Genomic DNA, 72,089 nt, shown 5'->3' with positions numbered 1-72,089 from the left:
GATACGGTATCTTTTCGAAGCAAGATTCCAATCCCAGTCTGTAGGAATGGTGTGGTGAAGGAGACCACCTCTTCCCTTGCTGATGTGACTGTCAAGGGAGCCACTGCAATGTCTGCTTCCTGTAAGACAGAGAAAAAACAAATCACCCATYGAACGTTCTTGACTTCTGATATATGGATAGAATGCGTCCCATGCTCATTGGGCAGATATCTATATGGCAAACCCCTTTCTCTGTCCCGCTAGAGAGCTATCATCTTAGACAATGAGCTCTGTGAAAAAGAATAGCTTTGTTTTGCATTGTTCACAGTAGGGTGCATGGAACTTCTGGTTTCCAACAACACATGCAAGTAGTGCCACACACACAAACTGAGGCTGTGCACTCTCAACCACATTGGTTTTGGTAAAAAAAGGACAATAGATGTACCCCTTCTGATTGCAGCAACTACGTGAGTGATAGCTGGACACTGAATTCAGAGGGGCAGAGAGGGCTTAATATCATATGTTACCAGCAGATGACAGAATATTAGCTGTAGGAAATAATAATCAGATAATCTCCCTGAATGTCTAATGGATTACCTATCTGAAAGAGGCCTGCTTTTTCCTATCAKCAGCAGGCTTTTCCTATTTCTATGGTTAAACTCTCTAAATGTGGCCCTTTTCCAGGAACAACTGTATCTGTTCATGCAGGGAGATTACTGGAATGTGAGGAAGGTAAAGAAAGGTTAACACTCTCTGGTTTATGATCAACACAGACATAGACTTTTAAAAATTGCCAGGTAAAAGCCACTATATCCTTCCACCTATCAACAAGGAATGGAGCTTGTCTCAAGCAAATTTCAAATGGTTAAACTGAAGGCAAATTTTCCTTAAAGCTGCTAGCTTTGGCTCATTAGTGAGCTAAGCTGTCTGCGCAGACTCTCAGACCGCGCAGAAACACAGGACAGTCTCTGAGACAGGACAAGCACCACACCAGGAGTGCCTTGTTGTAGCAGTGATTCTTGCCGTGGTTCTGGCATTTTTTTTCTTTTTGTTCCTTAGCTTCCACATTGATGACTAGCAAGGGGCTTGTACTGCCAGTTTTAAGCAAAAGACAGATTGACTACAAATAGTCCCTGAGCAAAATTTACTGAAGCCCAAGAGCTTGCTGGTACAGTTCTTTCCTTAGTACAACTGCAATTCCTCAAACATAAAAGCTGAAAATTACCTGTCTCATGATCTCGCCAATCATCCCTGTCCAGTTGCCTTTGGAAGAGATGGCACCGTACTGCCCGTCTCCCACCACCTTCACCTTATAGCTGAAGTGAAGCATCGCAGCAAGTGCTTTCAGCAAATCAATGCAGTATCCCTCCAGCTCTGCACTTCTCACCATGACATAGGGATCCTCCTGGATGTAGACAGAAACATATGGAACTACAAACTCTCAACAGTCTCCAGTGCAGCTGATGGTAAATTGAACCATTTTTTTAGGCAAACGCTCCCCAAAGACCAGTCCTCACATTATCATGGAGACGTTTCCAAACCTACAAGATAGTCACTGGAGTCATATGTCACCACTAGTCCTCCAGCAGGGGAGCTGCATTTTGCAAGCCACACATTCAAGAGAAGCAACCAATAATCTCTTCTCAGTCTAGAAAGCCAAATGCATTTCATTGGGTCCATTAAAGCATTAGCCGAGCATCACCTGCATGTGCAGGATCTTGACAGCAAAGTGATAAAATTTACTGCAGAGGTTTCTTTTGAATGGTCATCCTTGTTTGGTGCTTGTGACAATGTACTTCCTTTCTTATGGTCTGCTTTTAACTGCTGCACACTTGATCTTTATTTTATGTTATATTATAAATCTTTCTACTGTAGGACACAACAGCTTACTGCTAACATGACAACTGATAGATAGCTGAACAGAGTAAAGAGGGCTGACTGTCTTCACATAGCAGGCTTTTATAGAAGTGCATTCCCAGTCCCTTTATGGGCTGGGCTTGCTGGTGCTTGAATCCTTCCATTGCAAACTATAGCGATCTTGTGCCTCTACAGTATTGGGGAAGAACTCTGAAAATATTATATGTGACGAAAAGGGGTGTCAAAGTCAAAGAAAGCACCTGCAAATATATGGGTGGAACATGAAAAGTAAGGTATAATCCCAGCTATCTCCCTGGCACTATCAGTGTTTTGTCACTCTGCCTTACCAGAATTGTGGTGACAGTCAGTGTTGGAAGATTCTCTTCTGGCCCTTCTGGGTCAGTGCCCTGTAGGTCAAAAAATGAAGGAGAAATAATTGGATTTTGAAAGTCCCAGAGGTGGCCCCACTGAGCTGAGGCTTACATTATTATCTGACTTTAAAGGCTTTTGTTTTAAGCCAGCTATAAATCTGCCCCTGAAATCTGCAACAAATCATCTCAYCACTACTCTACCTCCTTCATGCATCACTGTTCCCTGACAGTAATTAATAACYCATTTCATTTGATTGTGTGTTGCCAGCATACTTTGTCCAAATAAAGATCACTTCAAATGTTGCCACGTTTCTTCAGATACACAGTGCATACAGTTTTCCAAGGAGATTAATTTATGTTGCAGACAAAACAGCTAGCAGCCAATTAAGGTCTCATTAGGGAGCAATTCCTAGAGACACAGACCATCAGGGAACCTGACATGAGGAGGTCAGGAAGCAGGGAGTAACTTCTACATGGCATGCTGGATTAAAGAGTGCATCATCCAACCTTGTGGAGTCACAGAACTCACCTGATGGTTTCTGATCAGAACAACTTCAGAACAATTCAAATATTTATCAGTTAAGCTGTCCAATTCTGTAAGACTTGTTGGGTTTAAGTGTATCCCTTTCTTAAAAAATCATCAGATAGATTTCTAGACAGAGTGAGAGAGCTTGTGGGCATGCCACAAGATCTGCAAAAGAAGCTCTAGCTCTGCCATGACCTGAACAAAGTCATTTCAATTCTCTCTTTGGAATGGAAGGACTTTGAGGGATGAGCTCTATCTTTGCAGCTGCGATCAGAAGTTAACTAATGTAGGGTGTCCTAGAAGCAGTACTGTTATTGTCAGAAGAGCTACAACTTGCTGTTAGACAAAAGCCAGAAAACCAACCACTTTTCTTTTCAGATCTGTTTAAAATGTTTATATTTACTGATCAAGAGGGTGAATAGAACAAAAGTAAAAAAAAATCCTAGTGCCTCAATTTGGTTTTCCCCATCAATTATTGAAGGTTCCAAAATGGTACTTTGAAAATCTCAACAGTGTACTACTATTTTTATAAATACATCAGAAAGGCAGCAGTATGGTTTGAGATTGAGAAATGAGCTGACATTTAAGAGACAAGTTTTGTTCCTACCTAGGCCATTTGGATAATTACAGTCACCTCCCTACATTACCATGACCCAGCCACCCATCATTTTTAATTGTAACATCTTTAGAATAGATACTATTCTGCCCTTTGTGAACATCTACATGTTATAGTAGGTTAGATTTTAAGTGAAATGTGCCATCTTTCTTCAGAAACCTGAGGAAGTTTCTCCCACAAATTTGGGGAAGGTAAAAACACATCTTAAGAACTAAAAATGGTATCTCTGCATGCTCACGTGTGTCTGCGTGTCTTGCCAATGCTAAGGAGTTTATAATAATCATAGACAAAGGAATAATTCTGTGATTTAAATTCTGTAGCCATGAAGCCAGAGCTAGAGGCAGATTCTTCCTTGGGGCATGACTGAGTTTTGAATATTGAAAAAAAATTTGAATTAAAAAAAAGAAAAGAAAAGAAAATCTGGAGACACATAGATATAGAAATAACCGTGAAAAGTACATTCAAAAATCATAGCTCTTTACAGATTAAAAGCATTTTAAAATGTAAGACTTCCTCACATATGCCTGCATTGATAGCTCTGCACCAATAAGCTTAGGACATACCTTACTCACAGTGTCATCATTCTTGCTAGTTCCTGAAAAAGCAACAACAAAAATCAACTTCTTGCAAGGCTTACATTTACAGCTCCTTAAAAGTGAAGTTTCATAAACTTGTTTCATATTGTAATCTGTAAACGGAATGATTATCCTTGACTCAAAAGCTCATAGTGCAGTTGACTCGCAGCAATTTTGTCAAGCTTGTTTCCTCATTCACAGAACAATATTAATGTAAATCAAACCAAAGCAGAAATACACATAGCCAAAATTTAGGCTGTGGAAGTTTCTAATTGCAACTTCATTATTATGGCTCTCACTCATACAGAGAAGAATGGATTCCAGAGAATTGCACCATTATTGCCCCCCAACCAGGATGAAAAGTCACAACACCAAGATCCCTCCTAACTCCTGCCTACCCCCCTAAGGAAAAAGGTTCATCACCATTAAATTCCATTACTGGCTTTTCTTGTTTTCCCCTTCCCCTACTGATGGTGGGTTCCTATTGTCAAAGCAAAAGGACATCTTGCAGCCACTGGGACTGAAATCCTTCTCTACCACATTCTATTGCATTTCCCTCCCCAGATGTAAGTACTCCGACTTTTCACTCTTACGAGAAGGGAAAATTAAAGCCTCCAAAAGGACCATGACTAAAACCAGGAAAAACAGTGACAACACTAAAGAAAGAGGGATCAGGAAGCCTGTCTTCTGTTACCTTTTCATTGTGCCCCATCAAGGAATAGATAGCAAAGAAAGTAATCAAACTGGCAAGGAGTTTAAGCGTGGTGAGAGACAGCACAGCCCAGTAGACAGCACTGAGGTGAAGAACATCAGGGACTCTGCTGTCAAATCTGCCACTCATTTGTTCCATATTACTTCTTTCTGTACCTCAGTTTCCAATTTGTAAAAGATAGGTAATGACACCTCCTTCCTCTTGGGTAAAAACTCCACAATTCACCTGCGAAGGTATTATTATTGAGGTTAACCATGCTTCTGGTTCTATTCACTGCTCTGATGCATAACTTGTCATGGTAAATTATTTGATCCTTGTCCTCCTTCTCATAACACTCAGGAGAATACCTTATTTCCCACCCCAAACTCCAGGAGAGCTATATTAAAATGACTGAGATGCAGAATTAAAACCAAAATTATGTCAATATATAACTCATTAAATGACCAGAATGTTTTTTTCCTAGAGTGTGTGCATGTATTACTCCTTAGAATCAAAGAATTAACTGTCTAAAAGTAAAAGCCCAAAATCCCTCAAGCAAAAGCTTTTGGAATTTTTTCATTAAATATAATAGCATAATCATTCGTTATGTATTATTCATTCTTTGGTTCTGCATTTTCTGATTTTTACTGAACTCTACTTTATTGTAAAACAAAACCTGTTTTTTTTTTCCTCTTCAGTACTGCTCTCTGTGAGAGCTGGAAACCTTCACAAAGGCATTCTCTTGTCTCCCTTTGAAAACTCATTAGAGCCAGTAAAAACTGGCTTCTTTCTGAAGACCTGCTAGGGTCTCTTGGAAGAAAACAGTTTGTACTGAGGGCTTCAGCTCCCCTGCAGCGGCACTAGATGCTCCATTGTAAGAACTACCATCTCCTGAAAGGACCGTAAGTAATCAAGTTGCAGCACTAACTCAAAGTTCATGGCAGTGACATTGCTCAGACGCCAAGTACATATTGTGAGAATCCTTTGTGAAAGCCCATAAAAACATAACACAAAAAAGGGGCTCATCCCTCCACTCTCATCCCCCAAAGGCCTGCAGCTGCAGGAAATAGCTATGCTAGCAAAAATCAGCTTTGTCCTTACCCCTTCCATGTGGGGCTTTGCCACACTACTGACTCTGAGCACAAACAACCTTTTAATGGGAGATGACTCCTTGATTTGATGTGATTTGAAAAAGCTTTTAGTGCTGTTAAAAACTAGGCACTTCATCCCAGTTTTCTATCCCCTTTTCCCTGTCTGGTCTAGTAGACTTGCCTTGATGTCCTTTACCAATACTTCCTTTTTTGTAGCTCCTGACCAGGTGGATTAGCTGAATTAAAAGAAGAGGCAATAGGTCAGGTGAATTATAATTCTGGAGCACACTTGGACATTCAGGATAAGAGTATGAGAGAATTTGACCATTATCACTGAAGCAAAAGATTGAAGCATATTAAACCTGAGCAATCTAGGCAAACAGCCACTACCACAGCTATGCAATTACCAACTTCACCTAACTAGGAGGTGCATGGGTGAGATGGACTGGTAAGCCAGCAGAAGTAGTGAAGGTGCTCTACCAGCCCTCTAAACAGAGGGCCAATTTCTGTCTCCCAATAATTCTGTAAGCCCAAGCTACTCCTCAGCCTGAGTTTGGACTCCAGGAATAAAATACTCAGAAGCCACAGTATGATTGAAACAATAATATTTGTTGTTCTTCAGCCCACAACAGCTGCAATTCCCAGAAAAAAAGAGCAAACCTGTCACCTCCTCACACGGAGAGTAAAATGTGATCCAGTTGGCTGATCACTGTGCAGAAGTCCAGGTCAAGCTCCTGTTACTGTCCCCTAGACACCTTAGGGGGAAATGCAATGTCACCTTTTGGCTACAAAAAGACTTGGGGTCTCACTGAACTGACAAATTCAATGCACTAAATTCCCTCTTCTTCCCAAAATACATCACGAGCAGAGGGGCTAAACAAGTAACATGAAAAACATTAACAACAGAACAAGTTAATCAGCCTAACTTGCTGCAATTCAAGGAAGCATAGATTCTAAAACAGTATAGCTTTAATCACAACGATTGTGTTCAAGGACATCTGACCTCCCTGTTCCAACGCTTCTTCACCCTCACTGATCGCCATAATCTGGTTTACAACTAAAACCACAAAGACACTAGTAACAGCACTCAAAACCTGACAGAGTCACAACATCATTACAAGTTACAACAAGGTATGTCTGATGGTATCCTAATAACCAAATCTAAAGCCAAATTTTTACACAAAGGCAGAGTCTGGTAGGCACTAGCAATTAAAGAATAAAAAATTAATACTCTAAAGAAGAACAAAACCACGTTTGGATGCAACCAGCATTACTGGATCAAATGTTGCTCTCACCTGTATGGCTTGATTCTTTTAGGAGCAGCATGGTTGTAATCACACAGAGCATAAAGTGAAGACCTTTCTCCATTGGAGCAGAAACAACTTGTGCCTAGATGGAACTTCCTGCTAGAGATGAAAGGCAAGTAGTTAAAGCCAGTTTTATGTTTCATCAGTGCTGGGTAAAATTGTCAGAATATCATTGTATTTGGAGGAGTCCCAATTCAAACAGAGGTCTCCAGGTGAAAGCATAGTCACTTCTGAGACCAGGCATAACAAATACTAAGGAAAAGGTTCCGGGAGAACATTCCAGTGCACCAGAAAAACCACCACAAACCTATAAAGTGGATTTATCCACTGGATGTCCTTAACTGTTTCTCTTCCAGTCAGCTCTCCACAAAGGAGAGGCAAGGTCTCCTCAGGTGCCACGCTCAGCGTGCCCTGGAAAGAGACAGCTGTTGGTGCGTGCAGTAACGAGGGGCCAGAAGAGGCACATACTGATAGGTTAGCAGGGAAAGGGAAGGAAACAAGAGAAGTGGAGTGCTGCTGAGGAGGAGGCTCCTGTGCTCTGAGCCACAGCAGAGTGCTATTACAGTCGGTTTAGATGTAGCCAGTTTAGGCACTAATAGAAGACGCTCATTCAGGAGCTGCTGTTGATGCCTAAGTGTTTTTGACTTCACTCAGAGTTGGAATACTCCTTTAGATTGCACCCCCATGTAGAAACAGAATCACATTTGGGGGGCTTAAAAACAAATGCTAATTGCACTTTACTTCCAGGATGCAGGAAGTAGAARTGTTCATTTCATTGTCACCAAAAATATCTAAATCAAAGCTGTTTCATCCTGCACTAATAGATATGAGAAAATATTTTGGAAGCCATCTTTTGTCTCAACCTCCTATTCTACTGAACAGATACAGAGGCAGGGGATGGAGACTGGAAAACAGCATACTTTACTCAGATTACATACTGTTAAATTTTTTCATTTCAAGTTGTGTAACAAAATTTCTGTAGGGCTTGAAATAATTACATATTTGTCATTGAAGAACAGCAAGAAAATTGCAAAAGACAACAAATGTCATCTCTTAAACTAAGTCTCAGACTACTGCAGTATTTTCCATTCTATTTGTGGTAACAGTGCCAAATACGGCTCAGGACACCATTACCCCAGAAACTATGAAAAATGTATTTTAAAAAAGCCCTAGAGAACTCACCATTTGAGACACTATTCAGGCAAAAAAGAAAAAAAAATATGCTAGTGTGGTATTACTTGCTTCTGTTTGTTGCAGAAATATGCATATATATATATATATATATATATATGCAAAAATAACTGCTTAAGAGAAAGGATGCTTCAGTTAACCTTACCGATTCAGCTTCTATGAAATATTCCTCACAACTGCGCTCCTATGAAAAACTCTCAACATTACAAAGCCTTAGTGGTTTCCCAAACTTATTTTCTCTAGATTTTCTGCCTCCACGTTAAGAAGAATAAGAGACACTACATAACATTGACACAAAGGATTCTTTCAGGGTTAAATTTAAATGATGTCTTTCTTTTAATACTTCAAAATGGGGATATTATTGTTAAAAGATCAAAGGAAAAGATTTATATTTGAGCTATGGGTCATCTTGGATTTTCTAAAAGGTAATTGTAGAATACACACAGACTGGTAGCCCCTGCTAGCTGTTGCCAGAGCAGCACATGAACCGAACAGCTAAAGCAGCCACCAGTGCACATAAAAGTAGCAATATTGCCAGATTAAATCAGCCAGGAACTGCTTATTCTCTGACAGCTTTAACCTGAATATTGCTCCTATTTTTGTCCTTACGGTTGGGCATATACAATAAAATGTTTTTTATTTCAAGTGACCTCCCCTGCAAAAAGCTAATCAGAGCTAATAATAAATTGCTTGTATCACCTTGAAAAGAAATCAGTTTTAACACACTGGCTGGCTGRCTGTCAAGAAGAACAAGTAGAGCCTAAATAATATGTAAAAAAAATTTTTTTGCAAAGGCAAATACACTTCCCTAACTCTAATTTAGTATTAGAATCATTTAAAGATAAACAGAACCAGTTAAAGACAGAATAACGGGGGTAGAGGGCAGTGCCTCACAGTGTGCAAAGAGTTCCTTAGCTACTGCTTAAATTAATCATTGCAATCCACGTTCATCATCTCCATGAGGAAGTACTAGAAAATTTTCTCATGTTGGTCTTTGCAGCAGAAGAAACTAAGGTTTTTAAAAGTTACTTCACTAGAACCAGTTCTCTCACTCTTGAAGCTTTTCACTCTTTCAAAATGTAAACAAAAAAAACCTGGCAATACTACTCCTCAACTACTTTTCAGTATGCAGTGCTGAACGAAGGCATCAGTATTAAACAGCAGCAGAAAACAGCCATCAACCAGGAAGAAGACAGTTTATTGAACACAGAATTTAATCCTGATAGCTAGAACAAAAACAACAATGATTCAAGGCAGCATCTCACTTACAGCAACTCCTTCAGCCTCTCCTAGTTTGGACTGGGTACCAGCAGAAGAAACTCGATGAACAGGCACAGTGGAGCTGTTGGAAGAGTGAATGTTCATGGGCATTCGCACTATTATAAAGATGCAGGAGAAGGAGGAGCCAGGCTAAGCGGCTCCTGCAGGAAGCAYATGCCAGCTAGTGCCACATAATCTATGGACACCTTGGGTTTTGGAAAAGAAAGGAGAGCACTCTCAGCCAGAAAACAATGTATGGAAGTAATTTAGTTCAGTAGCAGAATACTGCACCAAGACTCAGAAAATTTGAATTCTRTTACTGACCTACTGTGTGATTTTGTGAAAATCCTCTCTCTATAGCACTGTGTCTTATCTACCTGTGCCCCTCTCTCCTACCTATTGATACTATAAGCCATTTAAGGAAGAAACTTTCTCCACTCTGATGTCTATAACACACTCACATGGCTGCAAGAACATATTAATCAAGTATCAGCTCAAACTCACAAAAAWCATTCCAGGATTTCTCACAGTGCTTAGGGAGCTGAAGGAAGGCCTGAGCTTCAAGGCAAAAATTTAAATTCCTAGTCTAGCTTGTACAGACCTCTTTAATAAATAGGCACAGAATTAAATGATTTTTTTGTCCCCATCTCCCTTGCATTTACTAGTTTCACTTCAAAAGTAAGCTGAAGTACAACCCCGAGGGATGGCTGATTCTGTTGGGTCAGGTCATTTATAAATATACACATTAAAGCATTGTAATAACAAAGGAGTGCCTTCACTCCAAACAGAGCAAACTATTACAGCTCATTCAGGAAGAGATACAGAGCATGCCCACATTCAAAAAAAGTAACAGAACTTTACTCTCCACTTGAATTTAAATACAGTTCAAGATGGAAAATTCCCCAGCAGCTTGAACAGCTTCATCTTCTTCCTAAAGTTTTTCCTGTATCTGCTGCCGAGTAAATCAGTATTAAACATTAACACAGCTTGTCTTCTTTAGAGTCAAAAATTGCTCATATTTCAACAAAAAATGCCTAGGAGACTGCATGTGGCGATGCCCACCCTAACAGAGTTCAAGGGCTTAATCCAAAGCTTGCTGCAATTAAGGAGAGCTCTTAGATCACTTTTAATGCACTTCAGAGCATGGTGTAAATCATTCTGGCAATATAAATAATGCCAAGATACTAAGATAAATTACAAACAGGAGAAGTATAGAAAGATAACTCTGTTCCCTCTATAGAACCAAATCAAAAAGAATCTTGAAAGATCTATTCACCCTGAACTTCTCAAAGATAATTGGATCTTTTCATAGATTCATTTCTAGGTGCTATCTTTAGCAGTTTGAACATGACTTGTTTTTTTTTTTTTTTCATGTTCTTACAGGACAGGTATATTCTAGAGATTCTGGTAAAGGATTGCAAGCAGGAGAGGTTAGTAATTAAAAAAAAAAAAAAAACAAAAAGACTGATTAGCTGAAATTCCAGCTGTTTTTCATGAATATTTTCTAGGCTTTAATAAGATGTACATTATGTATGTAATTTTTCACAGCTAACTGTTATTGAGGGCTAATCAAGCACTAAGTTTGCCTACAGGCAGCTGAAAGTATCTTAGCACTACCAAAATCAGTTTTCAAAGATCCAATCCCGTATCATCAGTGTTCTTAAGCACAAAGTTGGAAGAATATCGACCATAAAGCCGAAGTCCAACCGTGTGTAGTAGATTGCTTGGAAACCTTAATCCCCTAATCTTACAGTTTAACAAACTGAAAAACAGATGGGACACGAGTCTGAGTCCTCACAGGAAGGGTTCAGAACAAGGGAAGCTATTTGCAGCTTCTATACAAGCCACAATAGATACCAATAGATAGAAATAGATATCAAACTGATACCAAATTGGCTTTCTGTAGGCATCATTATGGATTTGATGATTGTTGTTCCCCACCAAACAGGTTTATGAGGACCAAATGCCTTGGTGTTAAATACCTTACAAAAGCAACCCATGCTTATTATGCAAATTTCACTGAATTATTACCTATAGCTTTGGATGAGGTATAGCCAAAGAAGTGTTCTCATGAGTTTCTAGAATCTTACTACTTGTGCTGCCTTCCACTCTATATCCTCTTTCAGCCGTTTCATTTTGAGACTATCAGACATCCACCATTGTTTCACTTCATGCCCCAGGAACAGAAAACATCACTAAAAACACAGCTGCAAGGACAACTTTGCTTAAGGTTTTAGTTTTTTCTTTTAAAAGAAAAATTACACCTTAAAATATATATGACGTTGAGAATCTGATTGTAATACTAGAATCAGAAGAAATCTTCACATTTGTAAATCAAATGGTGTAAGATCGGAAATAGAGTAAAATTATTGATCATATCATTCTTCAGACAAAAGTAACACTTTAAAATACCTCAGTAAGTTTTTACTCAATTACTGACCTTCTTGGAAGAACATTGATTTCAGCTGCCCTTGTTGCTCCTTTCTACGAACTCCTMCTGTAGTGGCATTTGCCATATGTTTTCTTCATATCTGCAGCAAGGCTCTTGTTCTGTTGCATGATATCCTGAATGGAGCACAACAAACCAATGCTTGTGCAGTGCTTGCAAGTGCTTCTGGCCTAAATTTGGATGTCTCCTTCTCATGGATCCCTGAGTACTGTTCTACAGGAGTACAGTTATGCTAAACATTTGCAGCTGCTACCTGGCAACAAGTGATTCCTGCAAAGTGAGTCACTAGCTTAGCAGTTAGCATGCACTGACCATTATGGCTTTACCCCTGAGCTTGCACGTTAGTTGTATTTGGATGCAGTCTCAGGTGGGAGGGAGGAGGATCTGTTTTTTCACGTTGGCTATCAGTGTACGGATGGTACAGAAGATTTTCAAGAGAATTAGAGAGGCATTTATAAAATGAAAATCCTTGCTGCTAGGAGCCTTGACTACCACTTCTGTTACTGATAATCTTCATTGTTCTCCTTACCCTTTTAGACAACACTCTGCATGCTGATCACATCTGAATAAGCGATGTCCCTCTTCCCACAACACGACTGGATGAATGAAGAGCRGAACTGCTTATTAAACTTCTGCAACCTGACAGTGTAGGCACCATAAAATAAATTCCATTCAGTGAATGAACGGACACATCATTAAAGGTCTCATGTGGTGAAACAAAACAAGTTACCAAGGCAGTTTAACTTGTAAGCAGGAAGACAAAATTCATGTGTWCCATAGTGAGTTAAGTCCATACACAGTTCTTAGAAAATGCGAACATAGATAAATGTCAAGTGCTGCGTGACACTGCCTTCTGTGAGGTGCATTAATTTAATGAGTACTGCTAAATCAGTTGAAAATTTACCTGATTATGAAAGTCAGCCTTTTCAAAAGAGACAAATAAGCCTTTTAAATATTTATCAGCCCTTTWACAGACTAATCTGACACACAAAGCTTAAAATAAGCCCCTAACTTTCTAAAGTTGTCAAGTGGCATGTGCTTTCTAGCTTTAGGGATAAAAAAAAAAAAAAAGCTGCAACACCTGCAGCCCCAAACAGAAGTGTTACAGACTGATTTTGTGATTAGAGAATGTTAATGAAATTTTATTTGTGTTAGACACAATGCAAGACTCATCTTGGCAGATCACACATTCTGCTTTGTTGATCTACCTTTTTTACTTCAGAGATTCCAAAAATACTGCAGGGTTACTTGAACACATGTTCCATACCATATTTTCCACAAACCTCAAGAGCCTCTCATAAAAATTATGAAAATAAGCAGTGGAGATCAGAGTCAGAATGGAAAATTGAACAGTACTTTTAGACAAAATACATTAAGTATCATTTTAAAAGATTTAATCAGAAAAATTAAGGCCTACTCCAATCTCCTTTGCTATACCAGGATCAATCACTAGCTATAATTAGCCTGATACTTTGATATTTCAGAGAGGACATGCCTGGGGCCAAATGATACTAACATGAGRAGCCAAGAATGCCTTTCACAGTCCACAAGTAAGCTTTCCAGGTGAGAGTATACACACTTCACTCACTGTGCACTCCGCTGGGACGGGAAAAGAAGAAATCGTATTTTTGAATTAGGTAAGTCGATCAAATTTTTGCTGCAGTATTTTCAGCAAGACTTTAAACAATCTCAGTTGTGAATTAGGGCTATCTTACTYGGAAAAGCGTAGAGTTTACCTTTGTCTTGTTCTCTAGAACATTCACTGCATTGGCTGTAACAGAACAGATSAGGCATTTGTTCTGTTACTAATTTTATGGATCCTCCAAGAAGTTTCATCTAGAGCTGTCACTGGCGCCGCCGAACAAAGGTACCACTTCAGAGCTATCCATGTGCAGTGCATCACATGACAGTAGCATGCCAGCCTCTACTGATGTTTTGGTGGACCTGCGAAACTTGAGCAGAATCTGAAATGGCTGCTCCTCTGAAAAAGTGAGAAATTAAATGCTACCCACTAAGGAAATTTTAAAACAAGAAGGGATAGAATTAACCATGTTTGCATATCACAAACTTCTAGACAGCTTGAAATGTGTTATGTTACAGCTAAACAGTCAACAGCTGGAAGGATAAATATGTTTATTTTAGCAGTGTCAGGTGGTTTTTACAGATTTATAGGTTTTGCACTATACACAGAAGAATTATTATAAATGAAAGCAAAATATCCTCTCAGAAGGGACTTTATGCATCCTGAAAATAAAATTAAACTTCTCTTTCTCTTTAAAATTCATCGTAGTAAACATTCTTCTCCATCATTGACAAAATGTCCATCTATAATAAATGACATAATAATTCTGGAAGCAGGGGAATCAAAAAATAAAAAGGTAAATAACGGGGAGGAAAAATTATTATTTTGTTTATGTTGATACTTAATTCTAAATATCTTCATCTAAAATATTTAAATATATCTTTTTAAAAACATATCATTGAAAATTTTGTATGGCAGTGCAATACAGAAAAAGTACAATTTATCCAAAAGGTGCTCTGTACAGCAGCTTTGTTAAAATACCATAAAGAAGGGGTGGTTCTGTTTTAAAGGAAACACTAGCATACTTTTCAGCCATTTTGGAGTTGAAGTCAGCAGATATTTCCTGTCTGTTTTATTAATTTCCTTCTCTCTCTTGGCTCCTTTCCACAGATTAGGTTTTGAAAAAAGGAACACTCACAGTTTATTTTAAATGCCTGTACGTGCATATATATGGGCTGATATATACATGCATACACGTACACACATATATATGTATATTTATAAATATAAAAAAACTCAGTTAAAAAAATGGTTTTGGAACACAGTGGRAGCTTTCTTACTCAAGTGAGGCAGTGCAGAATCTCACTGAAATAGACAGGTCCAAGATAGAAGATGGACTTTATTTACCTTCATTTATATATTATTAATTCAGGAAACAATTACACAGCAATTGCACTGTCTCCCAAAGAGGACACTCTCAGATGCCTCACATTCTTCCAAAAAATAAAATATAACAGGGGACATGATTTTAACTCCAGCAAAATTTACCTTAGTTGTTGTTAACATCAAAGATGTTTACCTACTATGGGACTCAATCACTGAAATTAGTAAAGAACATGAGTTTTTCACAGCATAAATTGCAAGTGCAAAGCAGTGGTCACAGACAAAGCAGGCCAGATTGGAGGCTGGAAAAAATGTAATAATAAGAAAAAAGATGTCAGATCATTAAGACTGTAAAAACAGAAGCCTTTGATTTCATTTGGTTGTTCTAATTCCACAAACTATTGACAAGTCTAAAACATTTGTCTATTCTTTTGCAGTCATGATCTCAAGTACCTTTACTCTCAAGGGAGGACCAGGAAGCATTATGTCATATGAGGACATTCTGTGCCTCTTAGGTCACTACATTTTGTCTTGACAGGAATGTAAACATCACCTTACTTAGTGCTTCCCAGAATTACAATTTCAGCATAAAAAAGACCTCTGTGTCAGTGTTATAATCAGTCTGGTTCTTAGGCTGGGATGTAAACACAGTAGGACAAGCTATGTCCATACAAACTCCTTTTACAACACTGCAGGCTCCCTCTGGATTTCCTCTTTCCTCAATGGGACTCCCACTGAGCTGGCCTAGGCTTTGCAACCGCTGTCTCTCCTGAGCTTGTTTGGCTCTGTTGGCAATGTACCGTACCCTACTCTGACTCCGAGATGAAGACCTGCGAAGGAGTCCCAGGCTCTCCCCTTCCTCCTCAGATTCAGATGGATCAAGACTGGTGGGGGAAGTGATATCATTTTCTTGCTGAAAGGCTGTCAGCTTCTTTAGCTGCTCAGTCAACTCATCCTGGGATTTGACTGAGGGTCTCAGACCTGAGGAGCGGCGCTGCTCCCGCATTGATCGAGTGACAAAACTCTTGCTGATGCTCCGGTATTTGCTTTCAAAAGTGCACACGATATCATCAGAGGTAAGGTCTCCAAGACTTTTGGATTTTGCCTGGTTATTTCCAACTTTATCTTGTGCTTTGGATTTGAGAGAAGATTGTCTGAGACTTTCCATGTATAGCCTGCTCCAGGTATGCCTTCTAGGGATGGATGACAATGCATCTTGAGAAGTCCTGGCAAGAGGCCGGGGGCACAGTTCATCCACAGGCAGCTGGCCAGATCTCAGATTAGGATTGGATTTGCTCTTGATCACCACTGGCATCTTGTTACCTGATGCTGTAGCAGATCGTGGGCGCATACCCTTTCTAACAGCAAGCGGCTCAAAATTTTCAGGATGGATGCCAAGATCTGGAAGGCTTTTGCGAGCTAGATTGGGTAGAGAGAGATCTATCACAGTGTCATTGGAGGACATGCTGGAAGAGGAAGACATGCTGTCACGGTGATTGCTACAATCTAGCTTGCTCCAGATCCGGTCATTAACAGTAGCATCAAAATATACTTCTGCTGCTGGAGACAGGCTATTTGGATTTTTTATTAAGGCAGAGGAGTCTGACATCTTGTGACCTGCGCTCTTTGACTTCTTTACTAGCAAATAAGAGCTGGTTTGAGAAACAGAAACAGCTGGAGCCTGTGCAGCCTGGGCTTTCTGGAAAGCACCTGGAGGCAAAGCTAGCTGTGTGCTGTTAATCACATTGTTATGCTGCAGAGTGTCAGCTGCTGCACCAAGCTTTTGGCCTTTGGATTCAGTGATGCTTTCCACATTTGTTAATACCTGACCAGGTTGGTCATTTTGCTTCTGGCAGATCTCAGCAGCTTGGTCAGCAGTCTTACCCACTGCCACTACCAGCCAGGCTTGTTGAGGATGATGCACTGCTAAACTAAACTGATCTTCAGCATTACTGTATGCCTGTGTCCAACCATATTCCTGTCTGAGACATCCTGCCATACTTGTTCTCTCATTCTCTTGGACTAATACACCTCTGTCAGCTGCTGCTGTGGTTACCTGCACTTGGTCTTCTGCAGCCACATTTGTTCTTTGTTCTTTAGTGTGTAGAAGTTCTTCAGGCTGATTGGATGGGCTGCTTTCTTCTAATTGAGATTCAGTGGAACGATCAGATACAGACCCTTCTTCAGAATCACTCTTCGGAGCAATGGGTTGAGGGAAGATGATGCTGGCATGTTGGTTTTCATTGGCAATATTGGGCTCTTCAGTGATAGTTTCTAGGCTACATAAAGAAGTGACTGACCTTTGTATTAAGAACTGGCAGACACCTAATTAGGAGATACGAAGGAGAGAAGAAAAAGAAACAAACAAGAAAAAYAGAGATATAAAGTTAATCAGTTATTACCAAATGCAGTTTAACTGATGATTTATTCTTTACATAGTATCCTCTTGTTTTTAAAGTAGCAGTGGAAATATCAGGAATGTTTTTTTAAATAATTTTTACGATTTCAAACGCCAGTTCAGGCAGTAAGAATTTCTGCTCATTCAGTTTGAGCTATCCAACAGCCTTGTTTCTTTTGAAAAAATCTCAATCCATGCTTACTAGCAACATAATTTTCTTGACTGTGCATATTCAAAGAATGGTACCAGTCAATTTCTTAGTATCCTTGCACCCCTTACCAGTGCTATTTTTCCTCTACCATCCACCATCACATGAATTGCTCTACTCCTTCCTTCATTCAAAAATGGCAGCATATCAGATCATTATCAAAACATGTATAATCAGAACATCACTGCTCAACAAACACATGTGATTCCAATTATCAATTACACRGAAGAGAAGTAGCACAGGACTTCTGAAGTGGATTACAAGTAAAATGATTTGTATATGTATTATGTGCTGTAATCAATGTGTCTCAATGTGCCTTTTTAAAACTTTTAATAGAGTAACTTTATTTTCTTAAAAAAGTTTGTTATTTATCTTTCAAAAACCATACAGAGATACACACTCCATGAATGCCAGGCTGGCAGTATTTTCCTGAAGAGTCAATACAGCTGCCAAAAGGACACTCCAGCTGCAATGTTTATACCATGTACCCTAAGACACAAAGCAATCATGCCAGAAGGACTACTTTCCACATCTCTAAACCAAAATGCAAACATGCTTCAAGAACTAGCAAAGCAACACAAAGAATTCAGACAAAAGGCCTCAAGAAATAGGAGCAGATAATTATAAGAAGCCAGGAAACAACAAACAAAAAGGCATACAGGCAACAAGGTGCTTGAATCAGTGACACTCCATAGACAGTTACCTTTTACTTGCTTGTCCTTTCAGTTCTTAACTAGAGAGAGAGAGTGTGCATGTAGAATAATAGGACAGAACAGAGGAAAAATTCCAGTTAATGTAGGGAAGGCAGGTGCACATAACAGGATAAATTAAAGGGTAGGGAGGGAAGGGAAATGGACAAATAGTCACACATTTCTTGTAGGATCCTAGGAATTTATGTATTTATTTAACCTAACAGAGCACCCAACGGAATCCATAGAAGGATATTAAGTCCATTTATTTTGTCGTAGAATTAGAAAAATGAAAGACTTTTTTTCTAATTTTCAATAAAATCTTAACATTAGTTTGAAAATACCAATGCCTTTGTTCTCTCTTGCCATACAGAAATTGCTATAAAAGCTACAATTCCAGCTGCTCACAAATAAATTGTCTGAAATATATCCATCATTACTGGAGTTCACAAGGCATCACTGCAGCATAAAGCTGCACCGCTCAAACAAGACAAAACAGACATCCCACGGAAGAGATGGCACATTCATAAGTCACACCAGGCACAGATGTACCTGTTTCCCTTGAAGAGATGCTCACTATAGAAATTGACAGTCCACATTCACCTAGAGCATTTGTAAGTACGGTAAGACTAGCCTGGTGACTTACTGCATGAAAGCAAAAGCTTTACCTAGATGAATAAATCAGAATCAGTCTTACTGACTACTAAAAGGATTAAGAATCCAAAATACTGTCACTTCCTCTTTTCTAGCTCCTTTTCTCTCAGGTAAAATTCTTCCTCCCCTGAATTTAATGAGAAATCTTCCACAGACTGTACTGYTTCAAAATCAAATACTCCTCTGTTTTCGTTTGTTTTCCTGGGTGAGTATCTGCTTGCATAACCCCACAGCTGTAATAATGGAGAAGCAATACACGGAAGAAGTTATCCTCCTCTTCTCCACATACCTTTTCTAATGCCACGGACATTCATTTACATTACAACATTATGCTGAAAGCATACTCGGCCTTGCCTTTCACCACCTGTATTTCCAATCCTGTCAGAAAGCCTAAAAATGGTGAAGGCTATTTAGTGGCCTATATTCCATCAGCTGGAGTGTTAAATGAGAAGAAAGTATCTTGATTGCTGAAGTCATGTGTGCATATAAGCAAAGTCCACCATTCACATAATAGCAGCCTTTTCAATACCTTCATGAGTACCTGGAGGAGTCCAGAGCTGATCAGACTACTAAACTCTCCTTGTTCCCATCCAGACCAGGTAATCAGTAAAGACTAAGGCACACTTACAAGACAAAATACTGGAAGCTGCAATGCTGTTGCCATAAAGGAGACAAACTAGAGGCTACAGTTTTCTCTTCTCATCATTCTGGCACTTTCTTTCAATGGAATGCTAATTATGAAATGCATCCAGATTAGGCTAACACTATTGGTTTCCTTGGTGTCTTGGCCTAAGGCACTAAAATAGCAGGTGGATGGGGAAAGCATGCTGTTTGAGCAAACACAGTGTTTGTCACTGGCATCATCAGTATCCAGTCCAAGTGATTGTTTCACTATTTTTAAGGTTTGCTGATTCCACGCTTGAGAAGTCAGATGGATTTAATCAAATTTCAAGCATATCACAATATTTATTTAGTGACTTAGAGTGCTGGCAGGGGACCTGGCACAAATAATGGGAAAAGACTCCATATGCCACAATACTCAGAGTTTATGAAAAGCCTAATGCCAACAATCTAAGCACAGGAAGAGTTTTGCTGCTTTGGTTAATTTCAAGTCATGGGAAYTGGCAAAAGTCTTCCTCCTCTTCTCCTTACCCTGGTGTTTTCCTGAAAGCTCTAAGCCGATACTGGGAAAAGGATGTTAGAAAAGAGGTTTAAAAAGTGAAATAAAGAGGAATTGCAGACATTCAGTAATACTGAATTTATTCAATAAGTAGAATGTTTTAAACTGAGCAGTCAGAATCAACTACTAAAAARGGGATTATATCTTCAGAAGCACCAAAGTGACCTGAGTGCTTCTGAAAATGTAGCCATCATTGTCCAAATTCCTTCAATGGCTGAAGGGAGGAGGGGAATCTGAAGAGAAGCTATTWCAGTCATAGACAAAAGCTGTATTTCTTTATTCCCTCTTGACTATAAACCAGAGAAAATGTAGTCAAATGCAACATCCCTCTTGCCTCCCAAATCAGGAATAAAACTAGCTAGGTTACTTATTAGAATATATACTTTTATCTCCTCTGTCCAACATGTAAGTTTCAAATATTATAAAAAGGACTAGCTATAAGAAGTTCTTATTTTCCTATTTGCAAACATACAGTTCATGAGTAAAGATACAATCACATGATCCAGGTGACCACATGCATAGTCCTAGCTTGAAACAACTGTAAAATGGAATGTTTTCGCTTAAGCAGCCTTCCTTTAAATGGACAAATATTACTTTGCAGTTGGGAAATGCTAACAGTGTGCATAGCTTGGCTGATGTCAAGTAACATCAGGTTGCATACCAGGCTTGATTTAGAGTATGTAACTGTGCCCTCAGGTCACAGKCAAATCACAATGCATGACTAGGGATATGGTTTTCTCACATTCAATCTCTACTTAACGCTCTGGTTTGGATCTTAAAATTTACTTAGTATCATACCATATTCATTAAAAAAACAAGGAAACACAAAAACTTCCACAAACAATCCAAACATTCATGGACTATTGACAGTTTTACTACTGGAGCTGGCTGGCTAGGCGTGGAAAGGACTGATCTAAACTAGACACATCTAGAAAACATATGTTTAGGCACAAATGTTTTTCTTTCACTGCCGGGAGAGAAAAAAAAAAAAAAAGCTCTTGACACCAAAACAACACACAGAAGCTTCTAAGGAGAGATGACATGAAAGGGAGGCAATGATGCAATCTAAGGTGGAGAAGGGTGAAGAAAGTCTGTCCTTACCAGTAAAGAATATAGGGGATTTACTTCGAATTTCCTCCAATTTTTGAACGAACAAGGCATTCATTTCCCGTTGAAGGGTGCCAACTTGCCTTCGAGAAGTTTCAGACCAGCGCTTGGGGAATTCTGGGCTTCCAAGGCTTTCTAGACTGCTGGAATTGGAGGATATGGAGCCACTGCTGGCTGCAACCAAGTTCACAGTGCTTCCATACTTTCCACCTGATTGGCAYTGCCACCGCTGCCGGGAATGAGCCTTCATTCCATGACATTTGGATTCAGCAATTTTCTTCCCTGAGGTCACCAAWGATTGGCTGCCCAGTATTAGGTCACCGGCAGTTCCAGAGCTGCTGCAAGACTGCAAATCTGACTGTGGTCTTGGCTGATCTTTAATACCCCAGTTTTTTAGTTCTAACCTCTGTTCTCCAGTTATACTGCTATACTGATCATGGTGAAGTATATCTTTAGCAATAGGCCTGGTAGGATGTTCACTCCACTTGCACTCTAGATCTGGGCTTTCTTTGGAACCAATCATGCATTTCATGCAATTGGTGGCCACTCCAATCCTACCAGAGCCGTTGATGGTGCAGCGTGCAAAGATACTCTGCTTCGCACTCTGGTGCTCCTGAAGACGGACCCTGTTGGACCTCTGTATGGGTTCACTGAAAGCAGCACCCCCTTGAACACAACTTTGGCTTTTACCTTTGCTACAACAATGGGTCTTACCTTTCAACCCTTTGCCATGTACCTCCCCATTGGCACCATCTCTGGAAGCTGGTGATAGACAAGCATGTTCTGGCATTTGCTCAAAGCGAGGCTGTGAGGTTTCTTCCACTTCACGGTCTTCACTGGCCCCTTCAGAACTATTATCTTTGGTTTCAAAAGCAATTTCTGGAAACCCTTTCTTGTTCTTCTTCTGACTTTTGGTGGGTGCACTTGCTGTGCGTCTCAAGATGTGGCCACTAAAAGAATGTTTGCGATGGAGCTGACCAGCAGCATGACTGTCCAGAGATGCCTGTTTTGGATTTCTGAGAAACAGGCCTTTTAGACCCAATGTTTGTTTGACCTGGAAAATAATTTTAAAAAGTCCTTAATATAAAATGCAAGCCTCTTCCTTTGGGCAAKACGTACATACACTCACAAAGGGTTCTCCTGCCATATTCCTACCATCAGCAAGAGAACTAAACCAAAAATAGGATAGAATTAAAAAAGGGGGGGGGGAACAGTAACAACAATTTCGCAAAATTCACATATGTTTTTTGCTGAACTATGGTTTTAGAACTATAGTTTTAGATAAATTTTCCCCCAGGCTTATTCCTGTATTTGTCATCTTTTTCTTATTAGCACAAAACTACTTGAAAAGGGAAATGTTTCASTCTATAAGGATCTAATTCTAAAAGGCAAACAGTTTTTTGAAGTGTGCTAAAAGCAACAAAGCTTGAGCTATTCATAAAGATGCTGATTTCAGACTCTCGCAACTACCGTTCAAGTAAGTTCTTTTTAGCAATAGAGCTTTTTTTTGTTCGTTTGTTTTTAAAAGACACAAAGCCATGTGAGGTATGGGTCAATTTTCCAACACAATCCTGCCCCAACTGTTTCTTCATATGAATACATAGCAGAACCCAGAGGAGGCATGGGAAATCAACTCACAACCAGAATCCAAGGATAAGTGGAGACTTACAGATTTGTTGCAAACTTAAGTCTTTTCTTTAAAGAATATAAACTACTTGGAAATGAACATAAATCTACTACTGAAGCAAATCTCTAGAAAGTGAGTATTTATGTAACGGTTGCAGTCCCTGTTAAGAGGCAAGTCTCCTGGACTCTGACAGTACTCATCTAGAATAATGATACTTCTCCACAGGGCAATTTGGAATAGTTAAAATAGGTCTGAAGGGATTGCCATTGACTATATAAGCAGAATACAGAGACAAACTTTCTAATCTAGGCATTTAAAGCACTCACATTTAAAGTAGGTGGTGTAAATGATCCCTAAGAATGGCCACAGAGGAATTGGTGCAACCTAGCTACTGCATTGTGAACTCATATTCTAGCAAATTATGCTCTACTAGGAAATCCTGAATGAGGCTTATGTGTTTAAATCTTACCATAATACAAATAACACTACAAATACTGCTACTCAATGTTATCTTAAACTGTCACTACATGTTTTCAATAAAGTAAGTCACTTGAAATTTCGGAGACTCAGACACATTAGAATCGGGCCAAATAGAATTGCTGAAGAATTAAATAAAATTATAAACAGAGCTGAATTCTCTGGCTTGTGCAGAAAGTTTTAGTTGTACAGAGCTGGGCATCAGATACCATCAAATCTAATCTTTTCTATCTCTTAAACTGGAGATAGTGACTAGCACTCACACTTTGCACAATAAATTTGTAGCATACACCAAAGGGCCCAGCTCTGGAACAAAATAGAACCCTCAGTGCAAATGAGGGGAAGAAACTGAAACCACCYGTGCCCTCCCTGCCACTGAAAGCTATAGATATGGAGGCAGTTTGGAAAAGATATTTTAAAATCATTTTGCTTTCACCTGTCATGCAATATGAATTTTAAAAGACAGTGGCCTTTTAAGCTAAAGAATATTCTTGACTTAAACAAGACAGATGACAAATGTGATGTTCAAATGGAGTTTTACATTCTTTAGGAATTGTTGGGGAATACACAGTGGACATAAGAGTACCATATTTTGTTTTTCAGTATAAAGGTGATCGGCACTTCAATTGAATGAGCACTATCATAAATAGCAGTTTAATTGTATACATGACAAATGATCTCTAAACATTTCTCTTTCTACCTGTGTGATTACATTTTARTCATTTCCTAAACTTGATCACATCCAACACTTATCCAAAGACCATCATGTACGTTTTCATCACAGAAGAATCACATCATTAACAAGCAAAGTTAGTCAGGATGATAACACAGTACTTTAGGTACTGAAGTATATACTTACTGAAGTATTAAATACACAGAGTTACTGTCAGGAGTTTCCCACCATCATACAGTTTTTTAACACTTCAGTGAAACTGAGTTTCATCATTCCTGTAAACATTCCAGGTATACTTGCCAACTTTTAAAGTAATAAGCTGTTGTATAATAAAGAATACGCTTGTTTTACTTTGAGTGTAGAGCCTCACATACATATGTTGCATAAAGCAGAGAAACAGGTGTTCCCCATCTGATCTGCTTCTCCTCCTTTATTCCCTTTATGTCTCAATTAGATCAGACTCTCTTTAGCAGCTGTAGTTCTCTTCCCTATCTTGAGCACAATGAATGAATAAAATACTCTCCAAAGCATACAACCTTGTGACTGAAATACATTTTAAGAAATGCATGATAAATTTGATCAACATCAGTGCTTGTTGACATCCTGTTGTCTGTTCAGTTCTTTCACACTGTGATGTCATGTGTGAGGTCACATTTCTTCAGTGTCAAATAATGGCAAAGAAATGTCTCATTTAAATTACAGTGTTTTATTTTTCACCCCAAGATATTTGACCACATGCTCAGACATTTCATTTTTTGCTTTGTAGGACTTCATGGACAGAAATTAGTTGCACTGTACAGTGTCCCCAAGTTGAAAGCTGTTTTTATTCAGCTTTCCTAAGCTGTCTGGTATTCAGTGTCCTAAGCAATCTGGTATATGGAATGACAGCTTATTGGTCTGATAGGAAGCCCAATGAAAGCATTTAGAATATTAGCTCATGCTCCAATTGACTGAAGCTTAGTTTTCTACATGCCATGATCCACTGTGAGCAAGAAATGTCTAAAAAGAGAACTAAAATAGCCTTTAAAAATACATCCAGGGTAYGATAAAGAGAGTAGGGAATAATTTTTCCCATTATTTGACAAAATAATGCAAATAATGAAAGGCAGAGAAAATGTAGSTTAAATATTAGTAACATTTCTGTGAAAGGCAGGATATTGAATAATCTCGTTGGATCACTCTGGGTTTCCTTTCATTAGAAAGCTTCAAAATCAGATTACGTGTTTGTTAAGGAGTGAAGGAAGAAAACAACTTCATCCACTCGAGACAAGTTGGCAAGTACACAGATTTATTAACATAAAATCATGCAATATAAATAATTGCTAAACACAGAAAAACAATTTCTTTCTCTCTCTCTCTCTCATACACACACAAACATATATGATACTTAACAAAAATAAAAGAAAGAAAACCACTGATGGAATGGAGGATGAGCAACGGAAGGCCTCAGGTATCATTCTAGTTTATTTGGTGCACCCTTGTTAAGTTAACCTTTATTGCTTGAATCAATGGACTGATTCAAGAACCCAAATCAACTATAAATTTGGTTAACTTTACAAAAAAGGTTAAAAAAAAAAAAAAAAAAGAGAGAGAGAGAGACAGTTAGAAGGAGATCCAGAATGTTTGTTTTCAGTCTCTACTCCAGCTTTTACAAACCATAAGGGCTACTTTATTCTTCAATCCTACAAATTCAAACAATTCAGAGACTTACAAATAAGAAGCTTTCCCACAACTTAACAAACAGTTCACTGCTATATGTTCTTTTCAGGTAGAAGAAGGATCTGGATCTGCTTCATAAACAGAGGGCTCTCTGGCTGATCAAAGACCCAACAGAAYTGACAGAGTCAAATGTCACAGTCCATGTTACATGAGTTGAAGTGTTTCAGAATGCCAGTAAGGAAATATTGATGCTAATGAAGTAACTAGTTAGAGGCATGCAGGTGTATGGTGGTCACTACACCTCCCTGTGATAGGAGGGGATACCTTCAAGACGTCTAAAAATGCTCTGCTTCTAAAAGTAGACTTTTTTGACACAGAGAAGCCCACTGAAATCACAAACAGACAGAGTAAAAAGGCAAGTAAGACACAACAATAAGGGAGGATCTCGGGGATACACACATCTAGAAAAATATGAGAAATTCTACAATACATGAATAGACTACAGAAGGGAGAGAAACAAAGAAGAGTGTCTTCAGGAAACAACACAATCTATAAAAAGAGATTTCAGCTAAATAGAATTTAAGGTGAAAAAAATCTAAGATTCTGCCTTTGAAATTTCAAGTTACTGGAGAGGACAGAGTATCTACATTTAGAAAAAAAAGTCCTAAAATGTTAATGCTTGCAATAAAATATTTGGATTAATAAAGGCTGGGTAAAACCAGACTGATATCTGTTTGCTTTTCTGCCCAGGATTAAGAGCAGGCAACAGAGAAATAACTGTAGTTTTAACAGATCTCTATTGACTGAAAATTGGCTTTTAGATTTTTTATTTTATTTTATTTTAGAAGAAAGAGACAGCATGAGACCACAAAAAGTGACAATAGGCAAACATAAAGATGTTTACATGGATTTCTAAAAAAAAAAAAAAATGCTGAAATATTTTACAGCTACCTGGAAAAGGGGAAAAAAGCTACAATGCTTGTCCAAGAATATCCTAATTATAGCTGAAAAAAAATAGGCTTTTTTCTAATGACAACTCCCCCAGTAATTCCTATTTAAAAGCAACATTGGGCTTGGTTTTCAGAAACAGCCTCCAGTTCTGCTCTAGCCTAGAGTTATGAAGATATTTTCTAACAGAGAGGTATGTTATGTACTCCCAGGTGCTCCAGCAAATGTAAATGCTGATAAAATTCTTCCTGAGCTTACAGATAGATAAAAGCATTTCTGAAAAATGAAGTCTGTATTTTTTCAATGTGCAGGTTTGACTATTAACCTGTGCAAAGCTGTATAATGCCACTGATTCAATGGGACTGATTCAAAGGTGAATAAATGAGCATAAAAAAACAGATGTCACGGCAGTCAACGAAACTGAATCAGTATAAGTTACCTCCTGAACCTTATAATCTTCTAGTTCCAGTTCTTCAGTTGTGGGAAACAAGATGCAGCATCATTGACAGAAGTCTGAAATACATGCCACTCCATTTGCCACTAATGCAGAAGCACACAATACCTCTGGCTGCGGTAAGCTAGTATTAAGACAACTAGGAGCTCATAATAAGACTAAAGTTGTCCCATACACTCTCTTCTTTAAAATCAACTGGGAGCTGTGTGGGAATATACCGTGACTCGCATTCTGAGATTTTTGTCCTTGTTGGGTATCAAAGTATTTCACCTGCAGCCTTCAGTGCTTTTATAAATCTGCATGTGCAAAAGAACTCCTGACCAAGAATAGCCAAATGTGATCCAGAGAGACAAGAAGAGAAAGTGTTGTATAATATTTTGTCTCATGTCTTTTGTAGTGCTCACAGCTAGGAGTGTCCATGGATTTATCAAAAATTATAAAAAATAAACCCAAACTTCCCTTCCAAATCCTTTTGCTTTAATGAGGTTAGTGCACAGCACCACCACCTTAACATCAGCAAAGACCACGAGACTGCAATGATAGTGAGAAGCAACAAGGGATGTATAATAGACCGAGAACATGAAAAGTGAATAAAGCACTCAAAATCCAGATCGGTACTGTATACTGGAAGCTAGTGGATAAGGATAGAGAGAAGACAGCATGATACAGCAAGTGTCTTTCAGTGTGCATAAGGCTTTGCTTAAGAGGCATACCAACAAAACCTAATAACCACCAAATTGCTGCCAAAGTTTAAATATGCATGTCATTCTACTGCAAATTGCAACTATCACCAGTAAGTCACTCACAAAGAAGCCAACAAGAGCAAATAATTACGAAAAGCTAGGTAAAGGAAGGATTAACAGAGAGATAATGCTTTAAATAAAATAGATTAATTTGAAGGCAAGAAGTTGCTTCCAGGAACCAAAAATACTAAGGAAGAGTTGAGGCAAAAATTCTTCAGTGAAAACATTCACAAGGATTATGAATATCCTTTCTTTCTTGAATCACTGCAATTGAGAACAGTGACTTGGATGCTGCTGAACTTAACCTAGCAGTAATTAAGGCAGGCAGTAATTAAGGTAGTCTATTTAAAAATCTTACTTTCCAGTGGAAACTAAGCTACAAACTGTGACTTCAAACGAAGGATAGTGAAATATTTGCTATCCTTAACACAGTKCTGAGACAGCAGCACAGAGCACATCACCTGAAAGCAGAACACAAAGGGAGCAGCATGGATGCACTTCGCAATGGTAGGAAGAAGAGATCTGCCTATTTTCGCCATTTTGACTAGGAACAGAATATAAAGGAAGAATTCACAAAAAGTCATTTGGGTTGGTCAGGCCAAACATCATCTCTGCTGGATTCATACAGAAAATGGATGCCTGTTTTCATTAAAAGACTTAGGGGTGGGCATGGTCACTAATCAGACCAATTAAATTCTCACTGGCCTCACATCCTGGACTGAGCTCTCTGTCATTCTTGTTATAAGCCTGGAGAGTTTGATAGGACTATGCAAGAAAGAGGTAATAGACCTGAATATAGGAATTTCAAGTAAGTTCAAGACAAAATTCAAAGCTGTTTGAATCAGTGCCAATGTATGTATCCAGCAAGTGTGTCTAAGATTACTGATACATCATTATCCCTACTCTTGTCCAAACCAGGTGTGAGTTATGCCCTATACAGTTTTCTTTAACCCCAAAACATAGCCAGAAAAGATCTTAGAATTAAAATGCTCAGCCTGCCATCAGTTTTCCCTGAAAACTGGAATCAGCTGGCCTTTTATCACAACCTGAGTTTTAGCCATTCACCTGTGACAGGCCTTACAGTCAGAAATTAAAGCACTACTCATCTGCTTTCTATCTTACTCAGACCAACATCAACCAACTYGGTTTCCCAGAAGCTTTAGGAGTCTCTTTCTCCTTAGAGCTAAATTCAAACAGATCCATAAACGCCATCTCAAGGGGTTTCAGACCAGACTCCTAGTCCTGTCAGGAAAAGGCTATAGTCATCAGACAAAAAAGGCAAGAACTCAGACCGACTTCTCATTCCTTTCACAGACATTAACTGAAATGTCTAACATGACATTCTTTCCATAAACAGCTCATATTCCTGTAAGTACACAATGAAACTTTCCTGGGAGTTATCTCAGTTCCATTCCATAAATGTTYTGATTAAAATCTAGCAGTTTAAAAACCTGTTTTAATTTTTAATTTTTTTAAAAATTCTCCTAATATAAGCAGCAATACAAAAAAATGAAATTGGAACTCCCAGCCTATTCAGTGCCGCCTCCTGCTGTCAGGATCCTGATATTTCAGCTTGCTGCAACAGAAAGCTCAGTCTGTCATTGTGCCTGGATATAAACTCATTCTCAGATTCTTAAGGGAMTCAGCCATCTGACTGTCAATGAAATCAATACTACAGAAGTAACTAAATCCAGTRCACTGGAAGAAAGAAGTTACCTCATTTTCAGCTGGCCCTAGTAAAAGTTGAAGTTGGAGCTTTACTTTTAGTTTAGGAGTTACGTGAATTCAAACATGGCATCCAGATAGTTCTATTTTTCTTGCATATGAAACAAGCACTCCACTCTTAGCAGATAAACAATGAAAAATAAGCAACAACAACAATTACAGGGATCATCTTTTCCCTGYACTTAAAGTGTTATTATGGAAAAGCCCTTAAGAAAATAACCCCTAAGAATTTTATTAAAAGTAAAAAAGTCTCAGACAGACAGGGCCTTCATAGAATAAGCTTTGCAAGCAGAAAGCATTCAGTGGCTCAGAGGTATAAGCATTTGTTCAGTACAGTGCACTTAAGGTACTGGACACAAGCAAACTCATATCTACGTGTATATGCTGCAAAGAAATAATCTTTCTCTATGCCTCCCTCAAAAAGGTGGAGCAAGAATGTCTTTTTATAATATTCCTTATGATCTGCCTTTGTATCCTTGAGTGTTTAGAAAGATCTCAGGCTACTGTGACAATCACAGCAATGCAGTTTCTTCTGTTTTGACAAAGAGATTAGCTTGGACCCTTACTTGCTGGGCTTCCCTGGTGTGATACAAAATCCTGTTAGTACATTTACATATGCAAAATGAAGGCACTCACCTTACCACAGATGTCATTAATAGTCACATGAACAAAGATGGATGCCTCTTCTATACCTTCCAGGTATACATGTCTGTAGCCTGAAACACAGAGTAAGCATGGCTGTCAAGGAGTAATAGATGATAGAAAGAGCTTCTAGAGACTTCCTTTTTGTAAACAGCAAAATAAATTAACAAGCTTTCTTTCAACTGCTCCCTATACTAAGCATCCAAATCTGTGCTTTATCTTGCCACACTCAGTTTTAGAGCCACAGCATTTACAAATTTAACTGATATTTCTTCTTGTCCCTTTTATATTAAAAACAAAAGCTTTGTCCTGTTTTTCCTAATGTCCATTATTGAGGCTGTCAATCTTTGACTTAAACTTGACTCTCTTGGGGATTTACAGTCCATTACTAACACTGCAGATGTTTCAACCAAGTTTACTTTATTTAGACTGAGTATTTGTTTTCAGTTTTAATCAACAAACAACAAAATACTTTTAATGTCCTTTGCTTTGAAAGAAAATGAAAAATATACATGCAAGTGAACTGAGACCAGGTCGAAAACAAAAATAAGAAATAAATAGAAAATAGTCTAATAACCTGGATCCCATCATTAGAATGCTTGCCATATTTTAAACTATTACTGACAGTAGTAACTCCAGTCAAGACTAGCATCTTTCAAAAACCAATGGAAGAAAATAGGAAAAAAAAAGCAGTATGAAATAACACAGGGAAAGGTTACATATGATAGTCTTTCAAGTCCAATATATTTAGCCATCCAGCTTTATGATCTTACACATCTTTTTAAAAATCTAGTCCCATAGTTAGTTAACTTGGTTTTTGTCATATGGTACGTCAGTAGTGGAGCTGGATACAAAACTCAGGAGTTCAGACTCCTAGTCTCTTGTGAGAACTTCCTGTTGTAGACACATGTGCACACACACTGCCTTTTGCAGTTTCACTCACTACAGAAAGAAGTCCTGGCCAAGTGATTTGGTTATTTCACAAAGTCTGTCTTACCTGGCATCATACTACTAAAAGCTATTGTTCTCTGTCCAATAAAATCACGCCCGATTGGATCATGATCCCACACAAGGAATCGAATCAGTGCAATCTCRGGCATGTGCACTGTGAACACCAATGTTTCCTCCCACATTGGGTTAAAACCTGGTAAAGAAAAATAGGGACATATTTTTGATATTTTGTTTGTTTTAGATATTTTGTTCGTAAGACATGAAGCAAGAATACTGCCTATATAAGGTAGGCCTAAACTGCAATGGTTTGATCATTGTTTTTTAAAAATCCAGTACTCTTACTTATTTCAGTAAGAGCCACAATAGCACAAGAATTTGCAAAAAACATAAACAAATCTTTCTTAAAGTTTACCCTGCTTTCAGTAGGCGGCTGGAAAAGCTGACCTCTGTAAGTCTTTTCTAATCTAGATTATCCTATGATTATAATTCCCTCATTAAAGTTTCTATACTCCTTGAAGAGTAAGGGTAAACATAAGAAATTGATGGCTTCTAGTCCCTTCTTTTTACGACAGCAAGCTTTGAATATCCTTCTATCATAAAGAAAGAAAAGCCAGATAAAAGGCTCATTTTACGCCAAGACCTTCACAACACTATACCAACTCACTTGGGTAATTCAAGACTCAAGTCTGATTAACATCAGGAATCCTCAAATGGATTTTTCAGTGTTTTGCCATAATTGCCACCAAATTTCATCTATTTGTCTCTTTAAGAACAAAACTTCTGAAAGTTTAGAACAAAGCTTTCCTAAATAAGGATGTTTCAGATAGCTATTTAAAAGCAAAAAACCCCATGATCTTACCATTATCATCAACTACTCTAGTTTGTTCTTTGACRCAATCAACTGGTAAGCCTATAACTTCTACTTCGACAAATGGATCTATGATCTGGAAAAGAGGAAGTAATAAATATTGAAAAGAAAGAGTGACAAAGACAAAATTGAAACACAATGCTAACCTTTACAATGTGAATATTACACATTATTTTCCCAATAACTTTTCATCATGAGCCTTTCTGTAAATGATTATTATGCTGATCAGACCTATGGACAAATCACCATAAAGGCATAATTTAGGATGATCATGTTGTACAGACTTGTGATCATTTCTATGCTCTATACTATGCTAATCTAAAATGAAATCTGAACACTGGTCTTTATATGAATGCTTTCTAATTCAGTGGATATTTGAGTGAAAGCTTTAAACACATTCACAACAATCATTATGACAAATATGTTTTAAAGCAGTAAAATGAAAACAATCCAAATGAGAATCATCTGTTAAAAGTCTCAGTGTCTATAAAACCATCATGGCACAATGGGTAAGGCAATAGTCAAGGCACAGGAGATTTTTTCTGCCTCTGCCCTTGAATCTCAAATATTTTAATTTCACCTCTTAGTTTGCTTAGAATGTAAGATTGTAAAACTAGAGCACGTCTTGGTCTTACAGAAGGTTGCTGTATTCATATTGTATACGAAGCCGTTGATCTGTTGTCTCTTGTAATTAAATGATAACCTCAACTGAATTACAAGTTCTCTGAAGGCAACAGTGGGATGGACATTCTGGGGATCATAGAGGAAGACCATTCTTGCACAAAGTCTTTATCTTCTATTGATTAGACAGATAGATTACTCTATTTGGCCTGCACCTCTACCTTTTTCATTAGTCTATAAATGTGTCTTGGGTTCTCAGAAAGGGTTACTAATTTTTCACAGTTGATTCTCACAGTGATATCTTTTATCCCTACCCATAACAGGCTGGAAAAGTCAGGTAGCTTTAAAAGATTAATGTGTGTTCCAGCCTAGAATACAGACTAGGTGATGCAAATCATATAAAATAAATGCTTGACCCATCTAAACACATCAGTTGAAGTGGCAACGTGATATTGAAAACCACCATCCATCTCCCTGTCAGTAACACTGAAGATAAAGGGTACCTCTCATCACCTATTAGATCTTTGGAAAGCTTATAACTGCTTTCAAATACCAAGAATGTAAGCAGGCAATGTGGTCCCAGCAGGAAAGAAGAATCTTTCTGATGCTTAGCAGAAACAAATGTTACTTGTGCCTATGAGCCCACAGAATATTTTGCCCCTGTAGTGCAAAGTATCTTTTATCTGTTTTTTGTTACTCTTTGAAAGATACCTGAATTCTCAGTAGGAAAAATTTCATAACATACTTGTCAAATATTTTATCTTGTTCACATAGCTCTATTCTATGAGAGGCTTAGGACTTGGAATGCTTTTTTCATAACATGAGTGGTCAGCAGAGTAGGGGTCTGACTTCTATCTGCTATAATTGTGTTCAAGTGAAACACAGATAAAATGAACATGGAATTTTAAACAGCACCTAACTTTCTGAGAGAAGTCAGTGTCTAGCTTTCAGCAGGGCTGTTATTTCCAAATCTGTGCTGGCTTATGTAGTGTAGRTACTTGACTTAGCTCAAACACTGAGAGCAATCAAATTGCGGCAGGGGGAAGAAACAGGAATTGGACAGGATAAATTGATGTTTCTTCTGAATTTGCCACTGGCTCAGCAAGTGCAAACTAAGCCCAAGTTTGGTATCTGGGTGCAGATTGCTTCCTAATCTTATTTGGAYATTTTATTTTAACAGTGTTAAGTTTTCTAAATATTGCTGGCTCCTGGCATGGGGAGTAAGTTTGCATGTTTTGCAGGTACTTTTGAAGTAATCATCAACAACGTGGCTGCATGCAGTTGTAGGAAACTACATTTACATTCCCAGGAAGTTTTCTTCCAGGATTATGTTCTGCATGAGATAATTTACCCTCCTAATCAGCAGAAACTGGAATTACCACATAGATTATTCTTCATATTCTGAAAGATGGTCTTAATTTGAATTATGATATATTACAGACTGTTACATATGTGGTATTAATAAAAAGAAAGAAAGAAAGAAAGAAATGAAAATGCAAATAAGTGATTGAATACATAAATAGGCCTACTATGGCCTTAATATGACCCTATGTTTATCTTCTACAGAAATTTACACAAGTCTTACATATTGGCCTACAGAGTTCTGTGAAGAAATGGTATTTAGAAGATAATTGCAACATTCATATAAAATCAAACAATCTAAAAACTCATTTGAGAGGTTTGATTCTGGTTCAGAATCAGGCAAATAACTAACAGGAAATTTTAACTTTGACATAACCGCTTCATTCTAACATTAAGCCTAATGTTTAATAAAGTCTTATAGATGTTACTACAACACCAACAGACAGCACAAGAAACAAAAAAAATCTTTTCAAAAAGCTGCCAAGGGATTGCAGACTTGGCTCATTTTAGTCTGACACTTCCATACATTAGTCACCATGGGTTTACAAAACAAAATGAGGCACCACAGAAAATCATGCACTTAGAAGCCAAAATTAAGGGAAAAAGCAAAACCGGTAGTAAACTGTGTTGAATGGAACAGCTATGCCCAAGCAGAGGGAGGGACCCCCAAGTAACTCCATTTGACTTACCTGACAAGCTCAGCAGTTTTCTAACAGAATTTAGGAGATAAAATGATTCAGCTCTATATGTTAAGAGGGTGGGGTGGAGGGTTAAGAGTACTGTTGTGACTAGAATCCCATCATGATGACTGAGCTTTTTGGCCTTTTTTGCTTGTTCCTGAGGCACTATATTGACGATCAGAGGAAAATCAAACTACTGCTGTGATGCTTAGAAAAGACAAAAACCACCTAAAGATCTAGGATGCTGATGATCTGCCTAATTTGCTCATGTTCTGCAATAACTGCACAAATGTGAATACTCATCCTTACCCAGCCTTTTGTAAATAATCAATCATCAATTGTCCCATACCTCTCCTCTATCTCCCAGCATGGAGTCCCGTGGTTTTGGGAGTTGTTGACCACTGATAATTCTTAGAATCAGTTGTTTCTTCAACTGACCGGGTAGAGGGTCTTCAGAATTTGGATTAAAGAAACCTGTAGGAATGAGAAGCCATATAATGTGAAAGAAGTGCAGTTTTAAGGATGGCACTGGATACCTTCTAGCTTATTTGTTTCTAGCATTAGCAATCCAGTTTTCTGCAAACTATAATTGTGATCTACGCCTACTCTTCTCATGCAATAAGCAACAACTTTTTTTGCTCCTTTTTCTTACCTTGACACATGCAATTTGGTTTGAGGACATAGCCACAATTCCCATTGGCACTAAACTTGGCCCGGTTCAGTTGCAGCATTCTCCCCTCTGACTGATAGTTTAATGCAACTGTTAAAAAAAAAATAAAAATAAAAAGGGTGGTATCACTAACAGATGATTTTAATGACATTCTTGTTTATACATTACAGATAAAGGAGGAACATCTAGATATATTTTTAATTTTTATTTCTTGGAGTCAAAGTCAAACACGCTGGAAAAAGAACTGCCTTATATCACACACATTACAGCTTCAGGGAGAGAAGCTCTCCAGAAGAGTTCTGAGCTCTGAAGTCTTCCTGCATGTGATAAGAAGAAAGCTCATATAGCTCCATTTATCAGACATTTGCCAATGCATAAGACATGTTTGAGAAAATCTATGTAGGTAACAATAGAGAAAACAATAAGGAGGATTCAGATGTTAGTAAAGCTGAATGAATAGAGAATTCAGAAGTATTTTAACAGGTGAGGCCTCTACTTAAATATTTCTCCTGAATTAAAACATATAAAATAAAGCCTCTTTCTGCTTACCAAGCTGGCAGCCAGCATTCCAGAATGGCTGGGGATTGTAGTTGCTAGAGTCTACACGGTAAGAAGAGGGATAGATGCGGGACAACTGGTGTTGGTTGAAATGTAGATATTGTGCTGGCTTTTGCTGCAGTATCTGATGGGCTTTTGTTTCACTGAAGGATGAAACCTGCCAGCTAGAAGAGACTATAAAGAAGAGAGAAAGGAATTAGGAGTCATCTCCTTTTTTATTTATTTCTTTATAATTAAGCATTTAACAATATAGCACCAGTAATGCATAACTATCGAGTGTTATTGGAATACGTACCACTGCGAGGGAATCATCCTTTTTTCTGTTACAGCAAAATCATTGTGTTTATTGGAGTAGTCAAATGACATGGGTCTTCTTTAGGAAGTGGAAAAAAATTCTCTTAAGAATTTTTGAATCTGATCAAGGAAAGTACAATTTCTGACCAGTCTCTCTTTCTGACCAGTCTCTCTGGTATTTTTCACTAGAATCCTTGATTGGTGTTAAGATTAGATGCAGAAAACATAGAAAGAGGACTGAAATTTAATAATTTAGTAATTTAATGCTAGTGTTTTATCAGATTTGAAGAAAAATCAAAGCTTTAAGATATATACAGCTTTGGAAATACCTCTATCGTTTTGTAAACACGATGACCTAAAAATAGTGAATGCTCTTCAGATCATTCTGCCCAAGAGCATATCCAARTCCCCTACCTATCCCTAAGTCCCAGGATATAAGTGATGTGAAGCAAATTTTATACAAGCTAGTAAAAACTACATGTGTTACTACTACTCGTAGTAAATTTTATCTCCTTTCATGAAGCTGTCACGCAACTCTAGACTCATTTTGTGGATTCTGAATAACAAGTGGTCAGCCACTTTGAAACAGTATAGCTTTACTTCTGTCAAATTCTTCACAGGGTAGGAGGCAAAGACACAAAAAAAGGAGCTTTTATAAAAATATAGCTATAAGAATATACACCTTTCAATTTCTGTGCATAGGAATTACATTAGTAGATTTTTAGTTCAACCTACTTTCAGTTTCAACATCATGGATGCCAACAGACTTTGTATATTTCACTAGGTCAGACAGTGCCCGGGAAAGTTTCATTGTTTTCTTCTGTCGATTTATCCTAGACAGACAAAACAAAACAATTTCCCATAAATTGAGAGAGAAACTTTCTCTTCTCTATTTAAAAAAATTCAGGGTGAAGAAATAAAACAAAGTTTTCTTCCACCAAGGAAGAACTTAATACTTAATATTTTTATACCACATACAGCCTCAATGTCAAAGCACAGAAGCTTTAGAGGCAAGAGCATGAGTATACAGAACAAGTAACTCCTGTTCTTACACACAACTGGCAGACATAAGGCCTGCTAAGATCTGGTGGGGAGGACTCTAAATTGCTTAGACCAAAGGGTGGGATATCAGTTTATTCACATATATTCGTACTTTTCAAGTTAACAGGATTTTATTTAGTGCAAACAGAAATACTTCTTAAATCTCAACAGAATAACAAAGAGATGCTCTGATCCTCCTCACTTACATTAAGTTGTCACTCACAGCATACCTACCAATCTCCCCAAAGACAGCATAAAAATATCCAATTCTTACATAGCATTCCTGTCATATGCCTGCAGACACTCTTCAACAAATTAGCTTGCCAAGCTGAAGTGTATCTATTTACTAGGTACATTCATGTACTCATATTTTTAGACACAAAACTGCCAAATCACAAGTTACAAACCTGCTGTAATGTACAGAGCTCCTGGCTAGATTTCCTTGAGAGTCCAAATCATCTTCACCCTCTTCCAGACTTGTTGCCTTTTTCAATTTGCTTCCTTTTTTCTGTGCCATAAGGAAATAAAACCATTATGTACAATGGATATCAATATTCAAAAGGGAGTTGTTCTTTACTGTAGAAACTAGTGGAGAAGAAAAATAAACTCAGGCAGTTAAAATGGTCTATAACTAAATGGAAGAAAAAATTTTCCRGGTTTGTTCTGAAGAAGGGTTTTCAATGAAAGAATCAGATAAGTTACTGACAAGTTTATGGTGTAAGAAAGGAAGTATGAGACACAGATTTGGGGAATTCTTTGTGGTAACATCAAAGTAGCTGTTACGATGTCCACAGCTTTCTTATTGCTGGTACAATTGAATGTGTCTGTAAATACATATTAGCAAACTTTCAGCATTTTGAGGGCATTATTAATTTTGAATATGCATTTTGAGATAATTGCTCTTATTTTGAGAAAACATCCAGTTCCTTCCCCTGAAAAAAGCAGGATCCTTTGAAAGGCCCCAGTAGGACACCAAAAAATTGGTATTCCTACTTGAAAAGCTTTGCCCTGAGTATGAAATATTGCAACTACCAACTAGTTTTTAATATCATGTCCATCTGATCAGCATTTGAGCAGTTAGAAACAATCCTGCCATGTTATGCCAAGAAGTATGTTACTTGCAGAAAACATGAAATGACAGTTTTTTAAATACTGTTCAGTTTAGCAGAATGATACACATGCCCATGGGAAAGGCTCAGCCTAAGGTCAGAACCTTTTTATAATGGAATTATAGATCCTCACATAAAAGGTGTTTTCTACAGTGCCACTGCTACTACTAGTACTGTGTCTTGCAGAGAAAGTAGGATAAAAACAGTTATTTTAGCTAGTTACACTGCAATTCTAAGTTATTTGAAATGGAAAATGTAAATTCATCTTGGATAAATTTAGACTCTGATGTAAATCGAAACAAGCTGTTATGCACAATTAACCAGTTGTCCTGCCTATTTAATCACTAAGCAAGCCTCTTTCAGACAATGCAATTATAACATTCCTTCCCAAGAAAAGTTCTATTCAAGGGTCCACTATTTAGTGTGGATCTAATCTACTGAATAGCTTACCTTCCGTTTAGAAAAGCTGCCCATCAATGATCGGCTGTGCCGTTTGTTGGTATTGAAGTCCTCCACAGATTCCACATCATCCTCAAGTTTATTCTAAGGTGATCAAACAGAAAATAATGAATGGTAGCAGACCAAATAGAATRCTGCAGACAGCACTTTTAAACATTATCACAAAGAGCTCGGACAGTAATTCATCCTAAAGTGTCAACAAAACTTGACCAGAAAATTGCAAACATTTTTTCTATAAGCTGAGTACAAAACCTTGTATCACAGATATAATTGACATTGTATTTGTCCACAGGCACTTCCAGAGTAGACGAAAATCACATAAATACCTACCCTCTATATGCTAGGAAATTTTATTTTGAATCTGGACAAAGTTGGGTGCCCCCAAGCCACACACAGTCATTGACACAAGACCGTTTCGTAGCTTAGCATTTGCAAAGTAAAGTTTAACAGCATTTTTTTCTGCCAGGAGGTGTGACTGAAATCACATGGTTTTACAAAGATACTCCACAGTAACCATTTTCCTAATCTTTTYGTGGCTCACAAATGAGTGAAGCACAATAAAATATATTCACCTTCTTAATATCTGATTTTTGATCAACCCTCCCTGATGATGGCAGAGTGGTGATTGTAAAATTGTTTGGATCTTCACAGTCACGGATTTTGGATTCTTTTATCAGTGAGTCAAGTTTTTTCTTTGCTATATTCTCCACCCTCCTCCTATTAGTAGATGCCTACAAACAGAACAGAAACATTAAACAAGGTAGTGATTAAAAATATTAGTAAGCCAACCAGGATTAATACAAATTAAAATGCTATTTGCACAAAAAAGAAAAAAAAAAGCTCTAATTAGAGAATGTCAAATAACAACAGCTTCTTCATTGGCACAGTGTGAAGCAATTACCTGCAGCTCAATACCAGACTTAACAGAAGATACATAGACATGTGAAACCCTAAAGTAGATACTAGATCTAAAGTGTGAACAGGTTATCTGAAAACAGATGAAGTAAACTAAAGGAATTCTTCATTGGTTGAAAGGAACCAAGACTGACGATTAGCAAAGCTATTCAGATGACACAGGCATCTGTTAGAAGCCAAGGATGTGCYGACATAATTAATACTGAGATGATTCATCCTCCTGAACTGGATTAATATATGTTATGTTTTGCAATATCTATTTCGTGAAAAATTCACCTATTCCATTGTGCTGTTTAATAAGCAACTCTTCATTGAAATTTAATTGTTAAAGATATATATGTAGAGTCTGACTATTTCTCATACATTGGGGCTGACGGAAAGTATTCATATGCTGAGTAAAGGCTGATTCTGCAACTACAATAGATGCAGGGTTCAACTGGATGGAATAGGAGTAGCTTTAGAATCAGGATTTCGGTAGTTCAAGGGCAAAATTTAGGAGAATTCCTGTTCCCTCCTTCTTGGTAGATCATAGCCTGTGTGAAGAAGAGAGGGAAATTAAAATAGAAACTTCTTTTCATCTTTTCAATTCTTTTTCATTCACAAGGCCTAGAATCACAATTTCAGGTTTTTTAAAATGTAAAAGGTTTTATTTCTTCAGTAGGCCTTAAAAATTCCCAGTTAATTCTTTCAGGAAACAAGCTATGATCTTCTGAGCTCTTAAAGTTTGGCTTATAAATAAAAACAGATGTAGCAAATCTCATACATTAAGAGAGCAGTAAACCTCACAGCAAAGTGAACTGTTAGTAAAAAAAAAAAAATAAAAAAAAAAAAAAAAAAAANAAAAAAAAAAAAAAAAAAAAAAAAAAAAAAAAAAAAAAAAAAAAAAAAAAAAAAAAAAAAAAAAAAAAAAAAAAAAAAAAAATGAGGTCAAGTCTTCAGTGAAAGTAACAGACTCAGCCATAAAGTTAGCTAGTAACATGTTATTAGGAAGAATGACGCTTTCTTCCTAGCATTCATCTCTCTATCCATTTAGTGAAGGAAAAATAAACATCATTGGCCAGCTCTTTACTAACACCATATGTGTGGGCTGAGTTAAAGAGAAACATGGCAAAAGTCATTTCTAGCAATGAAAGGTCCTCTAATATTTCCATTTGTTCAAGCATCTGGATCTGGATCCTCTGGAATCAAATCTTCTTCAAAATAAAATTAGCTGGAAAACCTACAAAAGCAGTGTCTTAAGTAACAGAGTGTTTCTGTTTTCAGTAGGGTTATGACATAACCTCCTTGTTTTTCTCCAGTTGTTTGAAACACTCTGCCATACCAGGGGACACAGACAAAAGAACTAGAATTTTTAAAAGAACAAGCTGAATGAACTTTGTCTATCATAATAAAAAGTTTCAAACTCAAGAAATGGCCAATTAATTCTCTTTTTGTTCAGCTTACTTAGTTCTAGTTCCCCTGTACAGATAACTACATTGGTAGCTCCCAAGAGGTTTAGAAAAGCTTTTGGTTTGGCTTTCAACTCATTTTTTCCCCTGTTCAAAATGGTCAGTCCTTGATACTCTGACTGCTCCCATATAGGTGAAAGCATGCTCTATCACCACAGGCTGTACAATACTTTCCACTCCACATGTGCATCATACAAAGAGTCAAAAATCATAAAATACAGTATGTATCAAAACAATGTAGAATCTCAGAACTAAAACACTGAAAAATGCTATGCTAAAATACARTTCATCAATATTATTTTCTTCATTAGGTAGTTTACTCATAAAGAAGCTTCTCTTTTAGTTTTAAATCAAAAGGTTCATATTTATAATACAAAATGAGGAAATTGTCTGAAAGAGAGAGGATTACAAATGCAATATATGTCCAAGGTAAACTGGTTTATGTTTTTAAATAGTTCTGATGTCTCTTTTACATTGTTTCTATAAGATGCAATGTCACACTTATTGCATACCATAAAATTAAAGTGCCAGAAGAATTTTTCTTCTAAAAGAGATGAAGTAATAGGTATATTCAGACTGAAGAAAGCAGAAATGAACATTTTCCTCCCTTTTTAGCAGTTTCTTAGAACAAAAAAAAAATGAAACACAGTACTTAGCAAACTAAAGGACTGCTTTATAACAGCAAGCAGTTTGACACAGGTAGAATTTCATCTTTTTTTTTTTTTTTTTTTTTTTTTTTTGCATTTGAGGAGAAGAACACTATGACGTGCTAAGAATTGTAAGAGATATAACTATTTCAGATATTAAAAGACAGACACAAAATTCCAGACTCCAAGCACTAACACTAGAACTTGCGCTGTCTAGCATGCATTTTTGTCAAATTCGTCCCCAGGAAGGCATAAAACCTTAAAAAATTTTGATGAGTCCCAAAGATCTCATCCATATTCCAAAGAAGACACAAAAGGCTCCTTCTCATTGTGATGGAAAATCTTAACATACATTTTATTCAAATGGTCGCTTAACTTACATCTCCATTCATTAATTTACAATCATCATCAATCTCGTCAGCACTGTCCTCATCAGACACGTCACCTTCCTCTGCATCATCACTAATGTTGGCTGGAAGCTTCTTCCCCTAGAACATGGAACGTTTACACAGACAGGTTAGCATGCAGCTCTTGCTGTGACACGGGGAAAAAATTGCATCATCCATGACAAAAACAATATCCTAGGAAGAGTGGAAACAATAATATTCCAAGGAAACACTAAGGTTTAATATGTGCAAAGACACTGATCCAGGATTCTGTATAAAATAAACCTATCACCTCTCATCTTTCACCAGAGAATGCCCAAAAGTACCAAAGACAACATCTCAAACTAATGGCTTGAAAAAATGTTAACCTACAAAAAATACATACAGAAAGAACAAGAAAGAGTGAAAGGGAAAAAAAATGAGATACAACATTTTCTAATCCATAGGAGAACAATCAAACATTTAGGATAGAAATCCGTAAGTTTTGAGCAAAACTTAAGCAGATACAGAAAGCACAGAGCTTACAATAAGAGCCAGCCATATTTACAGTAGCTTGGGTTCAAAGCAGAACTTCTCAAATGAGAATAGGTATTTGTTAAAATCTCTTCTGTATCCAGTAGAATCAGAGCCAACAAAGGATTCTAAGTGCTTTTAGATTCAAAATGACAAAGGAGAGAGTGAAGAATGGTACAGTAAGGCAGAGTTGAGTCCTTTTTTTAACAAAGCATCATCAGAGATGTTAGCAGCTTTAGTGACTATAACTGGTGTGTAGGCAATTCCTTTAGCGAAAGTCCACACTACAAAAGATCCCCCAAATGAGCAACAAACTGAACAAAAACAATCCTCTTGGTGGTGAGTGACACAGGCAACAATAAACTTCTCACTAAAACACTAACTTGCATGACACAGCTGTGTCTATATAGCTCCCTTACAATAGAATTTGTAATCATTRCAAAAAAGGAGAGAAGGAGCAAAAACAAATAGGCTTTTACCTTAACAAGTATCTTCCCTTTAAGACTTGCTGGTGAAGGGAGCTTGGTAGGATCTTCACTGTGCACTGAAGACAGATCCAGTTTGTCTCCCAGGATTTCTATAAGATACTGCGCCATCTTCTTCTGCTGAATGACACTGCAATGGTTCTCAATTGACAAGATAACAGGGTACCTGGCAGACACATAAGCAAGTATCATTAACTGCAAATTTAGCTTTTATAGCACTGAAGAAAAAAACTGTTACCACTGTCTGAGCCATGCCTGTAATAGGCACCACTACTAATGAAATCCAGGGAGTTCAGTAAACCAGTTTGGACACAGGACTGATATCCCACTACTCAACTCAAACTGAATAGTCCATTTTTGACAGCCACAGGATAATTAAATTTCTGCATTCTGACTTAATGCGTTTTTTCCAGAGCACACTTTTCACCTTCCTACACTACTGAGCCCTGGTGTCCACTTCCTATTATGTTTGAACAAGCCAATCTTGAGCAAAATGTAGTCAGTGCCTTCAGCTCTCCTCCCTGAACTGTCCTTCACCCCTCTCTTACTTTCACAGGCAAAAGTGATTAAAGGTTCCAAGAACTGAAAAGATCCCCAGATGGGCTTTGTCTTAACCTTCCCACTTATAATAACCAATGGAGAAACCTGTCGTATTAGCTTTTCTGCAAAAATCTCTCTAGCTGGCAAAAGGGCTGTGTCATACAAACAAACCTGCAGCTTTTGTTCATAAAGGCAGAGCCTCTTCTACAAAAACATTAGACATTTCCAGATCCACTTTTTTAGTGTTGTCATTTATTGTTGATTCTCCAGGTTGAGCCCCAGGAATCACAATGACTGATTTCAAACGCATCAAGACAAGACTCATAAAACTTATATATATGAGTGTGGTTGGTGCCACATATCAATATGGTGAAGATGGATTCCTGTTAAATTTAGAGATGATGCATTTTTAGGATGAGCACAAAGTATGAATTATGAATGATTCATTATTTGCAAAGTAAATAAACCAAATAAAGTGATGTTTGCCCTGAACCTGGCTCTCAAAAGCTCCTTATTAGGAGAAATTACACCTTCAGCCAGCCAAAGCCAGCAGGACAAAACATTCCCAAGTTCAACTCATAGCATTGCCCAAAGCTAGTTCCTTAGCTGTATTTGTAACCTACCAAGAACTATGCCTCCAGCCTTAAAGTGAGAAAGAAAATACCAGTAAATCTAAAATATGCCATTTTTCTTTGTTACCAAACTCTGACTCGGTATCAATATTTATCAAGAGAAAAAAAACCTCCACACAAACAATAAATTGTAACAGAAACCTAGTTAGCCTACATCAATTTTCCGAAGAGACTTACCATAAAGTTTAAGAATCACTATTTCAGAAGCACTGCTATACATTTTGCTAGCCAGCTTTCCTTTGTTCTTCATGCAAACTCTATAATTTTCAGGCTCACAATAAGTTTATCTGGGCTAAAATTTCAATGCACGTTTAGCTCTATTAATGAAGACAGACATACTCTGGAGACTTCATTCACACTCAGTGAAGTCAATGGAAGATCTCCACTCAGATACATTAGTTTATTAAAAAAAAAGAGAGAGAAAAAGATTAACACGAACATTTTGACTCTTGAGAGGCTGATAGTACTGTCAGCTTTACAAAAGTTCTCATCTAATAATTTTTTGATCTTCTAAGCAACATGTTGGTAGAGAAAAATCCTGTTTCTCTTGAGCTGTCTGCTCTCTCCACAGCTGGGCTCCTATCTCTGTACTTCTTTGCTGTCTGACTTGCCATCTATCTTTGCAGTAACTGTCTGAGTATGATCTTGGCATCACTGAAATGTACATCCACAGATAAGTGGCTGAACTCTCAGATATTTGCTAAAAATATTCACTGTCAAAATATGTTACAGTCTCTTATCTTCTATGGATGGGACAAAGACAGCCCCAGGACTTTCTACACAATATCCCTACTCAGTCAATTTTGCCTTGTTATTTCTTTCTGCAAGTTTTTTTCCCATAGRAAATAATTTAGAATTCAAATGTCTGACTGGCTTATGCAGTTACAGGTTAGGTTTTCAAATTGCTGCCTTTACAAGGATGCCTGAGAGCACTACAGTTTATAACCTTAAGACTCAGAAGGTGGCAGCCTGAATACATACTCATTCTTGATAAAGGCATATTTGTTGATAGTTTCTATCACATCTTTGAAGAGAATTTTGGAAGTCAAAGTATATCCATGGTGGACAATTGGTTCACCGTCCGGACCATCCCAGCAGTCAACTGTAGAACAGAAACAATGACACCCATTAGACAACTAACATCTGCAATCACTGTCTGTAGAAGACTTTTGAGACCCTGCAGTTCCCTTCAGGAACCCAGCCACATAGAAGGGCATAGGTTCACTCCTACTGTTCATCTGTACCTATCACTGAGCTGTGCTGAATGTCTTTTCTCTTAAGAAATTTCCCGATCTTGAGATTCTGCTGTGAAAGATGACTGTTCCCATTGGATGAGAAGTCCTCCAAAAAAACCCAAATCTCCTTTAACAAGTGTTGAGGATTATTACTACAGGAAGAATTGTGGAAACCCTTTGATAGTCAGTACATTACAGATGACTATAGACAGGTGCTGCCTCTGAAAGGCACTGTAAACTTCAGAAAGATTTCACAGCAAGGCTTATTGGTGAATGTAGAGATTGCCAATATTTTGCATATGATCCTACTTCACTCAACAGAAATACCAGCTCTCCTGCTCTATCTAGTTGGAAYTCTGTTCTGTTTGCCAGTTCAGCTGCCATAAGCTTCCAACAAATTATATACACCATATTCCACTAAATTGGAGCATCCTCTCCACAAATAAATTTTTTGTAATTTTTTCTCGGTACCAGCAACACTACTCTATGTCTCATTTATTCCCACATTCAACAAAATGTATCTGTTATATGGCACTGTTATTCTGCTGTTGCTTATGATGGGAAAACAACATTTTACTAGGCTTTTTCCTCTACTCAATTACTCTGTCTTCTGCAGAAGTCATGACTCTCCCTTCATGGAGGAAAGACAAAACCATGGAGCCTATTGATGATTACTTTTGATCTTTACCTTCTACACAACGACAGCCAGATTGTAGCACCCATGCGTACATGTCCATTCTAGACTGAGACATCAGTTGATCCCCTGTGAGGTAGGTATTATGTGAAGAGGTAATGAAATAATGACTCAAAGGATAACTCATGTCCTGATTCACTTGGTAGTGTTCTGGGTTGAATATGTCCCCTGACGGACTCCGCATGTAATTGGTAAAACCTGTAAATGAATTATATAACAGTTAATACATTTTTTCCACCTCATTGCTGTGACCTCTCTAGACCACAGCATCAAAAGGCATCCCTACATCCACTAGCATGTTCATGAACACGTGAAGCAAAATGAACAAATAAATAACACTACTATATCCCAATAATTTGTCACAATGAGCATCTGCGATGTTTGGTTTGGAGAACTACTGTTTAGGAAAAAGAATCCGAGACTTGACATGTATTAATACTAGTTGTTTTGTTCATTTCYCTGCTCTGCCTTTCTTGAAAATAGGACTGCATTTAATCCGAACCTGATATTTTAGGTTTATAATTCAAAAGATTCTGCTGGGACATTAAGTGACATGGTTCAAGAAAGCCTCCAGAAATCTGTGGTTGTATCCTGGTATTGCTTATCAGTGAGATGAGTTAAAAGATGAATGTTATTGCACTGCCTGTAGATAGTTTCCACGGTCCCAACATAGCTTGAGGCAAGGGAGATTCTCTCCCCTCCTCTATTTCTCCTAAAAACAGCAAAAGAATGTCACCACACAAAGCAGACTGTGCACTGGGATCTTTAACCCACAGCATTCTATATCTGGCTTGTACAAGCAATAATCTCTAATTTTGATAGGACACCAAGACACCACATGCACAGACATACATGTGGATAGGAGAGATCTGCAGCTTTACAAAAGCCATCAGAGCTGAGGACACACATTTGATCCCACAAGGCAATACAGACACATGAATGGGCATGAATGGGAAATAAAAGCTTTACTATTTCACTGCTCTTAAAAAAGTGCCTCTAAGTGTAAGCAGTATGCTTTTGCCTGAGTTGTATCAATCCGAGAAATAAACAAGTCTTTAGTTTCCACAGCTGTTATATTTCAGCCTCTCTATGCAACTCCCTGTTTGTCTTATGGAAAAAGGAGATCTGGAGTCTCAGTTATGCACAAAGACAAAAAATTGACTCTGCGTCTGTGTGTGTACACATGTGCACATACGTATATATGCATGTACATATGTATAATTTTGCAGGTAGAATTAAAAGATTACTAAGGAATTAATGCTTACTCCACCAGAATTAACTGAGAAAGTATATGACAAATTGTCAAAAAATATGTAGTTAGTTCATCTAGATTTTCTGGAAGCAGGAATCTTTTCACCAGAAAATTGTTTTCACCAAATCACACAAAACCACAGAATAGTTGCAGTTGGAAGAGACCTCTGGAAATCATCTAGTCCAACCTCCCTCCTCAAAGAGGGCTCAACTGGAGTAGGTTGTTCAGGGCCCTGCCCAGTTGGATTTTGAGTAACTCCAAGGATGGAGACTCCACAAGCTCTCTGAGCAACATGTTCAAGCACCCCCAAAAAAAAAAAAAAAAAAAAAAAAAAAAAAAAGTTCTCTTATGTTTAAATGGAACTTACTGTGTTATTATTTGTGCCCTTTGCCTCTTGTCCTTTCAGTGGACACCAGTGAGAACAGTCTGGCTCCTTTTTCTTTATTCCTTCCCATCAGGTATTTATACTGATTGGTAAGATCTCCCATGAACCTTTTCTTTCCTAGGCTGAACAGCTGCAGCTCTATCAGCTCCAATCCCTTACTTATCTTCCTGGCCCTTCACTGGACTTGCTTCAGTATGTTTGTCTCTGTTACTGGGGTGCCCAGAACTGGACACAGCACTCCAGATGAAGTCTCATCAGTGCTGAGTAGAGGAGAATAAATACCTCTCTTGACCTGATGCCAATGTTCTTCCTAATGTAGTGCAGGATGCTCTTGGCCTTCTTTGATGCAAGGCAAATTGTTGGTTCACATTCACCTTGTTATCCATCTCAGGTTCTTCTCTGTAAAGATATTTTACAGCCATTCAGCCCCCAGGAGGTACTGGTGCATGGCGTTATTCCTTCCCAGGTGCAGGAGATTGCATTTCCCTTTGCTGAATTTCAAGAGTTTCCTGTATGCCCATTTCTCCAGCTTGTTGAGATCCCTCTAAATGCCAGCACAACCATCAGGTTCATCAAACACTTCTCCCAGTTTTGTACTGACTGCTGAGGTCGTACTCTGTCCTATAACTTCCCCTTCACAAATCCATTCTGACCACTCCCAATTGCCTTCTTGGCCTTTACATGTTTGGAAATTACTTCCAGGAGTTTGTTCCTTCAGCTTCCTACGGATTCAGGTGAGGCTGACTGGCCTGGAGTTCCCACATTCTCCTTCTTGCACTTTTTGAAGATAGGATTGACTTTTGCTTTCTCCTAGTCCTCAGGAATCTCCCTTTATCATCATGACCCTTCAGAGATCTTTGAGAGTGGTCTTGCAAAGACATTGGCCATCTCCCTCAGCACTTACTGATGTATTCCATCAGGTTGCATGCACTTATGTACGTCCAGTTGTTTAAGTGTGCCCAAACCTGATCCCACCTAGGGTAARTCTTCATTGTTCTAGATTTGCCTACTGATCTCAGGAGCCTGGGATTTCTGAAGACAAATCTTACCAGTAAAGATTGAGACAAAGGAAGCATCGACTATCTCGGCCTCTATCACCAGGTCCCCTGCCCCGCTCAGAAATGGGGCCATATTTTCCTTAGTCTTCCTTTTGCTGTTGACATACCTCTAGAAATTCTTCTTGTTGCCCTTCATATCCCTATCCAGATTCACCTCCAGGTGGACTTAGGTTTTCATAATGCCATCCCTGCACACTCAGATAGTGTTTCTATATTCCTCCTGGATAACCTAACCTTGCTTCTACTTCTCATATGCTTCCTTTTTATGTGCAAATTCTGTCAGGAGCCTTGTTCATCGATGCATGCCTCCTGACACATTTTCTTGAATTCCTGCATGGGGAAATAGACCATTCTTGAACTTGAAAGAGGTGATCCTTGAAAATCCCATGATCACTGAAGTGAAGACTTTCCATGACCTTAACATACCCGACCATTTCTCCCTGGTGTTTAGGTAGCAGGTCCAGTAGAGCACCATCTTTAGTGAGTTCTTCAATCTTTTCTGTTAGGAAATTATCATCAATGCACTCTAGAAATCTCCTGGATTGCCTTTGCTCTGCTGTGTTGCCCTTCCAGGAGATACTGGTGTGGCTTAAGTCTCCCATAAAGACTAGAATCTGCAAATGTAAGGTTTCTTCCAGTTCTCTCAAGATACCTTATCTCCTGCTTCTCCCTGATGAGGTAGTCTGTAGCAAACACCCACCACAATGTCATCCGTATTGATCTGATCCCTAATCTAACCTGTAAGCTCTCAGCTGGCTCATCAACTACTCCTAAGCAAAGTTTTTATAGACCAGGCTATCTTTTTAAAATTTTACTTTCTGATCTGAAAAGCCTAGCCTGATTGTTTGAAACTGTTTGAAAAGACTAGCACGATATTCCTAGCTATGAAGAAGGCAGAATAATGAACCTGACTCTTCATTGTTTATATGACTGCCAACGGACTGTACAGTACTACCAAATCAAAGCATGACTGTGTCAACGTCTACACTCACTTTGTACTAGTAAAAGCTTTAACATAATTTGAAAGCAACAGAGAATTTAATCTGAGAGCAGGAAAGACCTGAACCCATTCTAAGCAATCACCTTTATTTGAAGAACAAAAAATCTGACATGACATACCAGAAACTACCTCCTTCTTCAGGCAGTAAACCAAATTACACTTGCCATTTTTCACTATGCCAACACACCCACAAATGTATAAGACTGATTTGTAAACACAGTCCTAGGACCTCTGCATGCAATCTTAAATCCTAAGTAATGTAACCCTGTCCTTGGAGTCAATAAGATCTGACTGAAAGTTTACCATTTATGGGAGGGGATTTAGAATCAGCCCCCAAAATAACAGGCACTGTCATGCTGGTACAGCATCTTTATATTCAAAGTGAAGCCATTAGTGCCAGAGGTCATGATAGCATGCTTCTGGAGAAACTTCATTTACCATCCTGCTTTACATGTTTACTCTGAATCGGGTAACTCATTTCATTAAAGATTCAATACACATTTACAGGCATACAAGAAGTATTTCCAAAGACAACTATGATAACCATGGGACTAAATTCTACTGTATTTTTCCAAAAGCACAAATTAGACACATCCGGGTCCTGTGGACCTTCAATGATTACTACTTCATCATCATATGCACCCTTAAAAAACTTCTAAGGAGTACCAATTTCACTTTAGGTTCTCCAGTAAATAATAGGCATGTCAAAAAATGAAGGAAAAAAACTCTTTATACAACATGATAAACYACATATGATGCAAACAAATGGATACTCTCACAAACATTTAATCTCTGTTATCCCTCTCCTGCAACAGCTACATCAGCCATCTTACCGTCAATCCCCAAAGCTCCCTCCTTCTTGTTCTCCAAGCACGGTTCAAACTTGCTGACAATTTCCATGCAGTGTTCCTTAGTCACACTGGTCATCTGTAAAAGTAACAAAAATTAAATGGAGAACTTGTTAGCTATCAACTGCAGTTTCTCGGATCTCTTTTCCTTGTACACAGTTCAACAACCATTCAGATTATTCATTGTGACACCAGGATTTCCAATTACCCAGTGAAATTCTCACTCTTGCCAGTCAGTGTCAGATCAGATAAGAACTAAACTGCTCAGTGAAAAGTTTCTGTCCTATTGGCAGCTGCCCCATCGCAGCCAAAAGACAGTCAGAGTTCTGCTTTGTAGGTTAAATCTGATTAGTGTTGTCAAGCACACATAGCATCTGAATAGAACAAGCTTTGTCACAAATCAATAGGATTTCTTCTGTTGTGGGATTAAAGAATACATTTGCATTGTCAAAGGGTTTTTACTTTAGAATAAAACAACAAAATGGTGGTACTTTATGCAATGGACAGAAGACTCATTTATAACTAGTAAGGTAACAGAGGGTCAGGAGATACTGCTCTCAGAAAGCTCCTTGAGGAAATCTGCTAACTTCATGATTTCCTTACATTCTAAATTAGAAAGGGAAATACATGTTTGAAGATGTTAGGTTTTTTTAAAAAAAGAGAGAGAAGTGGAAGAAAAGATACTGTACCTTTATTAAAACAGAATTATAAAATGCCAGACAAAMAGCATTATTTAATATTCCTATTATTTATTATTAATTTTTCATTTAATTATTATTGCTGCTATTATTTAATACTCCTGTCCGGAGTCGTCCAGCAACTCCTTTCCATCAGACACTGTACATGACACACATTAAGATAAACCCTTGTTGCCAGAGCGGACTACCATTAAACTGGCTAAATTGACAATGATTGTCAACATGGAATCTTTGCTTAGGGAGAAATTAAACCACTAGCATACTTGCTACAAGACCAATGCTTTTTCTAGTAGTAATTTAAAACCTAATAAATAAAAATGAAAAAGAGGAAGAAAAGAACCCTAACCTTCTATTTGCCCATTCATTACAGATTGGCTGGGTTCAGAAGGACAAATTCTGAAACAACAAAAGGCTTTTCTGTTTCCTTTAACATTTTGGCCCTACAGAAAAAAATATAGGTTATCACCTGGAAATCCACTCTCCATGAGATTTTGAATTCAAATTCCTCAGCAAGATTTTTACCAACTGCATGTCTATAACATTGCTGCCGCAACATTTTTTAGTTCTGTTTTGCTGGTAAGCTTCAAATGAACAAAACGAACACTTGCTTTTCTTGTACATATTATGCAAGAAAGAACAACACCAGGCATGGGTGAGAAGCCCTAAAGACATGTATTATCCATGTCAATGATTAGATGAGCTAGTTTGGGTCCTATGGCTAGTGTTCATTTTCCTCTCTCACCACTAAGATCAATAGACCAATGAAATGGAAATACATCCCGCTTATTTAAAAAGATGAGTGCAAGATAAAGGTGACTTTTCTGTTTATTCATTTCTTAGACAACTCTTGAAATTCCAATGTGGATTTATGACTACAGGCATGCAGTTTCAGAAAAGATCATGAAAGGGAAAAAGCAGAGCCAAGCCAGTGCATTGGTTCATGAGCTGACTGCATCTTGCTGCCCATACTTTTTCTTCCTCACTTCAAAAACTTCCACAAGTGTCTAGATGAGAGTTCATAGCATTATAGGATTTCTCAGGTTGGAAGGGATCTCATCTAGTCCAAACTCCTGCTCAAAGCAATGTCAGCTATGAGGTCACTGCAAGTAGCTGAAGGCTTTTTTCAGTCTGGTCTTGAAAACTTCTGAGGATGAAGCCTCTCTGGGCAACCTGTTCCATTGGCTGATATCCTCATAACACAGACACTATATATATTACCATTTTCTAGTCTGCCAAGTTACCATGAACCAGAAAGACCCAAACTTGTCCTGACCAAAGSTATTTGTGATAGATGTGCAAGTGTAGAAGGTTTGCATCAATGATGCACGATGTACCATACACGCAGAAAGAAGAAACCTTTTCTTTCTGCCATTAGAAATAAGAATATATCAAGACTAGTCTCCTTTTCAGAGAAACATATATAAGCTGTCAGCAAATGGGCTCCTGTGACCCTGATGTGCAGCACTGACTGATGGACAAAATTACTAACATGACTGAAGTAGGCTAGACCCCTTGTTAAGTACAGTAACACAAGTGGATACATTTACTGCAGCATAGTACATAGTTTGTTGGCATTTAGCTAAATGTGCACAGTGTGTAAGTGCACTTCAATACCTGAACAGCAAAGCTCGAAACTATGAATTAATGTCTCTGAAGAGTGGTACGTCTCAAATTCATGAGCAACTTTAGATACAATAATTGCCACAATCTGCTGGCTCCTGTATAGCGTATTACCTGGTTTGAGAGACTAAAAATACCGTGCCTGTTTCAGGTAAGTGCAATGGGAAAATACAGTCTTTAAGATCATTCCAGCTCTGAAATGTTAAGCACTAAGAGATTACTTACTATGCACTATCATATAGCCTCAGAATGTTTTTCAAGACATGAAGAACTGTCAACAACTCTTCAGAAAACAGAATCTCCTACTTTACAAATTGAGAAAGTCGGACAAAATTAGTAACGCCTTGTCATGAACTATGCATTCATAGTCCAAAGCAGAGCCACAAAGAACATCTTTGCACAAGGCTATTGAATACTGGAAGAAGACTGCATCCAGGGACACAATAAAAGACCCTACAGGAACAAGAGGCAGTGGGAGCAAAGTGATTCAAGAAACAGTCATAGAGAATCACAGAATCATGGAATGGTTGAGGTTGGAAGGGACCTCTGGAGATCATCTAGTCCAATCCCCCTGCTCGAGCAGGGTCACCTACAGCATGTTAGACAGGGTTGCGTCTAGGCGGGTTTTGAACATCTCCAGAGAAGGAGACTCCACAACCTCTCTGGGCAACCTGTTCCAGTGCTCTGTCATCCTCACTGGAAAGAAGTTCTTCCTTATATTCAGGCGGAAGTTCCTGTGTTTCAGTTTGTGCCCGTTGCCTCTTGTCCTGTTACATGGCACCACTGAAAAAGGGTTCAGCCCCATCCTCTTGATTCCCTCTCTTAGGGTATTAGTATACATTGATATGATCCCCTCTCAGTCTTCTCTTCTCCAGGCTAAACAGGCCCAGCTCTTGCAGTCATTCCTCATAGGGCAGATGCTCCAGTCCTCTAATCATCTTAGTAGTTCTATGCTGGACTCTCTCCAGTAGCTCCATGTCTCTCTTGTACTGAGGAGCCCAGAACTGGACACGGTACTCGAGATGAGGCCTCACCAGGGCTGAGTAGAATGGCAGGATCACCTCCCTYCTCCTCCTGGCAACACTCTTCCTAATGCATCCCAGGATACCACTGGACTTGGCCACAAGAGCACATTGCTGGCTCATAGTCAACTTGTTGTCCACCAGGACTCCCAAGTCCATCTCTGCAGAGCTCTTTTCTAACAGGTCAGCCCCCAGTCTGCTCTAGTGCATGGGGTTATTCCTCCATAGGTGCAGGACCCTGCACTTGCCCTTGTTGAATTTCATGAGGTTCCTCTCCTCTCAATTTTCCAGCCTGTCCAGGTCTCTCTGAATGGCAGCACAGCCCTCTCATGTATCAGCCACTCCATTTGGTTTGGTATGGTATCATCAGCAAACTTGCTGAGGAGGCACTCTGTCCTTTCACCCAGGTCACTGATGAAGAAGCTGAACAACACTGGACCCAGTACTGAACCCTGGGGAACTCCACTAGCTGGAGSCCTCCAATTAGACTCTGCACCACTGATGACGACCCTCTGAGCTCTGCCATTCAGCCAGCTCTCAATCCATCTCACTGTCCACTCGTCAAACCTACACTTCCTGAGCTTATCCAGGAGGATGTTATGGGAGACGGTGTAAAAAGCCTTGCTGAAGTCAAGGTACACAACATCCACTGATCTTCCCTCATCTACCCAGACAGCCATTCCATCTCAGAAGGCTATCAGATTGGTTAAGCGTGATTTCCCCTTGGTGAATCCATGCTGACTACTCCTGATCACCTCCTTTTCCCCAACATACTTAGAGATGACATCCAGAATGAGCTGTTCCATCACCTTACCAGGGATGGAGGTGAGGCTGACCAGCCTACAGTTACCTGGGTCCTCCTTCTTGCCCTTTTTGAAGACTGGAGTGACACTGGCTTTCTTTCAGTTCTCAGGCATCTCTCCAGTTCTCCTTGACCTTTCAAATATGATGGGAAGTGGCTTAGCAACAAAATCCACCAGCTCCCTCAGTACTCGTGGGTGCATCCCATCAGGGCCCATAGATTTGTGGGCATCAGGTTTGCCCAAAAGATCTCTAACCCGATCTTCCTCGACCAAAGGAAAGTCTTCCTTTCTCTAGACTTTCTCCCTTGCCTCCAGGCTTGGGATTCTTGAGGGCTGCCCTTAGCAGCGAAGACTGAAGCAAAGAAGGCATTCAGTAACTCTACCTTCTCTGTATCCTTCGTCACCTCTAGTGGGCCCACATTTTCTCTATTCTTYCTTTTGCCACTGGTGTACTTGAAGAAGCCCTTCCTGTTGTCCTTGACATCCCTTGCCAGACTCAATTCCAAATGGGCCTTAGCCTTCCTCGTCACATTCCTGCATATTCTAATAATGTTCCTATATTCCTTCCAAGTGGACTGTCCCCTCTTCCACATTCTTTGTACTTTCTTCCCCTGTCTGAGTTTTGCCAGGAGCTCCTTGCTCATTCATGCAGGTCTCCTGCCCCCTTTGCTGGTCTTCTTTCTCCTTGGGATGCACCGCTCTTGAGCTTAGAGGAAGTGATGCTTGAATACTAGCCAGCTCTCCTGGACCTCCCTTCCTTCTAAGGCCTTAACCCATGGGATTCCTCCAAGTAGGTCTCTGAAGGGGCCAAAGTCTGCTCTCCTGAAATCTAGGGTTACACTCCTACTTATTAGCTTGCTTCCTCCATGCAGGATCCTAAATGCCATGATCTCATGGTCACTGCAGCCAAGGCTGCCCCCAACCTTCACGTCTCCAACCAGTCCTTTGTTTGTTAGGACAAGGTCCAGCAGGACACTCCACCTCGTTGGTTCCTCCACCAACTGTGTCAAAAAGTTATCATCAATGTTCTACAGGAGCYTCCTGGACTGTTTGTGCCTATCTGTGCCAGCAGATATCAGGGTGGTTGAAGTCCCCCATGAAAACCAGGGCCTTTGATTGTGAGGCCACTTCCAGTTGTCTGTAGAAGGCCTCATCGACTTCCTCTTCCTGATCAGGTGGAAGATCCCATGATTATGGAAACCAAAACCTTGTTGCCAACACCAGCAGCGCAGCCGATTGCTAACTTGGAAAATCCATCTATTCCTTCTCTTATCCTTCCCCCTCATTGGTAGGATTGAGGAGAAGAACATCTGGGCTCCCAGACCCTCRACTACCACACCCAGAGCTCTGAAATCCTGTTTGATTGTTTCCAATTTGCCCTTGGTATCATTAGCACCCACGTAGTAGTCTGATGTGTGGACGAGCCTTGGCAGTCTTTCAATGACATCTCATATACAAGCCCCTGGCAGGCAGCAAACCTCTCTAGACAAGAGGTCATGTTGGCAGATAGGTGTGTCCATCCCTTGCAGCATGGAGTGACCCACAACTACTTGTCGCCTCTTCTGAGTGTTCCCGCAAGGCACAGGGTCTGTTGGCCCAGTCGCTTCCCTTGAAGTCATGTCCTGGTTCTCCTCATCCTGGAAGGCACTAAATCGGTTCTTCAACTGCAAGTCCAATCTTCAGGAGGAGTAGTGACCTTAACCAAACAGTTTCTAGCCTTCTTCTAGCCCACAAGATTAAAATGTAATTGTTTCATTTATACTCTCTTGAGCAAAGTTGGTAAAATAGAAGTAGCTGCTCACTTTTCACATGCATGACTAACGTTCCCTCTCCTTTAAAAAGTCAACACATCCTCAATGGCAAACAGAAAGATAATGTCAGAGAAACAACCAGCTCACTAATTACAAATCTTACAATGATGCCCAATTACAGAATTTTTGTCTTTCTCCCTTCCAAGTATAGCTTATCTAGTCCAGTAAAATTCATCAGAGAATAAGCTAAGGTTAYCTAGGCAACCAGGCTCCAAGCCTTTTCTCTTCCTGTTTAAAAATCAAAGCAGCTGATAGGTTCCATACTGCAATGTTTCTGACATTTGCTCTATAACCACTCCAGAGTCAGCAAATCTTGGAACATCTTTCCTATTTCAAATGGCTGAAAAGGAGTTTGATAGTCAGTTTTGTTGAACTATATGAAATCTGATCTGACTGGAATTATCTTGTCATGAGGCTGCTGATTTTGAAAACCTGAGATGCATTCAGAATAAAGTGTATATATACAGTATCTATACATGTTCTGCCTGGTTCCAGTCAATTGATTCATACACTAAATATACACAAAATGCTGTGAGGAAAGAACTAAGAATCAAAACAAAATGCAAGTAGTCAGTATGTCCTGAATGATTTYTCTTAGTCATGAAAAATCCAAAAGCTATTGGGGGGGAAAAAAAAAGCAAACACCAAACCCCMCACAAAACTCAGAGCTCACCTGCTTAAAAAAAGAAATAAGAAGCTTTATTTAAAGCCCAGTACCCGAGAGCATAGTAAGTTATGCACAATTTGATTAGATGGACCATTTACAAGTATGCAAAGATCAATGTGCTAGGTGAGATACACAGGTGTAAGATACAACCTTGATAACTGACATATTTAACCAATTTCTGCTTATTGAATCTAAACAGGATTTAAATTTCTCCAGAAAAAATAGACTCATTATTGAGATGTGTCAATGGTGTTACATTTCATGACAAGAACTCAGTAGCGTTCTTGCTTATCTAAAGGTCTTCCCATTTTTGGGCATAAAAACCCTGAACTCAGATAGAATAAAGCCTATTGCCCTCAGTATTACAGAGTTTTTGCATACAGATTTGGACTAGCCTCAAGATTACCTGTATGACCTTATTATAACATAAAGTGCCGAGGTTTGTTATAATTTCAAGAAGCCTTAATATGCTTCTGACTAAAGTTCCTCTCCCTTGCTGTCTTTCATTCTTTACTTGAAAGCAAAGAATGAAAAGGCCACTTGTAAATGACATGCTGCKATAACAGTATTTCAGGCATCCACATTCAGACTGCAAGTCTCTTCCCGGTTTTCGCCTACCTTCTGCTCAATCTCAAGAAAACGTCTCAGGTCATCTGTATCTAGGTAATCCTTGTGGTTACTGTAGGTGAGCATTAGCAGGTACAAATCACGCCGTGTTGACATCATCTTGTAGAAGGCACAGAATTCATCAAAGCCTAGCACGCCCTGGTTATCATCTGTATCAGCCTCCTGCATTACACAACAATAAGACAATGAGACATTCAGCTGCACAGCAATAGTCTGAAGAAGCTTTAAACAAACTCCTGTATCAGAATAAAGCAACATTAGTTGGATGCTGCCTGACATGGCTACTCACTGTATGTTCTGCTAGAGTAGACTGATTAATCAGGCTGATGCTTGTCGTATGAAAGACTGTGCCCTGGAAGATAGAAGAGAACATGCATGTCTGGAAGAAGTATCCGTTCATATTTTTTCTTGAAGATCATTAGAACCCAAGTCATGCTAAAATGAATTTTATGGCCATATCCCGGGAGGATGCCTGTTAAATCCAAAGCCATAACTAAAAAGAGTTGTGAGTATAATAATTTGCTAGAATATAAAAACTAAATCAAAAAGACAGTAAATGACACCGTAAAAACATACACATATTGGTMTTCTTTATTTTGGGGGGTCAGTTGCCTCAGCCTGTGATGTGCACCACTTCAGCTCTATTAGCAGTACTATCTATCTACTGTGTGTGAGTACAGATGGAATTTCTCCCAAGAAATCTTGCAATAGCCTGATCACAACAGGATCCACCACAGGATATAGTTATTACTACTCAGAGGAGAAATYTTGTAGTTACTATGTTTCTTAAAGGCCTATTCCCAAAAGCATGAAAAAAATGAATGAAAAGAAAATGCTGGGGACAGATATAAAAAATGAAAGCCAAAACTTTTCTCAAACAGGACAGACAATGCTTGAATATTTTCTGATGTAAGGTTCTCCAGTATTCCCTAATTTGTTTGCAAAAACTGAATTGTCAGCATGTTGCTTTGCTCACCTTTGCTGTAGACAGGAGGTTTAAGATCAGAGAACTAAAAAAAAAAAAAAAWAAAAATCTAATCTATTCTTTAGTGAATCTCCTCCATGTAGAAAGAAAAGCAATAAGAGATCATTTCCTTCATGTACTGCTATACAACTGCAGTTGTATCAACTGAGGAAAACGCTGAAAATAAGGTCTCAGCACCATGGACAGCAACACAGAGGCCTTTGCAGAACGTTTGTGGCCCGCATAGAAACACCAATTCACAATTGCATAGAAACACCAATTCACAATWATTTGCCCAAGAACAAAGTATTACCATAACCCTAAAATTTATTCTTAAGTGCCCATAGAAAGAGATTTTTAAAATATTAACACTGATCCACAATTAGCCTCCTCTTTCCCCAAAGCACACGCTGCACTCGTACTCTACTGTTCAACCTTGCCAGACCATGCTATTTCATTTCATTTCCACAGTCTAATAACTTCAGCAGTTTTAGAGSCATAATTATTATTTTTGATCCTTAACATCACAAGAAAATCCTACAGATGTAAATGTTCTAGCTTAGTAATTAAGATTACTATTAATAATAATCTCTGCTATTTTTGTCTTACAGAAGTAGCACAGAAAAATAAATAAACCTTTACAAATCTATAGATATTATTAACTGTATGTCATTTAGCCTATACTTAGCTGTTTCTATTTTGTTTCTTTATCATATATGTATAGGTAAAAGTACAGTCTCTTTTTTTGGATCATCTGCATGGCTGAAATTCAATTAAGAGAAAAGTATCAGTAAACCAAGGTAACAAGGGAAAAAGGTATCTAGTTTAAAGGGGTCTTCACTTCCAAACAAGAAAAGGATGGATATAACCGCTATTATGAATAGTAATGATTATTAACAAATCACCAGCGTATGATGCAACACCTGCAGAYGTAACAGAGAAAACATGTAAATGTGACTGTGTATCTGCAAAAATGTAATTTTTTGAGTGATATGAAAAAAAATGAAGTAGTTAAGTATAATTTTTTTTAAATGTGATAAATTATACTTTCACACTATATACCTTCACTGTGGCTTTACAATACTGGAACTGGGAAGACCGCACCTTCACGTAGCATAGTTTTGAATATATTTTAGAATACCTACGTATAAATTTGTGGTCTTCAGATGGGTAGAAAACCAAATCTTTCCCAATTATGGAGACGTCAAAACATTATACAGGTGTATAACATATAATCATGTATCAGACCAAATAAAAATGTGTTTTGTTATAAAAGAAACAAGTGATTTTAGAAACAAACAGCAGGAGTGTTTCTGAGACTGGAGCCCTATGCCAGTAACGACAGGTGGCCCAGCAAGGTGGAGTATCTTGAGACCACCTTTTTGGAAGGATAACAGCAAGAGGGAAATACGTGAGTTAAATATGAGCAGTTATCAGTTTTCAATCATCAGATAATTGTTTAGATCAAATTTTAAYCAATGTGAATATGAAATTTATCCTTTGGCTTCTAATGAGTCTGTAATCATTTATGTGGGATCCAGCTATGTTTGCACGCAGAACCAATATTAAGAAATGACTGAAATCACCTCAGTGTATATCAGCTGCCTGATAATACATATGTATATAATGCAACTTTAATTGAAAGGTATGATTCTATGAATAACAATTTATTCATTTTGTGTTTCCAGAGATCTTTCTAATTTATCAAATGTACTATATAGCATCTCTCAGCAGAGTGGAAACAAATCACCTGCAGCATTTACCATCTCCCCTGCTAGTGTTTTCTTTAAAAAAAAGAAATAAAAAACTTTCTCATTTCTTACCTTAAACATTTCCTTGACTTTTTGTCGGGGCAGGTTCACATTCAGTTTGTGCATTAACTGGAGTACTTCATTAATACTCAGATTCCCATCACCATTTTTATCTGCCTCATCAAAGGTCTGTTTCAACCACATTGAACAGGAGTTAAGGAAGTGTATGGAATATCAAGGGATATTACTGAATGTTATTTAAAAAAAATCTTTTGACACTTTAAAACTACATAGGCAAATTTTCAGGCTAGAAACTAGAAAAACAACTATAGCTAGGATCTGTGAAATAAGACAGCTTTATATCAGTGTGAACTAAACTTGTCAGCAGGAATTCTTCCAAAATCAGGGTAAAATAAAAATCTGTATTCTAAAACGATGCAAGTGTATCATTTTAGAATACAAGTGTAAAAGTTCTTCAAGAACTTTTAGTGATTCCCAGAACCTCATCTTGCTGATACTCAATAACTACACATTTTTATTTTTATTTATTTATTTATTTATTTATTTGTTTATTTTGCCTATTAGGAATTCAAGCTCTTGCAGTCTTCCTATCATACCACAGAGTGACAGCATCTTGCAAACCTTGCTCAAGAGGTTTGCTTAGGCTAGGATCTCAAATTACTTAATATTTTCAGGTTGTTCTTAAACTCAAAATAGGGCCCTTGCAAAATACTATGATAGCTGATTACACAAGTGATACCCAGCAACACTTTCAGCATCTTAGCATCACTTATGGGCTATAAGTCTCATAAGCAATACGGGCATGATATCACATTAAGTATACGTGAATTTTTTCATGTTACAAAAAAGTGCAAATGAGGCTGAAGATGAAAAAATATTCAAGGTAATACACAATACAGCTCTACCCATATGTTTTTTCAGCAGCAGTTTCTTGACTTTCTATGGTCAATATGCAAGACATTCTAGTTACGTACACTTCCAGCACAGAATGAGCAAATTGAAATGTTGTGTCACATTTTGTTCTGTAAAACCAAATAGGCAGCTTCACACAGCTGACAGAAAGCATTTTTCAGTCCATTCTCCATTCATCTCTAAACCTGGCACATACCAATCCTCTTCAAGAACTTCTGTCTATCTCTGGAAACAGGGAATGCAATAGAAACTATTTTGAAACTTTGAGCCTAGTGCATACTTCTAACACAACAAATACTTAAAGGAATTTTTGAAATCTAATCACTAGACACTCATATAGCATAGAAGGATATTGGTCTCTGGTCCTCTGACGTTTTGACAGGCTGTCTTCATCACTGATCCCTGCCATCAGATATTTTAGCCCTGTGATCCAGGTGCGTGCTTCCTCTCCACTAGAAGATACCAGATCAAGAGATTCCATGTGGTCTCCATAGTAGATGGTGAAGCAGCAGTTGGGATCAAAACTGCCATCAGCATACCGCTGAAAGATCTCTGATCGCTTCCCCTCACAAACCTCCTGAATAGAGTCGATAGAGACTAGAATGATAAACGTATGTGGCTCATTAGCAACTGTGTGTAGAAGAATAGTCATGCAGACAGGTTTACAGTAAGACCACAAAGAAWGGGAATCCCTTTTTGTTTGTTTGAAGGAAGTCATTTCCTCTGATCTCACTGCTGAATCACATGGCTACTTAGYCAAACACATAATGGAAAAGCATACCTTACAATTCAAATAAAAAGAAAAAGCATTTATAACAAAATTAGCCTAAGTAAGCACCACACTTCATAGCCTGAGATTGAAAAGAGGCATGAGACAATATGCATATTAATGTAATAGGATCATACTTTTAGCTTCCATTTCCTGGATTATACTTTTAGCTTCCATTTCCTTAAGACAGTGTAATCTCTTTTTTTAGTTTATTTACAGTTCCTCCCAAATACAAGCAAACTGGAGCTTTTTCTTAGTTATTTCCCTAGATATGATCCACTGTAATCAGAATGTACATAATGTATTCATTGATAAATCATAAGAAAAGAAATAAAAATATTGTTACTGATTGAGGCACCAAATCATTGGAATGACAGGGAAATTTATTAGAGGGAGCTTTTTTTTAAGGTTTAGTTTTATTTCTATTTCCCTATTAAGCTCATGTACAATATTACCAACTTTCTGCACTGCAGAAGCATCAGGAAGTCTCAATGAATATCAGAACCCTCTGGTTCCAAGCATGACAAGTGGGCACATCTGTCTACACGTATACCTTTCTAGTAACCATGGTGCAGAGATCCTTCACCTAGCCCCAACATGAGCTTGTAGTTCAGTAGAGTTCACTCTGCAGAAACATTGGACTGGTTCTGAAGGTAGAAGAGTTGTGTTAGTATAGACTGGCCCTTTGTGCAAGTTAGCCTTTCTTCTAGTCTGGAATCACTACAGCTACACAGATTCTGGAGTTCATGCAGTCCTTCTTCGTTTGAGTATCTCTGTGTTGTGCCCTGCTGTGCAACCACTGATTATTCCTGAATCTGACACGAAAACATACTGTCGAACTAGGAAATGGGTCAGATTTTCAGTGGCTCAGTAATCTCCTATTGCTTTCAATATCAGTGACAATCTGCTCAAAAATGAAGGGAACGACAGAAGGAACTATTATTCCCATTTCACAGATAGTGTGTTACAGAGAGACTGATTAAATATACTAAAAAGCTTGAATTTGGGGGTTTGTCAGAGGTCACACAAGCAAAGCTGTAAGAGTCGTAGGATCAGAACTTTCAAGATCCAGCTTTAAATTTAACCATAAGGCTAGTACACCTCTTAAACTTACATCCCCTTTAGACAGCAAAACCACGAACCATGTCCAGAGATAAAGATAAGACCAGTATGTGTTTTATAAAAGGAAAACTTAAGAACAAGTTGGTCCCCTCAGCTTCTGGTGTCCTTTTCCACCAGTGCAATCGTTGCCAGATATCTTATCTCCCCTGTACTATTCCCTTGCCAATGCAGTTTCACACATCTCTTTAACCAGCTTCTATTAAATAAATGGCTGAGGTCCTATCATATTACGGGTTGCAACTTGTGACTATGAAAAAATAATTGCTTCTCAAACACTTATATTTTCTTTGGAGCATACAGGCTAATATAAGGAAATAATTGCAAATAAGCTGAAAACTACYGCAATTTCCTTCTTTTGCAGTTGGAATAGGGAAAGCAAATCTCTACATTACGAAATAGCATAATTGATTGTGAAGTGTCCTTTATTTTTATTATTATTATTTCAAGAGCATAAGGGATGGCTTAAAATGATCTGAGCTGRTCTACATTTGACTTATTTGTATGCTTTTGACAGTTACAAAAAAATATACATGGTAAATTACTCTTCAGTCATACAGTAACTAATAATCTACGCAACAGGGATGGAAAGGTGAAAGATAATCTKGTAGAGGAAATTTCAAAAAGGGCCCCAAACTGAGATTGTAAGGTGTCAAATTCACACAGAGTTTTTCCACAACTCATTTCCAAGTTATTACACTATTGTAGCCTGCATAGCTGGCAGCAACTTAATCTTTATAAACTACTAATCTTCATAAAATCGTATATTGCCCTTAAGTTCAAGTGCAACATKAATATTCCTTTTAGTCACCTGCAGATGGAAATGAAATCCATCATGCTGACTTGTTAAAAAAAGGGCAAGACGCTAGGATGGACCAGAAAAAAGGCTCTGCAGTTTACACTCACTTTTTGCTTTCTCATTCTTTCGAGATGGTCTCCAGCGAATACACGACTTGTGCTCATCCAAGTAATAAAAGCGTACCAGGCCTTTGGAACTGCCACGGAGTTTGATCATCTGTGTACCAGCTTGCATAGAACTCATACATTTTTCCACTGAAGAAAGAAATAAGGTGACATCAATAAGCCAGACTTTGCTCCTTTTCAAATTGCCTTTACAGAAAGAAGACATATCAAGCAGGCACCAAATTAACAATACATGACAAAGAGTAAGATAAGATTTTCTGTGCTAACGTATGAGATCAGGTTACTCAATCACAGAGTCAGGAAGACYAGGCAACTGTGAACCCTTGTCTGTAACTGTGAAAATTTCCATTCCCATATTAAAGTACAAAACTTTCATATGTTGGAATTTGGTCAAGACACATAGGATTCCCAAGACTATTTTGAGTGCTTAATTTGAGCTCCTGCGATATGTAGAACTCATACTGCCTCTTAACACAGAATTAAATTTCACCTGAATGCTCAGATCCTTGGCCAGTGAAAACTAGTACAATTCCACCATATCAGAAGAGTTCTGATTTATGCCTCAACTACTTGCCTCTCAAACTTCCATGAACCTTGTGGCATAACTGCAATATGTTTTTTCCATATTCCAGTTTGTAAATCTGTAGTTCTGTCAACAGTATCACTATTTAGAAGTGCAGCTGATTTCTATCAACTAGTTTAGCTACCTACCTGTCCAGAATCCAAATCCAAAAATGTTTAATTACCTGACTTGGTCATCAAAAATATTCCAGGAACCCTACAAATAATTCAAATGCTTTTAAGTACAAACTACTGTGGAGTTAAATTATTTTCACTGCAGAGAGAAGCTTTAAAAAGCTTTAAAATCTGATGTTAAAAAACAAGAAGGTTATTATAACACAGTGCATAACTTTATTAATTTTTGAGGCAATTGCAAAGATGAAGCCATCTTCAAAGGCTGCATTCTTACAAGAAGGAAAACAATCAAGGTACATGACACGGTAATGTTATCCCACAATACTTAGGAAAACATATGCAAAAAAAATYCTCAAAGTAGAAGGAAGCAATTTTTAATTTTTCGTTCTCTAGTGTAAATAATATGTTGCTGTGTTTAAAAAGAAGATTCTAAACTTTTCTTCTTGGGAAAAGGCTGAAAGAATAATACAGAGCATATACTATTTGCATTGATGAATGTATTCATAGAATCACAGAACTGGTAAGGTTGGAAGGGACCTCTGGAGATCATCTAGTCCAACCCCCCTGCTCAAGTAGGGTCACCTAGAACATGTTAGACACGGTTGCATCCAGGCGGGCTTTGAATATCTCCAGAGAAGGAGACTCCACAACCTTTCTGGGCAACATGTGCCAGTGCTCTGTCACTCTCACAGTGAAGAAATTCCTCCTCACGCAGAACTTCTTGAATTCCTTACTTCCTTATTGTGGAAGGCACTCAAGATACTACAAGGATATAGAGGTATATGAAAAAAATAGTATTCTCTTTCTGTCCTATAACATGTATTACGAATAAATCTTCACATATGCTTTAACATGGTCTGAAATATGAAAGAGTTAAATATAGTTCTTTATGACTGAGTCAGAAATATCATTAAATGCTAAAATAGTTGTATTTGTAACCCATAACCTGGGGTTGCAGAAGACCTGCCACTTTCCCCTAAGCAACTCAAGTTCAGAAGCCCAGTTCCATGAATACTTACCCAGATTAGATACTCTCAGCAGGTGAACAATCCTAATAAGCAAACCTAGAAAARCACCTCTACCTACTTGCAATTGCAAGATTGGGTCCTAAAATGGCYACTGGACCAATAAAATAATAATTTTTGCCTTTAGTCCTAAATCAGAAACATTTAGCCACAGACTTGTGTTCCTGGCTTGACCTCAGACCTGCCTCATCATTATGGGTTTGTCTGGGGATCTGGACTCTTGGCTGAACCTATTTACCATCACGAGACATTCTCTGCTTGCCTTACTCAAGTGTTGCAGAATTGCATCTCTGGGCTGGTAAAGCTACTGCTTCTGCCTGCCTTGCTATCACACAGGGCTCCTGCCTCCTCCTAAGAGCAGCTCATCCCTGCTGCTCTCTGACACTGATACCAGGGCACCAGACAAAACACTTAAGGCCATAAGGAACTGAACTTTAGGACATTAACAAGAAGGGTAGAAATTTGCCTGGACTGTTGTCATAAATGATAGCAAACATATTACCATAAGGTGTTCTACAAACAGGGGAAGGAGAATGCAAAACAGATGCCCAAGTGGGAACAGTGGGCACAAGAACATAGTACACTTTGTTCTCCTACATTTTTCTAACAGATTTCTAATGAATTCAAATCAGAAGGTGTTCTTTTGAAACTGAGCTAATGCAAGGAACTAAGCTTGACATCAGTTTCAAATCATTAGAGGCTAGCTATTTCACAGGAAGGAAGGTAGGACTCCCACATTTTTGCATTGCTTTCATTTACTTCCCATAATGACAGAGCTTAGCCTGTAACTTAATTCTGTGGCTTGTCTGCTTGGCTTGCATAAGTAAAATTAAAACTTTACCTTTGTCCAATAATTTTACATAGCTTTTCCAGACATAGAAATGAGAAATGTAAATCACTACACTGAATCTGGATAGAAGGATGAAAACTAATAAGTATATAACATATTCTAGTGAGTTCAGATTGATTTATAAATTACAGAAAATTCAGAGGTTAAGGTAGAGATATTGTCCTTAAAAACCAATCGTGTATACAGCTTACAGTGTCTAATCTAATACACTCATTCCATGTGTTTCAAGATGTACACAATTCCTTGAGGTGATTGAGGTGATTTGCCCCTTGAGGGGCAAATGCAAAAATATCAAAGAGAAGCAAGGCAGAGTAAAAAGAAATGGAAAAAATCTTGGAAGTTCCTCTGCCTTAGGGCTCATAATCACACAAGTTCAATTCATTTACTCAGGCAAAGATTCACCAAAATAGATTAGATTGAAAGCCAATCACCAATAATAAAAGACTTAAACCCACAATTTTGTAGAATACACTGTTCATGTTACTAAAATATTTACAGAGAGAAGGTATTAAATTAAGAGCAGGATAATTCCTTGTGTGGTATTTTATTTCTTAATGCCGATCTCTTGGCTTTAATCAAAGATGCTCTCAGATGAAATCATGTGGTCTCCAGGTAGGAGTCATAAAAGCAAATGATGTGCCACAGCTTAGAAGCATTACAGCAATTCACTGCAGCATCATACCCAAGGTAGATTCAAAACTCAGTTCAACCACTTCCCAGGATAGTACAGTATTTTCAATATCTACTTTCATTCCAATTCAGAAGAAAGGTAAGTATTTTTCAAATTTACTGTGAGATATTAATTATGGAAAGCTTGAAATTATTTTAATTTTACAGTATCTACGGGTTTTGACATTTTTGTCAAAATAGCTAATAAAAAAAGGTTTCTATTAGCACTAATCATACRGACTTCAAAACACTTTAAATTTCCAACTTCCTCTCAGGATACAGTGAATACTATCAACATTTATTTTGTTTATTGTAAATAAAAATTTTATAGAAGTGACAAAGACAACATCTGTTACAAAACAGAAAAAACACAGCAGAAGCATCAAAATCAGAGTACACATTATGCAACATACATGCTTTGATTTTCTTTCCTTGCTCTCCTCCACAAGATTGCTTACCCAAACCTACAGAGCACACAGGACATGAACAGCCACTCTGCTGACAATTCCAACTGATCTGAAACATTGCACTGCTCTTTTGATGATTCAGTGTACAATTGCAGTTACTTTTTGCAGAAACAAATCTGAGTTCAGGTTTTTTTCGATGTACCTGAAAGTTCAATGGTCAGACCGTACCAAATATTTGTTTTAAGTATCTGTGATTATCATTGTGGTTTTGGTGACAGAAGGAAAGGAAATCACAAGAATTTTTTTCATTCTTGTGTTAGGAGAACAATAACAGCTTTTCAGGTTTCTACAAAGATGGCAGAAAGTGCAATCTTTAAGGTATGCAGAGGAGTGAGTTAGAGGCAGCGTAGGTAGAGGCAGTAACACAAAGCAGGAGGTTGAAACGGAGAGAGGAAAAAAAGTGCACCTCCACATCTCTACATATGTATGAGTACTGAAAAACACACCCTTCCCTGTTTACATCACTGAAAGTTTAGAGCACTAGAGAGACTGACGGGAACAGTTGTGAATAAAATCACAGTGGTACTTCCATCAAACTGAAAATTACATCTTTTTTTCTGAAAACTTTTAGAGCATATAAATAGAACACTGATGAGAAGTCAAGTATAACTGTTTGCTTTACTTTTGTTCAGCTACCTTCTCTAAGGGTTTATTCCTGTAGTTCAGATAAAAATCTCTCAGCGTTGCAATGAATTGTTTCTTGGTAGAAATGGCTAGTAACTATTTTTTTTTTAATCTTTCCTTCTTGGTTAAATAACATGTTGCACTTCAGTGGTGCCTTTTTACAAAAATTCAGCAGAGGTTCAACTTCCTTTTGATATAATGTGTAATTCTAATTTGTATCTGGATAAAATACAGACATGGAGAGTAGATGGAACCTCTGTACTGCACCAATTGGCAAAAACAATGCTATAGCATAGCAGGAAACAGAAACACAGAACTCGTTCTTGTGTTCTTCCTAAATCATGCCAGACTAATGCAGCAAAGTGACTCAGGGTAGTCGTTCATAGTTTATATTAACATTTATAGTTACTATAAAGAGCATTATGGTTACAATAAGTAACAAAAGTACACAAATTCTAAATCTCTAAAATTTCTCCTTTAAAAAGAGTCCTAGTTTCATGTTTATTGTTAGAAAGATGTTCTGATCTCTGATAATTATTTATGATTCAGTAGCACCATTGCCTTTGAGGAGTTTTTGAGTTTGGTGTACGAATCTGGAGGAGTGGGAGTATTTTAGCACGAGGACCAAAAAGTTAGCAGGATGGAATCAGTTGGATATCTTTATAGATGGATCAGATTTGTCAAAACATTCATGACCGAAGTGTGATATGGCTCCAGTAATGTCACACAGTTTTGGCACTAGTCAGTCTGTTCAGAAAAGTCAGAAACCCAGCAAAACACAGCTTGGCTGAGCTCTGCTCTGTTAACAGATTCTGACAAGATGCATCCTGACTGYGTGCTTCAAAACCACCACTCATCTAAATACTAGATGGAGAGGMAAACAGAGATTTCAGAGTCTTGTTTCCTTTAGGGTCCCTGGAACACACAACACGCTTGCGAGCCTAGAGTAACCCCTCCAATGCATGTGTACTGTAATGGCAACCGGTTCCATTAAGATATTACCACAACAAAGCAGCTGCCCACACGCAGATAAGGGACCCCCATACCTGTCATACATTCAGCACCGCAAATCCCCAGAAGCAGTAATTGCCACATTTTTAAAAAGTCTCACCAGAAATGGGTTTTCAGCTACAGTTGGCTCATCAATAGACAAATCAAAGAACTGTCAGGGTACAATTATACCTGTCAGGAATATCAGTCTCAGCTTACACAGGAGGCATCTGATATTTTAAAAATGAATAAAACCAGCTCAGTGTGATGAGAATTCTGTTCAGCTCAAGTCCTGGAATTAGAAGGCATTTTGAGAATGCTGCACATGAACTGCACAATTGATTTCTGTGAGCCTGAAGAATCTCCGTGACAGTTTGCCATACAACTCTCATAATAAAAGCTCCCAGAATGCCACCTCTGGCCCCAAAGACATTCCATCAATAATATTCACGGACTACCACAGAAGCTCTAACATTCACTGTTGCCTGTAAAAAAGCTGGTTTTGCTTCTCAGATACCTATGCTAATGCAGTGTGTTTGTAGAAATTCCAATTTGACATATTGCCTTAGGAATCAAACATACTGCTATTAATAATCGCTGTTACCTACAGAATTTAGTGTTCGGTGGCTCACARTGGGGGCAAACAGTGTATTTAGAGTACATTCTTCCTCTTACAACATGAAGCCAGAGACGGAGATCTCAGTACAGTTTTCTCTTACATAAAACCTGGATTGTTCTCTGCTAGGTGGATTCTGCTCCCCGCCACCCCTAAGAAAGTTTGCATCTTACCAATATGACCAATTTTCCATCTTGGAGAAGCTACGATGCTGCCACCAACCCAGAAAAACTCTTCAGCCAGGCGGGCAACTGAAAACTTATTTTGAAGCAAGGGAGATTTTGAGGCATCCATGTCTGAGATAAATGGCAGCTTTAGAACTCAACACAAGTTCTGCAGGCCTTACCAGTGTTCAAGATTCTGTAGACACAAATTTTCAACTTAATAGCATAGAAAATTTGTTAGGAAAAAACTCTTTAAGATATTTGCTGATTTCAAAAATCCAGTAGTATTTTTCAGGTTGTTACAGAGCAGTTTCACAGTAAATTTAAGTCTTCTTCCACATCCAGATTTAAACTATAAAAATACCAGCAAAATCCTTTTTATTCTGTGACATACCAATGTTTCTATTTTGGAGGATGAGATGAGTTACAGTTCAACATCTTCAAGACGATACATGAGGGACACTGTTAGTCCTATGAGGCAAGACAGCATTTAGGTGAATCTATTTCTGGTAGAGAGACCTCCAGATGATATTCTTTTTCCTTTGCTACATCATCAGCTGCCAAGCAGCCACCAAGTCATTATACCAATTCACATTTGGATTCTGCATGCTGCTTCCTCCTTCTGACAACCACTGTTACGCAGGGGTACTCCTTGCATATATTTGATTCGTAACAGACTCGCAAGTCCCACTCTTCCTGAGGGTTCTCCTTGCTCTTCAAAAACCATCAATATTATCTCTTGCTGTAAACAAGCACAAAGATAGAGTACAGCCCATTCCCATCTCCACCCTCCTGAGTCACCTTTGCCTTTCACCGCAAATCCATCCAGGTTTTCACTCTCATTCCAGGTCTGTAAAAAAGGGATGTTTTCTTCTTATAAGGCTCTTCAAAAAATCATTGTACATATTTTCACCTTTTCTCAGAAGATTCTCCTCAGCATTTTCATAGGCATCTCCGATGAAAGAAAGATTATTTCTCTCCAGGCAGAAAAAAAATAGATACAATGCAAACACAGCAACACATGTTTGCTTGAAATCCTAAATCCACCATAAGCACTAATCCTAAAGCTGTAGTTCTGGCCTATCCAGTCAAGGGATTTAGGTGACACATGTTATGGCCATCGAAAATAAGAAGGTTAAAAAACAACAAAAACACCCACCTATTTTCCACCATAATTAGCAGCCTCTTTCAATCTCACAGCTCATTTAGAAGCAGGCAAGATGCTTGCTTAGGATACAAGCCAGCCAGTCACACCTTACAGAGCAAGTGCTGTTCATAGAAACCAGAAGCATTTAGAGTGCTTGAAAACTAGAAGAGATCAAAGCAGGAAAGTATTAATTTTTAAAAAGTATGAAGTCACTATCTCACTCTCTTCAAAACGYACCCAGTATACGGAAATGTGTAAATCTATCATTTATGTTATCACAATCTCCGAATCTACAGTAAATTTGGGGTATAATGTGCAGTTGCTCTTGCTATCTTTGATCCATACAAGCACCCTAACGTGTTTCTAGGTTGACGAATTAAACATAAATTGCCCACATAAAGACACATTCATTAAATACATCCAATTTCTCCTTTCACAGTTTGAAAGAGCTTTAATTTTAGAAATAATTGGCTCTCAAAT

The 72,089-nt window shown here is 38.2% G+C and overlaps 2 protein-coding genes across 4 annotated transcripts in view; both read right to left on the bottom strand.

The window, feature by feature from the left end:
* LOC146594641 (putative glutamate receptor) overlaps positions 1-9,562 on the bottom strand; it is a 15,052-nt gene extending 5,490 nt beyond the window's left edge. For 2 of the 3 annotated variants that reach the window (XM_085307160.1, XM_085307162.1), the window contains exons 1-6: positions 9,474-9,562; positions 7,002-7,109; positions 3,913-3,944; positions 2,184-2,243; positions 1,205-1,384; positions 1-119 (exon numbers count right to left, since the gene is read on the bottom strand). The exon at positions 1-119 is cut by the window's left edge and continues 108 nt beyond it. In XM_085307160.1, coding sequence (XP_085163286.1) covers positions 1-119; positions 1,205-1,384; positions 2,184-2,243; positions 3,913-3,944; positions 7,002-7,074 — 464 coding nt within the window. In that variant the 5' untranslated portion in view covers positions 7,075-7,109; positions 9,474-9,562. Of the gene's footprint in view, positions 120-1,204; positions 1,385-2,183; positions 2,244-3,912; positions 3,945-7,001; positions 7,113-9,473 lie in introns of all 3 variants that reach the window. The other variant, XM_085307161.1, reaches the window with a different exon arrangement.
* A 5,678-nt stretch (positions 9,563-15,240) lies between these two features.
* Positions 15,241-60,820, bottom strand: PLCH2 (phospholipase C eta 2). The gene is made up of 19 exons (XM_085307183.1): positions 60,689-60,820; positions 57,893-58,063; positions 50,639-50,732; positions 46,105-46,308; positions 45,163-45,283; positions 43,004-43,175; positions 42,006-42,113; positions 39,188-39,346; positions 38,607-38,699; positions 37,455-37,555; positions 36,742-36,839; positions 35,704-35,886; positions 35,137-35,244; positions 34,834-34,958; positions 31,813-31,897; positions 31,000-31,146; positions 29,997-30,076; positions 21,769-22,108; positions 15,241-17,143 (listed from the first exon to the last, which is right to left on the bottom strand). The coding sequence occupies exons 1-19, from the start codon at positions 60,818-60,820 to the stop codon at positions 15,393-15,395; spliced, it is 4,272 nt and encodes a 1,423-aa protein (XP_085163309.1). The 3' UTR covers positions 15,241-15,392.
* Positions 60,821-72,089: the final 11,269 nt, after the last annotated feature.

This window comes from Rhea americana, unplaced genomic scaffold, assembly GCF_003343005.1.
Source record: "Rhea americana isolate MKP2758 unplaced genomic scaffold, rheAme1 scaffold_254, whole genome shotgun sequence".
NCBI classification, from domain to species: domain Eukaryota; kingdom Metazoa; phylum Chordata; class Aves; order Rheiformes; family Rheidae; genus Rhea; species Rhea americana.
The sequence above is the reverse complement of the archived record's forward strand: the minus strand, read 5'-3'. Positions and strand labels throughout refer to the sequence as shown.